Source organism: Helianthus annuus, chromosome 15 (assembly GCF_002127325.2).
Source record: "Helianthus annuus cultivar XRQ/B chromosome 15, HanXRQr2.0-SUNRISE, whole genome shotgun sequence".
Lineage (NCBI taxonomy): Eukaryota > Viridiplantae > Streptophyta > Magnoliopsida > Asterales > Asteraceae > Helianthus > Helianthus annuus.
Window position 1 is genome coordinate 26,774,062 of NC_035447.2, and position 72,089 is coordinate 26,846,150.

At 35.2% G+C, this 72,089-nt stretch overlaps 4 protein-coding genes and 2 long non-coding RNA genes across 6 annotated transcripts; all 6 read left to right on the forward strand.

Annotated features, from left to right (window-relative positions):
* The first annotated feature begins 13,533 nt into the window (after positions 1 to 13,533).
* On the forward strand, positions 13,534 to 15,988 carry LOC110913454 (replication protein A 70 kDa DNA-binding subunit C-like). Its single transcript, XM_022158284.1, has 3 exons — positions 13,534 to 13,710; positions 13,796 to 14,063; positions 15,978 to 15,988. Exons 1-3 carry the CDS (start codon positions 13,534 to 13,536, stop codon positions 15,986 to 15,988), a joined length of 456 nt encoding a protein of 151 aa, XP_022013976.1.
* A 6,736-nt stretch (positions 15,989 to 22,724) lies between these two features.
* LOC118487170 lies at positions 22,725 to 23,732 on the forward strand. Its single transcript, XR_004880587.1, has 2 exons — positions 22,725 to 22,858; positions 23,554 to 23,732. It is a non-coding gene; the product is annotated as an uncharacterized LOC118487170 (long non-coding RNA).
* Positions 23,733 to 36,333: 12,601 nt separating this feature from the next.
* Positions 36,334 to 37,097, forward strand: LOC110911069 (probable calcium-binding protein CML46). The gene has a single exon (XM_022155643.2). The coding sequence runs from the start codon at positions 36,519 to 36,521 to the stop codon at positions 37,032 to 37,034; it is 516 nt and encodes a 171-aa protein (XP_022011335.1). The 5' UTR covers positions 36,334 to 36,518; the 3' UTR covers positions 37,035 to 37,097.
* Positions 37,098 to 42,724: 5,627 nt separating this feature from the next.
* On the forward strand, positions 42,725 to 43,066 carry LOC110913455. Its single transcript, XM_022158285.1, has one exon. It carries the CDS (start codon positions 42,725 to 42,727, stop codon positions 43,064 to 43,066), a length of 342 nt encoding a protein of 113 aa, XP_022013977.1.
* A 7,266-nt stretch (positions 43,067 to 50,332) lies between these two features.
* LOC110909490 lies at positions 50,333 to 51,105 on the forward strand. The gene is made up of 2 exons (XR_002575401.2): positions 50,333 to 50,606; positions 50,710 to 51,105. It is a non-coding gene; the product is annotated as an uncharacterized LOC110909490 (long non-coding RNA).
* A 12,922-nt stretch (positions 51,106 to 64,027) lies between these two features.
* On the forward strand, positions 64,028 to 65,301 carry LOC110911070 (probable calcium-binding protein CML46). Its single transcript, XM_022155644.2, has one exon. The coding sequence runs from the start codon at positions 64,263 to 64,265 to the stop codon at positions 64,776 to 64,778; it is 516 nt and encodes a 171-aa protein (XP_022011336.1). The 5' UTR covers positions 64,028 to 64,262; the 3' UTR covers positions 64,779 to 65,301.
* The last annotated feature ends 6,788 nt before the right edge of the window (positions 65,302 to 72,089 follow it).

Below are 72,089 nucleotides of genomic sequence, written 5' to 3' on the forward strand. Positions count from 1 at the left end.
ATTGTGAGCATGTGGTGTAAGATCCCTTTGATCTTGGTGTTTTCGGTGAGGGACCTTCTTGAATCGCACGAAAATATCGGTCTCAAAGGGAAGAAAAAAGAAGTTATATAAGGTATCATTAGAATCGGTTGTTGGTGTATTTGGAAGGCTAGGAACGAGGCTAGATTTAACAGCAAACCTGCGAAATTGGAGGGGATTATTAGGGAGATCAAATCGGTGGGATTTTTATGGCTTAATTCTAGATTAAAGGATAAAGTAGTTAGATGGGAGGAGTGGTGTAATTTTGTTAATATGTAAGTCTGTTTTGTTTGTTTGTTTGTTTGCCTTCACTTCTTGGGGTTTTGGCGTTTGGTGTTAATGAAAGTCTCCTTTTCAAAAAAAAAAAAAAAATGAGCGAAATAGTTGTACATATAATTAGCTTAAATGGTTTGGTGAAAAGTAATCAATTAAACAAGTTATGATACAAAAGATACCATCAGTTCACCTATGCTATTTTAGGAAATATTGCACCCCCTTCATCATACATTTATTACGATTTTGGCATACTTTAAAACCATGTGGAACAGTTCAGTGGCGGCGAAGCTTGAGATTTCTGACCGGTGGGGCGAAAATCACCGGACCTAATAATTTCTATAAAACTGGGGGGGGGGGTCTAAAACGTATGTGACACCCCAGGAAAACCAGGAAACCAACGGAACATAACTAGCTTCCTCAGTAACCACGTGCTAAATTTCAGGATGAAATTTTCTTAACATGGGGAGAATGTGACAACCCTCAAAATTCCATGTATTCCGTACAATTTATTATTTGATAATTAAAGTGCTTGACGACTGTGTGGAATTACTTAACTGCTTTCTGATATCTGTGTTATGCTTACATGTGCTTGTTAACATACTAGTAGTATGCAGAAAAGTCACTAAATAGTCCATTATAATTTCCTAAGTGTTAGAAATTAAAAGTGTTACAAAAATATACATAAAAGACACTTTACGGATTAATTAAACACTTTAACGGAACAGTATCAAACCGAACAACCGGACTTTACCCGGAACATAAAAATATTGCCAAAGACATAGTTTTCACTTTTCTGAGCTAGCTAGGGTCCCCGAATACCCTAACACCCTTTATATTAAATAACATACTTAAAATCCTAAATAAACCCTTTTGATTTCAACTAGAACTTAACTATAACATCACAACCCAACCATACCCCCCCCCCTCAAAATGACGGTCAACTTAGGGTGACCCACACTCTTCTCTTCTTGATTATTTTATTAGTTCATGTTGGTAATCTAGTGGACACAAGGTATGTTGGATAATAGGAAGAAATGGTTTATAAATAAGTTCTCTAGTCCTCCAATCTCTCTCATTCAAACATCAACAACCAACTCATCTCCTTCCCTCTACACCACATCTCGGCCGAACACCCTCACCACCATAGCTTCACCATCAAGTTTGGTTCTAGCCATTTTACAAGCATACAAAGGTGTTAGAAGGTGCACAACGAAGCTTAGTGCGTTCGAAAGTGGAAGGAGCTTCTCTATTCGCTTTTAACCACCACTTTTCTACACTCGAACTCCCCTAGCCTTGAGCTAGTGGTAAGAACTTAGATCCGTTCATTCTTCATGTTATTTAAGTGGTTAATAGTTGTTTGATGATGAAAATCTATGAAACACTAAAGAACTTGCACTAAAGTCTTGAACATATGGAATAAAAGATGGAAAAAGAGAATATATATGTCTGTAAATCATGTAGATCTTGTGTTTTTATGATTCTTGTTGATTTTCTGATGATTTTGCTGGTTAATATTGATGTTTGAAGTTGTTGTGATCACTAAACATGTTAACGGAATTAATCGAACACAAATTAGAGAGTTAAAAGCTGAAACAGAAAGCTGTTTGGTTTTTACAGCCAACTTCAGTTGGCTGTAACAGGACCATAACTTAATGAAAATTTTATTTTCTGAAGCCTTGCTTTATGTACTATGAAATACGGTTCTAATGGCACCGGAATCGTAATTTTTGGACTTCGTTTACTATTTTTAAAGACCAGATTTGTAACAGCAGCTAGAGCTGCATTTTTCTGCAGAAAATGGGCGATATGTTTTTAGTCATAACTTGAGTTCTGTGTCGAATCAGCCCATGAATCAGTACAGTAGATGGACACTGATGTCGTAGTAATTTTCCCACTGGAATTTCGTCAATCCGACTTACAATGAATTTTTAACGAATTATTCCGTGGACTGCAGTCAGAAAAAGATAAATCTGAGTGTAGTCAGGAAAATGATTTTTAATAAAATATTGGTAATGAATCGAATCCCGAGATTTTTACACAATAATATTTGGATCGTTTAGAACCTTCTGTAAAAAGTTGGGAATTTTTGGAACAAGTTAACTATTTTATTAAAAAGCTCGAAAACAGTCCAGTTTCTGATATTTAAGTTGAAATGACATAAGTAGTAATTTGCGTGCCTAAATGTCGAGTATGCTATCTGTGAATGATCTAACATGTTATGTGTCAATAAAAGTGTTACGTGCAAGATCGTATGTTTATTTGTGAGCGGGAATGGATGGGGAGTTTATATGGGCATAAACCGTTAAAGTAATGCATGTTGTGTGATAGATACGTGTAGGAACTTTGTGCTCTATTTGAAAACCACTAAATGATTAACTGGTAATTATATTAGGACGTGGTTGACCGACCTCGACTGTTAGCTATATTTGAGAATCTAACCGAACAAACCAAGGTGAGTTCACACACTTTCTACGGCATGAGTTTCCCGGTGGTTTTGGAATGGGTTAAAGAATTAAAACGGAATCTACATATCTTACTTAGGTAGGATATGTACGGCCATCCTCCTCGGGTAGGATGCCAGTATTAATCCTGCGTATTCTCTTTGGGAGAACTACGTACGTTCGTCCTCCTTGGGTAGGACAACAACCTTAAAACTTACTAGACAAAACTCTATCATAAGTCACTCATTTTATATCGACTTAATCGCCGAGGCCAATGGCGAGCGGGTCATTAGTTAATAGCGCTCTTAGGTTTAACAAACCTCACACCGTGCCAGTCGGACGGGCGTGTACTAATGGACTATGGCAAACCATCAGTGATGATAGACACTGATGTAGGGCACAACTTACTTGTGTAGTAGTCGATATCATACGGTCTAGTAGTTCACATGGGGAAGCCCCCACTAATCATGGACATGGTATGGGTAATAAAGAATGAACTGGTTAAATTTTCTTTCAACTACGGGGTAACCCCCACGGCAATTACGCCAACGAAAGACAAACCACGTTTTCAGAAACAACTTAAAACTAATCAACCAACCGTGAACTCACTCAACTTTGTTGTTGACTCGTTGTTATATGCCTTACAGGTCGCTAAATGCTTGGAGCTTGCACGGGGAAGGAGTCGTTGTGGTGTACGGACTATCATGTTCCATAATAAACATTAAATCCTTATGAACTTATTAAAGCTACGTTTTAAATTTTGAACTTATCGACTATGAACTTATATTTTGGTATCACGTATTATGCTTCCGCTGTTTATTTTGAACTTGGTTAACTAGCTTTTGGTCACCAATTATATTGTAGTTGGTTTTATTTACTTAATTAAGATGTTTAATATGATTGGTGGTTCGATCCTGGTCACGTCACGCCTCCAAGAGGTGGAACTCCGCATGGTGGATTTTTGGGGTGTGACAACGTATATACCTAAAAATTTGTATACGAAAACTACATACTCTCCACTACTACTGAACAAAAAGTTTGGGGGTCAACCGCCCCTTAAAAGCTTCGCCCATGAATCAGTTGTTTTGCTTATCCTCACGCATATGCATGACCAAACTAATTATTTTTAAACAAAAAAATAGTCCTTTTACTTTTGCTTTAACTCGATCGTTCCTCAATGACTTGGGAATATGGATTACCAAACCTATGAAACGCTTTATATTTAATAATAATAATAATAATAATAATAATAATAATAATAATAATCTATATTCTATATATAATCAAAAATTTAGTTGCATGTTAGTGTTTTAAAGTCAAAATTTATGATGTTATAAATTCACCACTTAAAACAATATTGATTAAAAAATATATTCCAAATTATAAATTCAACACTTAAAACAATATTCATTAAAAAACAAACTCCAAAATCATAATCCGCCTCCATCGATGATGAACCCACCGTATTCGCGATCCATCTTCCTCTCTACCTCTCCTTCTTCTTCGTTCCCCAATAGCAAAAAGGTCGGCACTCACCATCGCCCGTCCGTCCGCCGCCCGCCCGTTCGCCGCCCGTAGCCCGCCGCCCAACCCAACCATCTCGCCTGAAAGAGGTAAACTACTAATTTGAAATACTTTGAACTTTGAAATTGTTTGAATCTGGAAACTCCATTCTTGCTCCCGGTATTCACCAGATTCCTCCATTAATCTTCTCAATTTCATTCTCCAATTAATATTATGTTTCTCCCCGATTTTGCAGACGCGAACCAGGTTTTGGTCTCCTCTTTCGTCGATGAATCCCCCATGGTTAAGCAAGCGTCCATGGCGTCTCTCAAATCTCTCGCTCCACTGTAAGTATTTGTGTTGTTTATACGCATATGCAAGACTTGATTGATTTGGTAAATTGGTGAATTGAGATTGAGATTGAGACTGTGATGGAATTGCAGGAACAAAATCATAAGTCCAACTCCATCCACCTTATTCCTTTTAATTAGGGTTTTGAACATGGAAAAGGTTTTTTTTGTAATTTCACATTGAAGTCTAACTTTCTGTTTTATAAATAGATGCCTTTACATTCCATTTTCGGTTATTCTAATTTGCTGTTTTACGATTCTGCTTTATGGTTTTTTTGTATTTGTTGTTCATGACGAAGGTTTTTTTTGTATATCAGTATTCGATTTAATCCCTATCAATGTTCCTAATCCAATCCTGGTTTGAATATTGATAACTATTTAGTGTTTTGTTTTGTGAGAATTTAGAAGTATAGGTTTTCTACTGAAATTGGTTTAATTATACAACCATACAACCATGGCTAAGGTTCTAGCGTATTTCACGCAACCATCGATACCGGTTTCGAAATCGACATGGACATCCAATATTAGCTCCGAAGATATGCTGTCCGAAGTTCTGTTGTATTTCACGCAACCATCAATACCGGAGAGGACGGAGCGTATCTGGTATCAATACCGGAGAAGACGGAGCGTATCTGGTGCTTATTCAGCCTTCATAGTTTACATTATCATACATTTTTAAAAAAAAAATATGAAATGGTTTTTGTTTATTTAAGTAATTTTTTTTCCCATTTTTTTAGGAATTTTAGCTCCCATCCCTAAAAAGACCCCCAAATTGGGCCTCTCTTTTCCTGTATTCTGCTTTTATATAACTTCATATACAACTACCTGCTTATAAACCCACCCCAAAAGACTTTCTTTACATTAACATGCTAAAGGAGAAAGATGGCGAATATCAATAGTAATCACAATAATAATGGTGAAGCTCAGAAGCAGTAGCAGCAGAAAGAGAGGCATATACTTTCTTGGTCTTAAGAGGTTTGTTTTTGTTTTTGTTTTTTTTTTCATCATTGAATATTAAACTGCTTTTTTTTTATTGCTTTAGGAATTCTTTTTTAAAAAACCTTTCAGGCAGATGATATATTGAGGCAAAACCGGGCTGTTGCCATAAGTGGCACGAACGTTTACATAAAACGCGTTGACCGTAGCACAGGCCGAGATATCTACAACAATAGGTATGGGTGTAAACATTTTCTATGTAACGGACGCGCTTGGAAACCCGGTATTGCTTGGACATTATTAGTTGATAATGGAGCTAATGTTAATTCTATGCATTATTCTGGTGAGGTAAAAAACAATCAATCAGAGATGATCCCGCAATCCAGTTTAAAATATTCGATAGGTGCTTTTAGAACCCAATTTCTTGCCTTTAATTTTTGCTTCTTGGCAGACAGCTCAGCCTGAGAAAGAAGGTGGGCATCGGGAATCCTATCAGCACTGAACCCGGTTTGAAGTCTGGCAAGACCAGTTTCTAAAAGGGTGATCCCAACACTAGTTTTTGATTCCCACAAAGATCCCAAAAAGGTTCCGGTTCTATCAACGGTTTCGACCTCAATCTGAAGACAAAAAAAAACATAAATATGTTTAATAGTTAATAGAGAAGTGAAGAGGTGTGCAAATGGCAGTTCGGTTAAGTTTTTAGCTGTAACCATATCCGTAACCGCTAGCTTCGGTTATGGAATTTTCTTAACCATAACCGAACCTCGGTTCGGTTAATGGCGATTATGAGACTCGGTTATGGTTCGGTTTAGGTTAATTTCAGTTCATTAACCGATCTAAGTTTGAACTCAATTTAAACTAAATAAACATATTAGGCAATTATTGTCTTAGTTACAATCGTTTTTATAAATAAAAAAAGACAAAAAATATGCATGCATAAGTTTTATACAATACATATTTATATATAGATTTTGTGGTTTTAGTGATGGATATTGATTAATGAGGCTATTTACATATGACAAATGCATGATCATTTAATGAGGCTGTTTACATACCTCCATAATTTACGGTCGGATTTAATTCCATTGATTAGTCACTAGCTTCTTTCTAGGAAGGTGAATGGGCTGAAATTCTATTATATGAGCTCCCCCTTCCCTATTGTTGTAGTTCTATATTCAGACTTGCTGCTCTACTATGATGGCTACTTCTCTTAGTGTCAATACAGCGGGAATTGGTGTTGGCAACCAGATGGTACTTACTGACCTCCGTGAAGGGAGTACCGGGCCCATCACTGTTATGGTCTGCAGAAAGTGGGACGTCACAAATGTCAACGGACGCTACATGAGCACCGACTATGTCGTCAGTGATGTAAAGGTAACTCTCACCCTTTTAACCCCCATACCCTTTCCCTTTCACGAGTTTCATCGTTACTGAAAGTCTGCTGTTTGGTTTGCATAGGGAGGTGTGATGCATTGTACCGCGCGGAATAACATTGCACACTACTTCTTTGACAAGCTCAAGGAGGGCGATATATATTTACTCAAGGGTTTCGCAGTCCAACACACCGATCAATACCGTATTTTAAAAGACAACCCCTTTGTTATCTGGTTGAATGGCTCCACGACTGTTAAGAGGGTTGACGATACCAGTGGTTCATTTACACGCTACCCGTTCTTACTTACTGCTTTTGAGGACCTTGAACCAACAGAGGGCAAGTATTTTGTAGGTATGTTTACTCTTCTCATGCTGGTCATACGGTTGTTTGCTTTTCTTATATTCAAAAATGGACTAATAAAGGTTAGAGTACTTATTGGTTACTAACTAAATTTCATATTCCATTAGCCGGTCCATGTTTATACTTGACTGCTGAATAGTATCATTTATAAAAATGAGTGGCTTATTACATTGTTTTGTAGGCCTATTGATAGCTGATTATTTTGTCCCCATTGATAGTTAGGAATTGAGAGATCATTTTGTACATAATAATTAGTATACTGACTAACATGTATCTATGTATTTATGGGTAGGGCCACATATAGGTACTTAGTGTGTCCGCAACGATAAAAGTTGGCCAGCTATAACACTCGCAAAACACAGGAATTTGCTACCAAGGTTTTTATTACTATTTAGAATGCAAACCAGGTTTTCTTTAAAAAAATAAAAAAAAAATGTATTGAAAATGTTCTGTTTACTATTACATCGTGGATCCTCAAGAGCTGGTTACACACTTACACATCAACGGTTTATGGAACTTATACTGTTTTGTTTACTATTACATCCAATTCACTCCAACATGTTCATGGTTATATAGAAATGTGAGCCGATTATGAGAGGGACTCAAGGAACTCTTATTGTTGCTTCAACTCTTCAAATTGTGGCTGGTTTTAGTGGACTTTGGCGTAATATCAGACGGTGAGTTTTGAATCATGTTCAGACCTGGTAATTCATTATTATTAGCATTATTTTAAAGTAGCGTCTTTCTTTGGGTGCTTTGTGGTTTTAGATTGTTTACATTGCTGCTTGATAATGGAACTGATGTTAATGCTACGAATTATTCTGGTTAGGTAATCATTCTTTGGTTTCGAAATTGACATGGGCATCCAATATTAGCTCCGGAGATATACTGACCGAAGTTCTGCTGTATTTCACGCAACCATCAGTAACGGAGAAATCGGAACATACCTGCTACTTATTCAGCCTTCATAGTTCATATTACCATATATTTTAAAAAAAAAGATGTATGAAATGTTTTTTGTTTGTTTTCTTAAAATTGGTTTCTTTCCTCATTTTCCAGGAATTTTATATCAGACATACAGACGAAAGCCCGATTAGTTCAGAAGCCGAGAAGCTGTTTAAAAGCCGCGGTTGAAAGAAGGGGACACAGGGGTGTGCGTCTCGAGCTATTCAACCCAGACAAACCCGGACTGTTGGGCCAAGTGACACGAGCGTTAGAGCAAACACGATGAAAGTAACACAGGCCGCGATGTCTACAACAATGGGTGTGTCTCTAACCATTTTCTATGTAACGGCCGCTGCTGGAAACCCGGTATTGCTTGGACATTATTGCTTGATAATGGAACTGGTTTTAATTATACAACTTAATGTGGTTATGGTGTTTTTTTATTTTGGCGTTTTGTGGTTTTAGATTGTTGTTAACTCCGAAGATATGCTGACCAAAGTTTTGTCGTATTTCACGCAACCATGAATACCGGAGAAGACGGAGCATAACTGGTGCTTATCCAGCCTTCATAGTTCATATTATTGTACATTTTTTTAGAAAAATTATGAAACAGTTTTTCTTATTCTGCTCAAATTGGTTTTCTTCCCAGTTCGTCGGCAATCAGCGCTGCTGCTTGCTCTGCTGCTCGGTCTCACAAGGTATGCACAAATTAGGGCAAAATTGTTTCAGTTCTTGATTTTTAGCTTTTGGTCATATCATTTTCTGGTCCCCATTCAGATTAATTCATGCACCAGGACTAATACTAATATGGATTGGCTTTGGTTTAAAAAATCTTGAAGATGTAGGTCAATGACGGTCACGGTTTAGGGTTTGATGAAATATATAATACACTATGTATTGTCAATGACGGTCACGGTTTAGGGCGAATGCTGTTAAACGGTTGAATAAAAGCGGTGAGTTTTTTAGCACTTTGGCGAATTCGGCTACTGATTTATTTGTTGTTGGAGTTGTTGTTTGAAGCTGCTCAAGCTGATTCAGGTATGTTAAAATGATGTTTAAGTTTATTTTTCGTATAATACAGAAGAGAACCAAGGCTAATCGTGTTAATGAGATATCTTGCTAACTCATCCATTTTATTTAATACTATAGATGTGGAGGGTTCAAATGAGAAGAAATTCTTTGTAAGAAGAAAAAAGAAGAAACTTCAACCAATAGGAATGCTTCATTAGACTTTATTTAATATTTATACTTAATGTAACTATAAGGGTATATTAGTAAACTTACATTCATCATTAATTGGTAGTTTCATCTTTAATAACTAACTATATTAAATTTGTAACTTATTTTTAAGATATATATTTTTCACAAAAAATAAAAATAAAAATTCATTTATAGTGTAGGATAAATACGAGGCGTGTAGGATAAATTACGAGTTGTGTAGGATAAATTTCAACATGTGTAGGATAAATTTCGAAATGTGTAGGATAACTTTTGATGTGTGTAGGCAAAAATATTTAGTGTGGAGGATTATAGTCTTAATGACTAATTAATTAGTCAAACATAATAATAAATGAGATGAGAAAAAAACTATTTAATGTTTTACAATTGTACCCTTTTATTCTTTTTCTTCTCAAAAAAAAAAAATTCTTCTCAAATGAACCTTCTCCTACTATAGATTTATGCATATCTAGACTTCTTATATTCAGTTTCCATAACATCAAAATAACCTTTGACAATTCAATTATTAACCCTTTTTACTACTCAAATGATGGCCATTTAAGACAGAACGGTTATCACTTGAGAGGTCACATAATAATTACTAACAAATCAAGGATCTAGAGAAATAAAAGATATTAATTTTCATGTCATCGTTAACTATTCTATAACGTTTTTTCATTTAAACTTTCATTCAAATAAAAACTGCCACAGGTCATCCCAAGAGCCTACGTATCATGTGACTATAAATACACAGCTACATTCAAGCATGATCCCTTTCATGATGCAACCTGGGACTACATATCGGAAAACACCTGCCAAAATGAAGAAAAACACTGCTGTTGCTAACTGTTCAGAAAGTTTGTCGAGGCTTGAAGACATATTACGCCATGGCCGAGAAAATAAACACCACGCGGTATCACCACTTTCTATAATTTCGATTGTTTCCCCCGAAGTCATTATTGTCCATACATAAAAGATGTTTCTTCTAATCCATGCAGAGTGCTGAGTTCAATTGTCGTGTGGTGATTAAAGGTAATAGCGAGGAGTGGTTCAGACTTATGTGTGGAGGAGGAAAATGCATGAAAGGTGTATCTGCTGATCAAGGGGAGCTCTGGTGTGCTGGCTGTGAAAACCCAGTTATGTTTCCTCGGGCAAGGTTTGGTTTTGGTATTCTATTATTATCTGCGTTGGCAAACGCCTTTATACACTTTGGCATCTGAAAAAAAACTATCAACAGGTTCCATCTTGAACTTGATGCCCTAGATTCCACGGCAAGTGTAGTCATCGTGTGTTTCGATGACACTGCACAGATACTAACAAACACCACTGCTCAGTCTATACTCAATGTGGAATCGGGTCTCTCGCATATCTACACCGTTTATTCCGAAAGCATCCAGGATAGCTTCACTCCAGTCATAATACAGAACTCTAACGGTGGCATCTCAGCGCTCCCAAACTGCTTGCACTCACTGGTGGGCACCACCAGAACCATCCAAGTTGACACATCCACATACTACAATCATGGAACCTTTGAGAGCTTCAACTGCAAGCGTGTACTCCCAGACGAAACCAGTTGGCAACCTGTTAGATCTACCAGTCCTACTCCCATGACTAGGATGGGTAAAGGGGTGATGACAATACCAACACCAGTTAAGCTTAAAGAAACAAACAGAAAGTACATGTAAGTTTCTATATATCCTTTTTACTTGACAAATTCAATGAACCACATAACTACATCTCCAATTGTGTTGTGTTTAAGAAAATGTCCAAAATTGAATATTATATGCTACAAACATCATATTTATTTCTTTAGGCCTCACTATACAACTGTTACTTATTAAATGGAAAAAATATGAAAACAATAAAATAATATTTTTATAGTAACATTGAAAAAAAAGGACAAACCTTAGCTCTCACAAAACCACAGAATGCAAGGGTGGAAAATTAACCAGTAAGTCGACCATTTCCGCCCGAATGACCAACGTTAATTTGGCCAGAAGCATGATCCTTTGAAGTGATCAGCCTATTGGAGGCCCAACTGCAAAAACAGTAACGAACGACACCATTGGTTTTGATATGGGCTTCTTCGATTTAAGAATACATGCGAGCCCACCAATAGATTCCCACATTCCGTAAGGTTGCCTTTATTTATATCTATTACAATGAAATTTGTAATGAATTTATTTACGCTTCTTTGTTCGTTTGGATATTTAGGTTTAATCATTGGTTCATGCTTTTTCTCCTATTTATACATGCCAAGTAGCTACCTAACATTTCCTTTTCTTCTTTCACAGCCCTACTTGTGCGGGTTTTGATTCAGATGGTTCTATGGATAGCGCTCCATGTGAAAGGTATGTTTCTAGCCTAGAAGCATATATGTTTTACACATCATATCCATTTGTGTTGTGCCACTACTTGACCACAATTACATTCTATCAATTTTTTGTACAAAATAATGGCGTACGAGCTACTAATATATGCGTCATCCAAGTTAAACTTCTTCCTAACATTTCCTTTCTTTATTTCACAGCCCTACTTATGAAGCTTCGTATTCAGATGGTTCTGTGGGTAGCGCACCAGGTGAAAGTGGACCGTCGACTACATAGCCATGCATTAGCGGCAGAAGATTTCGTGAATTATTGAATAAAACCGGGAGCTTCATGAACTCCTTTTAAGTTTTTTTCGCTGTAATGTATGTTTTTAGACTTGGCATACATGTTTGCTCTTAAATGGATTACGCAACAAATTTTCCTATTCTATGCACGCCTTAATTTTTTGGTGACAACTCATGGTACATGGTATTATCACGTTTTGTATGTCTTCTCTTGCATTGTCTTTCTACTAATTATCTTTAATCCGTACATAAACATTTTCCCCAAACGCACAGCAAAAAATACGCTAACTATTGGTCATGCCGTGCATCGCACGGGCCTACCCTCTAGTATACTTAAAAAATTAGTTATATCAACTTTTTTACAACCTTCATTATGAGTCTCTTAAATACATTTGTGTCTTTCAAGTTGTAATTGCCTTAATATTTTTTTAATGTTTTATAATTACATTTATATTATTTCAACTGGTTTCAAGTGAAAAATAAGAAATTTTTCCGCAATTTTACGACCATTACTTCATTTGGAGTTGTTGGTACTCTGATTTCGTTTGCCATCATATCGTTCGGTATGTTAAATGCTAACAATTAAACATCTCGGTGGTCTTATATTTTTTTAGGATGTGTTGATTTTATTTATGTTTATTAGACATTAACTTGATTATTATTTTTTTTTATTTCAGGGGCAACACGTCTATTTCCTTTATTGGATATTGGTTACCTTGAGCTCAAGGACTATCTCGGTATTTATTCTTTTTCCTCATTTTTCTAAAATTTTGATGAATTTTTAATTTTATGACGTGAATGTGATATATACCCGGTATAAACTTAAAATATCATATATACCCCTTTTAAATGAATTTTTAGTTTATGACGGTTTTACCCTTTTCAAACACATTACCTTTTTTAACCTTAATTTAATTTTTGCGCATATATTTGTTGCTTCCATCATAGCTTAGTCTGAGAACTCTTCTTAATTAAAAAGAAAATTTCAATCACAATATCACATGCAAATTTGATTAATTTGTTCTTTTTTAAATTGTTAGTTACGAGGAAAATAGGTAATGGTTTTTTAAGGTTCATTAATGATACTATATTTAGGTTAGCCACACAACTCTAAAATATGTATTTAAATCAAATTAAAAGAATTAAACTTTTTATAAATCATGTGGTGTCCAAAGCCATATAAATGAACCATCGCATTCATAATTAATAGTGTGCAAGTGGTAGGTATTTCTTAATAAATTGTTCTCTTTTATAAAGTCTAACATTATATAAAAATCAATTCAAGAAACTCTAACTACAAGCTAGGATACCAAACGTCGCTTTAAAATTAATTAAATTGCATTGTTTTATTGTCCCTCTTTGAATATACATGTCATTTAATATCATTCATTAGGATATGATTAATTTGTATACAGTTGAACGGTCTTTGGTTATGCTATAAGATTGCCGGCTTTGTTATGTTTGTAGGTTCATAGTTTCCTTTCCCCCTCTATTACCATGGCCAGCCCCCTTAGTTTGCAAACGTCCGACGGTGGTACAAGCAGTCATATGTTCCTTAGTGAACTCCGTGAAGGGAGCACCGGACCTATCATGATAATGGTTTGTAGAAAATGGGACGTGACAAGTGTTAACGGCAGGTACATGAGCACCGACTATATTGTCACTGACATAAAGGTAGTTTTTACCCTCTGCTATCCCACATTCTTACGTTTTTCTACTTCTGATTCTGAAACAAAAATCTACGTCTTTATTTGCGCAGGGAGGTGTGATGCATTGCACCGCAAGGAATAACATTGCCCACTATTTCTTTGACAAACTCAAAGAGGGCGGTGTATATTTGGTCAACGGTTTCGCCGTGCAACCTACAAATCAGTATCGGGTTCTTAAAGACAGCCCCTTTGTGATTGGGTTGCATGGTTCGACAACTGTGAAGCGGGTTGATGATGACGGCGGTCGTTTTGAACGCTACCCTTTCCTGCTTACGTCGTTTGAGGATCTCCAACCAACCGAAAACAAGTACTTCGTTGGTATGTTTCCTATACCCCACCTGGTATTTGTCGTTAAAATATTATTAGGGCGTATATTAAATGCAATCTACATCGAAATAATATAAATCTTTGATAATTATGTTACCGACATTGATATTTACAACAAAAAGGAGTCATGATAATCATAGTTATGATCATCAGAATCCAGGTTTTCTTATTAATGTTATACACATGAGACAAAAATTTTAATGTAACATATTGCGATAGAGTAATATTTAGTTAAAAGAAAATGCTAAAACGGTAATATTAATAGTAATAATATTAATAAATAAATAAATAATAATAATATTTTTCATATTTTTTAATAATAATAGTGTTAATACCTCCGATCGAGCAACGAACATGAGTAGGTAGGCGGCTAGGGGGGCAGCAGGGCTGCGCCTTTTTGATTAAAGACGCTAATGATTATTATTATTAAAATAGTAATTAATAGTAATAATAATATACAAATAGAATAATAATTAGTAATGTTAATAAATGAGTGTGAAAAGAATATTCTAAATTATACATGTTAATTTTTTTAAGACCAACTTAAAGCAGATTATAGACACGACACAGTTATTACAGTTAGATGTTACCGGTTGATATCATCAGTATGCTACGTGTTTTAAAATAATTAATGATGTGATTCAATTAACATAGGTAAAACAGCAAAGTAAAAGTTCCAAAAAAAATGTATTCTGTTTATAAATTTATGTCGTTTTGGTAAGTTGATCATAACAATAACAATACTACAGGGTTTGTAGTATAGGTGCAATGTGGCCATTAAATCATAAATGCAATACTTGGTGTTTTTATTTGGTGAGGGTAGAGCAGGCGATATGTTTTGTTTGCTAAAATGGGTCGTGTTAACATCGGGTACACTATCATATTTAGCTAAACATGTAATATATGACATAAAGGAAAAGTTGCACAACATTGACATGTTTAACATGATATTTGGCAAGTGGGGTTACATGCCGTTGACATACTTTTAACATGATTCAAAACAACAAGTTCAATAGCATAAAGGAATGTATACATTTAACTTGAAATAGTAACCAGTTTTCATATAAAAGGTTTTGGGCCCAAGATATTTACGATGATTAAGATCCATACCTATTTTATAAAAAATAAATTTAAATATATAGAGAAAAATATTTGCCTCGAAAATTACCGGGCTTGGCTGATCGTTCGGCTCACACTACCCTGGAGCCGACGCTGCTAACACCACATATGAGTCTTTGTGTTGAACATATATGTCAAATGTTCATATTAATATTGTCATTAAACTAAAGAGTGCATTTCATAATGTGAGACCATGTATACCTGGAGCCGAGAATTGCTAAAACAGAAAAGGAAAAGAAAAAAAAAAGCAAAAGGCGGGCCGCCGGGTTCAGTAAAAAGAAAAATAGCTACCGAATACCGAGAGTTAGTAAATCAGAATTGCAAATAATTTCTTGGAAGACATCTTTTTTCACTTCTTTTTGGCCGGCAAGTTTTGCCAAGGAAACAACTTATGGTCCATGGTTTAATAAAGTTTAAGCACGCCCCTTTGTAGGCGTATTGTCTTACATGTTATGCACCGCCCGTGTCAGACGTCTTACCACAAACAAACAATAGCTATTATGCATGTCGTGCATCGCACGGGCTTTCTCCCTAGTAGTAATAATAATAATAATAATAATAATAATAATAATAATAATAATAATAATAATAATTACTATTATTATTATTATTGTAGCGTCATTCGGTGTCTCTATTCTGGTTATAATCAAAATTATTTTCTTTTACAACAAAGAACTATTATCTTTTGCAACGAATGAATATTATATGGAAAACAAACTAACAAAAACCGGATAAAGTATAAATATGCGTGTGTAAATACTAATTGTGTTGATATTCGGGTTACAGGTTACTCTTAAAGTACTTCGTTTGAACCAGTAGGTGTCTCAAAAGTACTCGGGATTGATTTTGTTAGCCGTGAAAAAAAAATGAATTTTGCCTAAAAAACATATAAAACAATTCGACTTGATTATTTCAATTTATTGGTTAAAACTAATTTAATGGCAATTATACAATTCACTGGGTCCAATAATAACTATGTTAACATACCATTTACAAAATGCGATTGTCCAGTGGCAGAACTAGAACATAACTCAGGGACACCCAAAAAAATAATCACCTTGCAATCATACAATATTAAAAAAACGACAATAAATAAAGTAAAACAAATACCTAATAGATTTGTCATCTTCTTTTTTACATAGCTTGAAATCGTTCCATCACATCGTCGTCTTTTAGTTCATATAAAAAATCCTTTTCGACCGCACAAACCGTAGCACTTTGTTCAAAAATTTCGGGCCCATTTGATAGCGTAAATCCGTCTTGACAAGCTTCGATTTCGAAAAACATCTTTCAACGGTTGCGGTTGCAACCGGTAAAAGAAAAGCTAGCTTCACTACCCGATAAACTAAAGGACAAGAACTATGTGTTCCCCGTTTCAACCATAACACACGCAAGATCACTTATTCCATTCAAGTTTGCAAATTTATCATCATTGCTTATAGTGTGACGAAATGAGACAATATCACCCAAAAGAGTCCCTATTTCTTGTGGTTTCGTCATCACTTCAAAGAATTCAAGATTGAACAACAATCCCTAGTTTAACAACGAAAATTAGAAAAGTATAAACATACAAAATTACCAAGAATACAACTAATCAAATAATTCAAGAACTCAAGAAGAAAAAAATAAAGAACACTCACAATGTGTGTGTAAGATTGGCGGATGATCAGGGATTTGCAGATGATCAGCATTTCTGCGTCGTTCAGCACAACAACAGTTCAGCGACTTTCCCTACTCCTTAGTCGACGTTTGGTATCCTTGTGCCGCGTATTCAAACTTCAAAGTGCTTAATAAGTATTTTGGGCTAACATAGGCTTTGGGCTTATTATTTACAATTTTCAATAACAATTGATTTGGGCTCATTATTTACGATCTTCGTTAACAATTGATTTGGGCTTTTATAACAATTGGTTTGTAACTTGTAACAATCTTGTAAACTGATTTGGGTTGGGCTATATAAATTGCAATTTGGGCTTACAATTTTTTTAGGGGTGTCCTTTGTATAAAAATTAAAAAAAAAAATTTACACTATCGGTACAAACTTGAGCCGTAGCCCGTGCTACTGCTCGTTATACATTAGGTCCGCCCATGCGATTGTCATTATAAATTGTCTTGTTGGATGGCTAATATTATTACATAGTATTCTTATGTGCACATAAGGGTGCAAACGAGCCGAGCGGCTCGCAAGCTACTCGAGATTGGCTCAAGAAAAAGCTCGAAACAAGCCGAGCTTATCGAGTCCGAGTCGAGCTTGAGCCTAAAATAAAAGTTCGCTTGTTTATCGAGCCCGAGCTCGAGCCTGGCATGTGAAGCTCGTCAAGCCTTGTTGAGCTTTATTGTAAACGAGACGAGCCGATCGATCTTATTTAAACTTGTTTACGAGCCGACCCCGAACCTAAAAATAAGCTTATTTAGTAAACGAGCTTGAGCCCGAGCTTCACTTATCGAGCTCATGAGCCTGAAAAGTCTATTATTTATATGTTTTTATTTAATATTTTAATTAATAGATAATAAACGAGTAGAGCCCGAGCCGAGCTCGAGCTTGAGAAGATACCAACGAGCCGAGCTCGAGCTTTGAAAACAAAGCTCGAATCGAGCCGAACTCGAGCTCGAGCTCTCATAACTTAATCGAGCTCGAGCTCGAGCCTGGTCGAGCTCGGGCTTGGCTCGGCTCGTTTGCACCCCTATATGCACATATCAGAAATGATTTTTTGGTTGCGAAAGGTAGGGTGATGTTTTTTCCATTTTACATGGTGTTATTATGGATGACAGAAACCTGCTTTGTTTTGTTGAATCATCGCAAATACTCTCGCCAATAAAACCCACATGCACCCAAGTGTCACTTTCTCACTAATGTTTCTACAATTTTTAGGCTGCATGCATTTGGTATAGAAATCAAAATCTCTCTCTCTCTCTCTCTATATATATATATATATATATATATATATATATATATATATAGAGAGAGAGAGAGAGAGAGAGAGAGAGAGAGAGTAGGGTTCCCGCGGAAAGTATGTTTTTCCTAGAAAGTCTAGGAAGCAATAAGAGCGCGACATGTGGCATTGAAGGATTTTAACTAAAAGGGCAATTGTGTAATTTGAATATTATTTTAATTATGGATTATTTTATTAGGATAACTAACTAACCAGAAAATTATGGAAACTAAATATTCCATTTAAATCAAATTGACAGTTTCAATTTAAATCATACAAGACGCTGTGTTTCTTGACAATGTGTTTTAACAGCAAGTAGATTTCTTGACGCTGTGTTTTAACAGCAAGCAGATTGCTGGAGAATTCTTGACACTGTGTTTTAACAGCAAGCTGATTTCTTGACATTGTGTTTTAACAGCAAGCAGATTTCCTTGACACTGTGTTTTAACAGCAAGCAGATTTCTTGACGTTGTGTTTTAACAGCAAGCAGATTGCTGGAGGATTCTTGACACTATGTTTTAACAGGAAGCAGATTGCTGGAGGATTCTTGACACTGTGTTTTAACAGCAAACATATTTCTTGACATTGTGTTTTAACAGCAAGCAGATTGCTGGACACACTGTCAGTGTCTTCGTCTTCAACACAACCCAGTGTCTTCGTCTTCAACACACTGTCATCATCAACATTAAAATGGTAAAACACATAAACCTTAAAACACACTGCCATCATCAACATATTCAGATGCCATTTTAAAACACAATTACATCTGTAGGTACTGCCATCAAGACATCTGTAGGTAACCCCAGTTACATCTAGAGCCCACTCTAAGATGTCAAGCATTGAGGTCCATTGACTAAAAATAAGAACCCGATTCAATGATAGATAAAAAAAATTGAAACAAGTGTATGAAAAACAACAACCGATAGGGAAACATCATCGGCCGACCAACGATTCCGACTACTGTTTGATCGGCTTATACCTCGAAGGAACTGATATATGACCAATCAGAGAAGAATATTTGCAGGAAATATGGCTGGTTCTTCTTTGGTTGTGGTTAGGGGGAGAGAGAGAGAGAGAGAGAGAGAGAGAGAGAGAGAGAGAGAAAGAGGGGAAATCCCATGATTTTAGGGATTCGTTATTGTTATGGCAGTTTCTTGATTGATTTAAAACACTTCCAATTACCAAAATACCTTCATTATATTAAAAGTCTCTAATTATATAACTCAGATATTACGAAAATGCCATCCATTTGATCTAAGCCATTAAAAACACCAATCGGAGGGCCCAGATCGCTTCCTAGACTTTCTAGGAAAAACACACTTTCTGCAGAACTCCTACTCTATATATATATATATATATATATATATATATATATAAGCAGGATCTGGAAAAAATGCCTAAAAGTGTGAAAACAGTGAGAACGATTTTGATGTTGACATGGGGCGTTGATGCTAACTTACACTAAGGGTAATCATGCATTCCGGATGATTGTTTTCAATTTTTCTTTGTAATTGAGATTCGCAATCTACGCATTCGATACTTTTTGCTTAATGAATTGTTGGTTTGATTGCAAATGGGTTATTTTATCTAAAACCTAGTTCTGATTCTTTAAATTTCCAAGAGTTCTAGTAATTGGGATATATTAGATAGGGATTGCGCTTAGTAATCTTCAATTGAGATCCGTGTGATAACCTTTTGTTGTTTTGCAATCAAAGTACTTAATCCTCGTTTATCACAATCAACTAATTAATTATCTTAATCATGTCTATGTGATTCCTCAATTTATACTAATCACTTGAATTCACTTTGAATCCAAAACCTGGAGGAATCACCTTTTCTCCAATTGTTTACAACTCGTAGTTAATTTTGTTTTCAAAACAACTATCAAACAACCGATTTTCTTTTTCAGTAATTTTGTTAATTAGTAAAGGAACAATTACACAACACTTTCCACTGTACTCCTTGTGGTTCGACACTCGACTTACCATATCTAATAAGATAGTTGGGTTTGAGGTTTACTCATATTTTTTACTGACCCTTTGACATCGGTCAAATTTTGAGGCTAATAAAAAACAAGTATTTTATAGCTTAAATACCTATAATAGTTTGGGGAAGTAAGGTCGTCTCCACCAGAAATAAGGAATATATGGTTAGTGTACACAACCTCCTTCAGGTTTTAGGTTCTCGGTTTTACATTACTTAATTTAATCAGTTATTTCAACACCACATAGACATGGTGCTAGAAAGTCGATTAATTTGAGAGGTAATTAAACAACACGTCTTTATCATTAGATCTTTTATAGTTTAATTACCGTATTTAGTAGTGTGCATCACATATATGTCTATATCACTCAAAATTGTTTCAAAACCCCTCTTGCGTGACTTGCGACCGTCCTTTTATTTGTTTTATTAATAATCCAGCCACATGTTGATCGGCACATTCAACTCTTTAGTTCAACCACATGAATTCCAAAATCTCAATTTTCAAATGCCACTAACTTGTACCCGTTTAAATTGCCTACAAAATAAAATATGATTATGTGACCATGCAATTTAATTGATTCAGTAGCTTTAATTCAAATAGTCATAGTTTAATATAATAATTTATAATAACTATAACTTGTTTACAATGTGACGTTAACTATAGTTTTAAAGAATCTTAATAATAATTATAACTTGTTTCCATGTGATGTCAACTATAGTTTTAGAGAATCTTAATATCCCATATTTAATATAATTGTATTGTTTTAGTACGTTTTTTTTTTCTCAGTATTCTCTAAAATATATAAATTTATCAAAGTACTATCTTTTGTAACAATATCGATGCATTTTTATTATAGTTAATATATAGAACAATGTATCTAAAATGCACCGATCACTGCAAAACCTGTAAAAAGGGGGCTTAGAACTCACCTTAGCCTTAACTATAACGTATGCTTCATTCAGCGCATTCGTACAACTGTTAAGCGTCCAATTGGAAGCCATCCTGCATCCTACGGGTTACCATAGAACAATCTCGTCATCTCACGATAATCAACCCAACTACCTAAAGCCCTCGAACTAAAAGCTTGGTTCAGCCCCAATATTCGGTACAATACGCGAGTCCAAACGCATAAAAGCAATTGTTTGTGTTACTTTCTAGTTTTGACCCTTAAGGCCAATAATATGATGCCAAACAAACCTAAAAACTGAAAAGTATGATGACATAAAAGAATTGAAATTACATGTAGACCAAAGTAGGAAGAATAGAAATTACATGTAGCCCAAAGCGTAGGATCTGTTTTTTTGGTGAAACTATTAGTGGTTCACTAATCTGGCTTGAAATTTGAATTAGTGACCTAAGAATTTAAGTGTTTAATATGTTTATTATAGGAAGTATAAACTGTAAACAATAACTTAAAAAGTTTACCTTTATAACTGGTGCCTACACGAATCAAGAAATTGATTAGAGAATTACTGTTATTTGTTAATTGTAGATTCAATCTTATTAGAATTGACTGTGGATTTGGATTGAATTGACTGTGGACAATTATCTCAACACTGTCAGCATGTATCAGACTTAACAATGCATAATTTATGTTTACGAAACAAAACAAAACCAAACTTACCTTCACTTGTAGGTCATTTGTTCCATCAGTTTGTTGTTGTTCAATCATAATTGATGACTACAAGAATTAAAATACTGATTAAAGACGTGGTCTGTAAATCAACACAAAGCAAGAAGATAATTGGTATGTACCTTTTCAGTCTTCTATTCTTGCTCCATACAACTTCGTGTTTATCAGATAATAATTCTAATAAGAACATCACTCTACCCTAGTTATATAGGAAACTAAAAAATCTGTAGTTAACATATGTACAACATTGTATTTGGTTTAGTATTACCTTCATTGCATAGTTGGCTGCTTCGAATAGGTAGTAGTTATCCATTAGGGTGTAGTCATCCATGGCTGCAAATCTTTGCTGTCTGAATGGAAATGATATGTAAGCAAGGAATACAGAAGCTTGGGGTAAGTATTATATAATCATCATACTGGGTAGTTACATCCTCCACTACTCCACTAGCTTGGTGAAATAAAAGGAACTTAAACTGTATTTTGTTTTTTTCAGTTTCTAATTTTGTATTTTTATTGGCTTATCTTAGGAAACTGCCGCTAACTGAATAATCATGGGAGAGAGAGTGTCAAACCGACACCAACGACTGAGATTAAAAGATGGGGACTTTATACGGCTGTAATTGTCCCATAAGTTGGTTACAAACAACGGTGACAATATAGTATAGAATATCTGATTGCTTGATAAATACTCTACAGAGAAGGAGGATCTTGTTAGATCACTTGAAATATCTCGAGCTTAACAATCTTGATTTTGACGTCGTACTCTTAAACACGAAGCCAGACTATAATCTTGCAGTCTTGAGTCCACATATGACTTCTGGTTCAAGCATGGATGTTAACAACAAGATATTTCAGCGCGAGTGGCATGACACTTATTATTATATTGTTCTATATATAATAAGCTAATGTAGTTTGACAATTTCTACATTTTCTGTTAACTATGATTTCTTTCCACTTATTGTTGATAATTTTTTGTAGGTAAGGGTTTCCACTGGTACATTACATGAGCCATCACCAAATATAACAAAAAGACATTGACCTGGAGGCATCCGCTCACCGGATTTATGTATTTCTATCTACACATAAAGTTTATGAGTTGCTTCCTAAGTCAAGCAAGGTCTGATATGATTATTGGTTTTTCAATAAAGGAATTAATTTGAATTTACGGCTTCTTTTCATATCTATTCCTTAATTGTTTTGTTCTCTGGTTATTGCCTTGGATGTTGATTTACCTGTAAAGTATGCATTTCATATCCATTATGAGCAGGTCTTTTCTTGATATCTTTTGAAATAAACTGTGGCATGCATTTCTAATGTAACTAATCTCTTTATGGGAAATGTTGAAAAACTTTAAAACCAAAAGTAGAAATGGTGTATGATAACTAATTTTATACTACATAATTTAATGTCTATTTCTCTTTTTATTTTATAAGTTTGGTATTTTTAAGTTACGGCATAAAACTCATTTTTGCTTAATGTCTGCAGATTATAGTAATAACTAGGTGGTTTATAATTGAGATATGTTTTTAGTTTTTATCACATATGATTTGTTGTCGAATCCTTCCTGTTTTTATTTGGTAAATCAAGTTCCAAACTATTTTTTCTTGAAAACTTATATGAACAAATTACTGAATTACTATTTAGTTATATATCCCATCTTGTGAAAATGAATCACTTGAATGCCAATTACTATTTAGTTTATATGAGGACTAAAACTTTAGTTTTAGAAAGATATTTTAATATTTTAATTTGACATGTTGATGTATGAACAAACTAACCATGACTATATCCTCTGGTGACTTGATGTTGCAGGCTCAGTAATGACAGAACCATCATACTAAAGACTTGCCATCGTTTGTTTGTGATTGGAAGATTTCCGTTACATCCATATCTTTTGTGACATAAGTAGAAAATCATCATGGCAAATGTGAGGTTTCTTATAGTTTTCGAAGGTGTTTTTCAGAACATATATACAAGATGATGTTTTGGTATATCATGTGGTGGATAAATTCACCTAAATTCAATGATTATTGCAGATCATACATTGATGCGATCTTGTTTCTAACTGGAACAATTTCTACAAAATCTAATTTGTTTCCTAATTTAAGCGAAGTCCTTTCAACCCGAAAATCTAAAGCAAAGGATAGATATCACTCTTTCAAGACAACTAAGTGATTCTAATCATCATATAGTGTTACACATGAACACGACATGATTAACTAATCGTGTCATTTTATTTTTCAAACACGGACGAGTTCATAAACCTGTTATACGACACGACCGGCTAACACAATTTTTGTTTTTTAAACGGACCACCACTTCTAGACAAAGGTTTTAAATTAAAGGAGACTGCGCCTTTTTGTTTTTTACAACAATTTCCACCTCTTACGTTTAATTTAAACTAAAGATCCAAAATTTTGTTGTGCCAGAATGTATATAGAACGTAGTATCATATCATTTAGGTGTCCTTCAAAGCCGTTAAAAACTTACTTCGCCACAAAGTACAGGTGTCATTTTAAGGTTTGAGTTATGTTCTCGTCCCGTATTGTCACACCACCGCAACGCGCGAGTTCCCCACTAGTAATATCATAAATAGATTAAATAGATTTTTTTTTTCAATTAGAAAATATGATATATTTAAAAATGCATGGATAATAAGAAAAAATAAGATAATATGTTTATGGTTATGGTTCAGAAACCTTAAAGTAATTGATTAATTATTGCCGTTCAAACAAAAAAAAAAAAGATTAGTTTTAGTATCCCGCTTAAAAAATATATCCCGATACATAAATAAGTATCAAAATTTGGTGCTATGTTGTTTTCAAGCAATTTATTCAATGTAGAAAAAGGGAAGGAAACTTCTTAGCAAGTCATCGAGCAGCCTAGGATTCGCTTTGTTTGTCCCTTTCCAATATTTAATTCTTCGTTGGTATAGATCGGACTTCACTAGTTTTTTGTTTTTATTTTTTAATGTTTTTGTTATTTTTTATAATTTATATCTTAAGGGAAAAATCTATTCCAAAACTAGCAAAATGTGCAGAACATACAATGGGAGGTTAAAGAAGAAATTACACCATACATTCCACCTTTCCACTCTTAATTTTGCATCTTCGTCCTATGAATTAATTACTATTAGCCACCCAAAATGCCTTCTCACAATCTCCTCCCAACTACTTTTTTTAGTAACAATCTTTTACTCCTAAATATCAGTTATCTTGCTATTATAAGGATTTAAACTCACACTATATTTGTAAAAGAGAATCATCAATGCCACTAAATCATAATGCTATAAACAAGTATTTAAAAATAGTTTAATAGTAAAAGAAGCAAAGCAAGAGAAAGTTTGAAATACATGTAATAAGTATTTTATTTTTAATACCCGTATCTTTTTATTTTATCGGGGATTAGGGGTACCGTGCATTACCTTTTCTTTTTAACTAAACCATAATAGTCATCTAAATAAAGTTAAAAAAAGCATAAAAAATAGTTAAATTTTGAAACTTCCAAGTCTAATTATAACAAAATAGTTAACCTTGGTAATTTTTATATTCAACTAAACCATAATAGTCATCTAAATAAACTAATTATTTTGGTAATTATTTTTCAAATCACCTAACTTATTAAATAATTTTTCCAAACTCCCTCTATTTGGGAAAAAAGTCAGGGTTATTAGTATTATATATATGGTAAGTGGTGCACATATATTATTTCCTTATTAAAATTTTAATGATTTTATCATTATATATTAAGAAAAGATAAAATAAGTATTACGATACACAATTTAAAAGTGAGGAAAAGAAAGCTGCTAAAAGAATTAGGATACGTAATTTAAAAAAAGCGAAGAAAAGAAAACTGCAATAGGTTAAAATGAATTATAATACAATAGGTTAATTGAATAATAACTAAAAGGAAAATAATTACAAATAGATTAAAAAATTACCCATTTAGGTAATTATTTTTCAAATCGTTCAATTTAGTAAATAATCTTCCTAACTCCCTCTATTTGAAAAAAAAAAAAAAAAAAAAAAAAAAACTCAATCAACCCCTGTTGATTTAATAGTACATGGTTGTATAAGGAGTGTGTGCTTGGTTGTTTTACGCCTGTATAAGACCTTCTATGTACTCTATATGCTCGTTATAGGGCATCCAATGGTAGGTTATACACCCATATAGAGGTATAAAATCATTTAAAAATTAAAAATGTAATACGCCCATATTCATCTAATCTAACTTATAATAAACGAGTACAAATAATGACACATGGCATTCTCTCTTTAACTTCATAAATTTAATTTATAATTATTTAATAAATTTCTTTTAATATTAATATTAATAACTAATATATAGATACCATTTATTTTTATCCTTATCTTTATCTAATATTAATAAATAACTTTAATTTTGCAATTTAGACCCTTTGTTTTTTTTACTTTTAACCCAAAGTTTTTCATCTTTTGCAATTTAAAAAAAAAGTTGGGATTAAAGATGAAAAACTTTGGGTTAAAAGTAAAAAAAAAACCAAAGGGTCTAAATTGCAAAATTGAAGTTATTTATTAATATTAGATAATGATAGGGATAAAAATAAATGATATCTATATATTAGTTATTAATATTAATATTAAAAGAAATTTATTAAATAATTATAAATTAAATTTATGAAGTTAAGGAGAGAATGCCATATGTCATTATTTGTAGTATTTTATTATAAGTTAGGTTAGATTTTGGTCCACCATGCTTATCATCTTTCCCAAGTTATTTGTCACCGCAACATGCGTGTGGGGTTCATCAAATTTTTCGTATATTTTTCCCGTTTGACTGGTCCGTCGCAGCGCATCTATTTTTCTCCGTTTAACAAGTTCTGTAGGTCCCTTTTCTCGGAGGATCGAGAACAAACCTAAACCTTGTTATACTAACCCACTAGCGAGTGCGGAATCCAAGCTAGTAGGCAAACCGGAATGAAGTAAGAACAAACACAAGAACACACAAAGTTCACCGATTAACACCACTGTATTAATACGTATGAAGGTTCCGGTTACAAGCACAATGTTTACAAAACCAAAGATGTAAACTCTCAAGTGTGTGTGTGTGTGATTTCAGCAGAATGCTCTCAAGCTCTCTAACTCTTGTCTGTGTGCTTCTATCTAACACTAACACACTGCATGGGTATTTATACCCATACATAGCAGGTCTGGTCGAAGGACTCGATAGATGGTCCGAAGGATCATCTATCGATGACAGGGAGCTCGAACGATCAGCATGGACATCGAAGGATCATCCTTCGATGTCTAATGGTTGAACTATGGTCGAACCATATCTTTCGAGCACCTCGAAGGATCAGTTGTATCCTTCGAGGCTATCCTTCGATCCAGACAACATCATGTTGTCCAAGTCAAACTAGGAGGATAGTTGACTTGGTCAACTTACAGACTGACTTTGGACATCGTTTACATACAGACCGAATACAGACAAAGTACAGACACAAGTGCACCAACAAACTCCCCCTTGGCTGTAGCTTTGTCTTTATCTTCTATAGTTGCAGACTCGTCTTGAACTTCGACGGTCTTTGGTCTTTGAGTTACCAAAACTCTGATGTCCTTTCAAGTCTTCAATGTCGGAGGATCTTCAAAGTCTTCACGCCTTGAAAGCAGAGAGTGTATCAACAAACTACCCGTATCATGTAGGAAGTGTGTTGACAAACTCCCCCTTAACATAAGCTCCCCCTTGAGTTATGCTCGTGAATGGACTTTATCTTTATGAAGTGAGATCCTTGTGGTGTTGAGGATGGTCAGCGGCTACTCGATCATCTTCATCAGTTGAGTGCCTTCTCGTCGTGTCTTCATTCCAAAGCTTGTCATCGACCATGTTCTCCTAGCCTTTAGAATCTGCACATGCAAGAGATCTAAACGCGTAATGAGAACAACTGCTTGGAACATAGTATAAGCAAATGACACACGAATGACCATGTCACAATCAAACACCGTCCGACAGTTTGAAAGTTTAATAAATTTTTCAATTTTAGTCTTTAACTTTCAAAACATGCAAATTTCGACCGTTTATGAAGATTTAGTCAGTTCGGTTTTCGTTCAGGTTTCACGTAACGAAGACTCGAGCTCCAACATCGTATGATCGAAAATAAAGTAGAAAGAAAATCTTTTTGGCTTTTATAAAGTTTATATTAAAACACTCCTAAAATCTTTTTGGTATATTTGAAAGTAAAAGACAACAATTTAAAATCCTTTGAGTGTTATCAAACGACATCACCGCTAATGTCGTGCTGATATGCACCAAACGACGAAACTGTTTAAAAGAAGCAATAAAAGTTACGCAGTAAATAAATAAATATATACAGACATTCTTTTTGTGAGTTTCGAGGGTAAGAGAATCATATCAGTGTACGGTCATGCCAAAACACTCTTGTTGTTCAGTTAGTTAATATTAAAATAAGCATCCTATAACAATTATCGGTATTGTTGTCCACTTAAGCTCAACTTATCAGATGTAATCATGTTTAGAGGATACGTTAATGTATGATTTATACTTACCAACCGGTGTTCATCCACATCACGACACATTCCCGTATCAAGGTATGCACGAGAGTTCATCTTACCGGTGAGTATACCGATTATCATCTGTTTGACCGTATAAATTGTGAGATACTCACTTATTTTGATTTGAAAAAAGTCCTTTGTGATATAATCACTTATTGATAAGGAACTTGATTTTCGTATGCATGAGGGCACAGGTGCAAGTCCGTGAACAGGTCAGTACTTCCGTACAGCAGAGAGACGAACTTGACACCCGGATAAATGTGATATTTTATCACTTATTTGATTTGGACATGTGATTGTTTATCACTTATTGAGGTCGAATGCAGTATGTAGTATGTACACGTATGTATAGTATCATGGAAGATCTAGACTTGCGTCCCCGTTATTTTTCGGTAAAAGATACAACCATGATACCCAGATGATAAGCAGCATAAAGACCGAATATCTCAGAACCTCGGCAATCTATCAAACGAAATTTCGGTACTAAGACCATATGCCAATGAATGGTTCCCACCTGATCTTCAGTCGATTAAGATTTATATCACCCTGCACACTTTAAAATGATTGTGAGCCTACCGATACATCTTATATAGAGCTGCTTATCGTTTTTCATTTAAGGTTTAAAGAGGTTTGGATAGACCACTGATGTACTATCATTTTCTCTTTTGCTCTCCAGGAAACTCATTTTTGTTTTTCTATTGTTTTTGTGTTTTTGAAATTTTTCGATGTTTTTGGATTTTCCGATTTTTGGATTTACTCCCCCTAAAATCAATAAACTAAGACAAATTTAAAAACACAAAGGTATTTATAAAAATGATTTTCCGATGTTGGTTTACTCTTGCTTGACCTTAATGCCATTTACCAATAATAAGAAGTCAAATCTAGATTTGTCAAAAGCTTTGGTAAATAAGTCGGCACGTTGGTCATCGGTGTGGACCTTAACAACATCGATTAGCCTTTTCTCAAAGCAATCACGTATGAAGTGATATTTGATTTCGATGTGTTTGGTCTTTGAATGCTGCACAGGATTTTTAGTGATATCTAAAGCAGCAGAATTATCAACGTATATAGGAGTAGTTAGGAATTCAAAACCGTAGTCCCGCAATTGTTGTTGGATCCAAAGAACTTGTGAACAACAACTTGAGGCAGCAATGTATTCAGCTTCGCATGTTGATGTAGCGACACACGTTTGCTTCTTGCACTGCCATGTGACTAGGCGATTTCCTAAAAACTGACATCCAGCCGTTGTGGATTTGCCGTCGATTTTACATCCGCCAAAATCAGAATCACTGAATGCGACCAAGTCAAAGTTATTATCCCTAGGATACCACAGACCGGTGTCGGGGTAAGCCTTCAAATAACGAAAAATCCTTTTGACAGCTGCAAGATGTGAGGCCTTCGGATTAACTTGATATCTGGCAAGTAGGCACGTTGGGTACATTATATCTGGCCTTGATGCTGTGAGGTACATAAGGGATCCGATCATCGCGCGATAGTATGAAGGGCTAACAGATTCACCCTTCAAGTCAGGAGTTATTCCGTGATTAGTTGGCAGTGGGGTACCAATGGGCGTTGCATCGGACATCTGGAACCGGCTCAAGATGTCTCCAACATATTTAGTCTGATGGATGAATATCCCAGACTCCGTTTGTTGCACTTGTAGGCCCAAAAAGAAATTCATTTCCCCCATAGCACTCATCTCGAACTTATCCTGCATGATGCGCTCGAAATTCCTACACAAAACATCATTAGTAGAACCAAAAATAATATCATCAACATATACCTGTACCAGAAGAAGATCTCCATCTTGTTCTTTGATGAAGAGAGTACAATCGATAAGACCTCGTCGAAAACCGTTCTCCAGCAGATATGTAGATAAGGTTGCATACCAAGCTCGTGGCGCTTGATGAAGACCATAGAGAGCTTTGTTGAGCAACCAAACCCGATCGGGATGGACAGGATCTTCAAAACCTGGAGGCTGTTCGACATATACCTCTTCTTCAACCACACCATGTAAAAATGCACTTTTGACGTCCATCTGGTAAACCTTGAATCCTTTGAATGAGGCATAAGCCAGAAAGATCCGAATAGCTTCCAGACGTGCAACAGGTGCATAGACTTCGTTATAGTCGATCCCTTCTATCTGACGAAAACCTTGAACGACTAAACGAGCTTTATTCCGAATAACCACTCCACGGTCGTCTTTCTTGCATTTGAAGACCCATCGAGTGCCAATCTTCTTGTAATTCTCAGGCTTTTCAACAAGCTTCCAAACACCAAGCTTGTGAAATTGCTGTAATTCTTCTTGCATGGCTTCAACCCAGGCACTATCTTTCAATGCTTCTTTCCACGACTTTGGTTCTTCTTGTGACACGTAACACGCGAAGGACCAGTCATTTTGTTGACCAGATTCTCTTATAGCTGAATACAAACTAGCATTCCGGTTGTTTCTCAGCTGATTACGCGTCTGCACACCGCGATGGACATCTCCTATGATATTCTGCTGTGGATGGATATCGTGAATCCTCATTTCAGGATTATCTGGCACACGAGCATTGATACCCAAATTATTCAGATTAAGATCAACAACCAACTCCACACCAGGAATGTGGTTAGAGGTGGATGCATTCCCTTCAGCAGTATCTATATTCTGCGTATGAGGTGTATCACCAGAGGCACCTTGAACAGGAGCAGCTGGAGCTGAAGATCCTTCGGCTGCATCATGATATTCATCATCTTCAGAAGAGTCATTATAATCAGCAGCATCTTCAAAAACCTCATTTTGAACCATATTGTTGACTGACGAAGAAGCTTGAAGGTCAACAACAATAGGTCTAACCAATGGTGAGACAGCAGCGTTGTCACTTTCCAACAACATTCGAGCCGCTGCTGATTCTTCGTCAAAGGTTGGCAGATTGAAGGAGTCAAATAGCCCATCATAATCGAACATCCACGGATCACCCGGAGCCCTAACAGGACTCGTGTACCTTTGAACCCTAACTTCGCTCCATAGCTCAATCTTTTTGGTAGCTAGATTCCAAACACGAAAATTCGGAGTAGCATATCCAAGGAAGAAACCCTCGATAGCTCGTGCACCAAACTTTCCATCCGGCTCAATCATAGTACAAGGAGCACCAAACGGTTCAAGGTAAGAAAGATCCGGTTTCCTTTTCTGAAGGAGTTCGAAGCAAGTCTTGCCATGTCTCTTAACTGTAAGAACTCTGTTCAACGTGTAGCAAGCAGCCGATACAGCCTCCCCCCAGAATTGAATAGGGAGTTCCGACTCTACTAACATTGTTCTTGCAGTTTCAATAATAGTCCGATTCTTCCTCTCAGCGACACCATTTTGTTGTGGAGTATAACGAGAACTGTACTCATGAAGAATGCCTTTAGAAGTACAAAACTCATCCATAACTTGATTCTTGAATTCAGTTCCATTGTCGCTTCGGATCCTTTTCACTTTCAACGTATAGAGATTCTCCAACATTGTAAGAAGATCCTTGAGGATGCCAGGAGTTTCACTCTTGTGTGCCATAAAAGATACCCAAGAAAATCTAGAGTAGTCATCAGTAACTACTAAACAATAAGCATCACCAAACGTTGTCTTGTGCTTCATAGGTCCAAAAAGGTCCATATGAAGACGTTCGAGAGGCATGCTGACAGTGTTGATTTTCTTCAAAGGGTGAGACTTCTTTGTTTGCTTCCCCTTTTGGCACGAGACACAGATATCTTGCAAATGAAAACTTCTCACAGGCACACCATTCACAAGATTATTTTTCACCAAATGGTTCATTTTTCTCAAGTGAATGTGTCCCATTCTTCTGTGCCAAGATATAGACTCCTTTTCTGTGGCTTTTGAGACAAAACAAGTGACTTGTGCAGATGTTGTAATCGCCTGGCTCATGTCGAGAATATAAAGGTCATTAACTCTCGGAGCCGATAAGAGAATCCATTCTTGTGGAATTTTGAATCCAGGTTTCAGCACATAGCAGCCAGCATCATCAAAAAACACAAAGGATTTTAGGAGTGTTTTAATATACCAAAAAGATTTTAGGAGTGTTTTAATCCGATTTTGATAGATTGCCGAGGTTCTGAGATATTCGGTCTTTATGCTGCTTATCATCTGGGTATCATGGTTGTATCTTTTACCGAAAAATAACGTGGACGCAAGTCTAGATCTTCCATGATACTATACATACGTGTACATACTACATACTGCATTCGACCTCAATAAGTGATAAACAATCACATGTCCAAATCAAATAAGTGATAAAATATCACATTTATCCGGGTGTCAAGTTCGTCTCTCTGCTGTACGGAAGTACTGACCTGTTCACGGACTTGCACCTGTGCCCTCATGCATACGAAAATCAAGTTCCTTATCAATAAGTGATTATATCACAAAGGACTTGTTTTCAAATCAAAATAAGTGAGTATCTCACAATTTATACGGTCAAACAGATGATAATCGGTATACTCACCGGTAAGATGAACTCTCGTGCATACCTTGATACGGGAATGTGTCGTGATGTGGATGAACACCGGTTGGTAAGTATAAATCATACATTAACGTATCCTCTAAACATGATTACATCTGATAAGTTGAGCTTAAGTGGACAACAATACCGATAATTGTTATAGGATGCTTATTTTAATATTAACTAACTGAACCATTCTTGCGGAAAATCATTTTTGTAAATACCTTTGTGTTTTTAAATTTGTCTTAGTTTATTGATTTTAGGGGGAGTAAATCCAAAAATCGGAAAATCCAAAAACATCGAAAAATTTCAAAAACACAAAAACAATAGAAAAACAAAAATGAGTTTCCTGGAGAGCAAAAGAGAAAATGATAGTACATCAGTGGTCTATCCAAACCTCTTTAAACCTTAAATGAAAAACGATAAGCAGCTCTATATAAGATGTATCGGTAGGCTCACAATCATTTTAAAGTGTGCAGGGTGATATAAATCTTAATCGACTGAAGATCAGGTGGGAACCATTCATTGGCATATGGTCTTAGTACCGAAATTTCGTTTGATAGATTGCCGAGGTTCTGAGATATTCGGTCTTTATGCTGCTTATCATCTGGGTATCATGGTTGTATCTTTTACCGAAAAATAACGGGGACGCAAGTCTAGATCTTCCATGATACTATACATACGTGTACATACTACATACTGCATTCGACCTCAATAAGTGATAAACAATCACATGTCCAAATCAAATAAGTGATAAAATATCACATTTATCCGGGTGTCAAGTTCGTCTCTCTGCTGTACGGAAGTACTGACCTGTTCACGGACTTGCACCTGTGCCCTCATGCATACGAAAATCAAGTTCCTTATCAATAAGTGATTATATCACAAAGGACTTTTTTCAAATCAAAATAAGTGAGTATCTCACAATTTATACGGTCAAACAGATGATAATCGGTATACTCACCGGTAAGATGAACTCTCGTGCATACCTTGATACGGGAATGTGTCGTGATGTGGATGAACACCGGTTGGTAAGTATAAATCATACATTAACGTATCCTCTAAACATGATTACATCTGATAAGTTGAGCTTAAGTGGACAACAATACCGATAATTGTTATAGGATGCTTATTTTAATATTAACTAACTGAACAACAAGAGTGTTTTGGCATGACCGTACACTGATATGATTCTCTTACCCTCGAAACTCACAAAAAGAATGTCTGTATATATTTATTTATTTACTGCGTAACTTTTATTGCTTCTTTTAAACAGTTTCGTCGTTTGGTGCATATCAGCACGACATTAGCGGTGATGTCGTTTGATAACACTCAAAGGATTTTAAATTGTTGTCTTTTACTTTCAAATATACCAAAAAGATTTTAGGAGTGTTTTAATATAAACTTTATAAAAGCCAAAAAGATTTTCTTTCTACTTTATTTTCGATCATACGATGTTGGAGCTCGAGTCTTCGTTACCTGAAACCTGAACGAAAACCGAACTGACTAAATCTTCATAAACGGTCGAAATTTGCATGTTTTGAAAGTTAAAGACTAAAATTGAAAAATTTATTAAACTTTCAAACTGTCGGACGGTGTTTGATTGTGACATGGTCATTCGTGTGTCATTTGCTTATACTATGTTCCAAGCAGTTGTTCTCATTACGCGTTTAGATCTCTTGCATGTGCAGATTCTAAAGGCTAGGAGAACATGGTCGATGACAAGCTTTGGAATGAAGACACGACGAGAAGGCACTCAACTGATGAAGATGATCGAGTAGCCGCTGACCATCCTCAACACCACAAGGATCTCACTTCATAAAGATAAAGTCCATTCACGAGCATAACTCAAGGGGGAGCTTATGTTAAGGGGGAGTTTGTCAACACACTTCCTACATGATACGGGTAGTTTGTTGATACACTCTCTGCTTTCAAGGCGTGAAGACTTTGAAGATCCTCCGACATTGAAGACTTGAAAGGACATCAGAGTTTTGGTAACTCAAAGACCAAAGACCGTCGAAGTTCAAGACGAGTCTGCAACTATAGAAGATAAAGACAAAGCTACAGCCAAGGGGGAGTTTGTTGGTGCACTTGTGTCTGTACTTTGTCTGTATTCGGTCTGTATGTAAACGATGTCCAAAGTCAGTCTGTAAGTTGACCAAGTCAACTATCCTCCTAGTTTGACTTGGACAACATGATGTTGTCTGGATCGAAGGATAGCCTCGAAGGATACAACTGATCCTTCGAGGTGCTCGAAAGATATGGTTCGACCATAGTTCAACCATTAGACATCGAAGGATGATCCTTCGATGTCCATGCTGATCGTTCGAGCTCCCTGTCATCGATAGATGATCCTTCGGACCATCTATCGAGTCCTTCGACCAGACCTGCTATGTATGGGTATAAATACCCATGCAGTGTGTTAGTGTTAGATAGAAGCACACAGACAAGAGTTAGAGAGCTTGAGAGCATTCTGCTGAAATCACACACACACACACTTGAGAGTTTACATCTTTGGTTTTGTAAACATTGTGCTTGTAACCGGAACCTTCATACGTATTAATACAGTGGTGTTAATCGGTGAACTTTGTGTGTTCTTGTGTTTGTTCTTACTTCATTCCGGTTTGCCTACTAGCTTGGATTCCGCACTCGCTAGTGGGTTAGTATAACAAGGTTTAGGTTTGTTCTCGATCCTCCGAGAAAAGGGACCTACAAGTTCGAACAACGCGCGAGTCCTGGATTGACTTAGTTATTTTTTTCTATGATTTACGTTTCGGTTTAATTTCTCTGCAACGAGCGTTCGTGATTCAAAGATTTTGCGTATGCTTTTCGCACGACGTTGTTTTTTTCGTTTTTATTTAATTTGTTTTTACGAGTTTTTCCGGTGTTGGTGGTCGCTGACAGTGGTATAGCATTGATACTACTTGACACAGTTTTATAACAACCGCTGCAACGCAGGGGCTTAATACTAGTATGTGAATAAAAAAGAGTTAATTACATAGTTAGTCCTTGTGGTTTGCACAAAATAACATACTTAGGTACTAATAGTTTAAAATCATCTTCTAGGGGTATTAACTTTTTATTTTGTAACGTTTGGATGTATTAACTTCTAGGGTATTAACATAGTTAGTCTCTGTGATTTGCATAAAATAACATACTTAGGTACTAATAGAATGTGATTTTAAACCTACAAATAATGTTAATACCTCAAACGTTACAAAATGAAAAATTAATACCCTAAAATGTGATTTTAAACAATTGATACCTGAGTATGTTACTTTGTACAAACCATAAGGACTAACTATGTAATTAACTCTTATACAGATAGCAATATCCTTTAGATATTATTGTGTGTACATTATTTTTTATTGTGGAAATCATTATTATACAATATATTCACGGATAAATAAGTCAGGATAATCTTGTCCATAACCCACAATGACCTAATCCACAAGAAACAAGCAAGAAATTTCCTTGTTTTCCACAAAAAACCCCATTCATTTCCAACCACGTTTCAATCACTACCTTCTCCACCAGTTTCTTGCGACCTTCATTGACAGCTGACCTAAAAGGCATACATACACGCACATACTTATTTACTTATTATAAAAGCCACAATCTCCATTCTCCAATTCTTCAAACTCATAAGCTTCTCTCAGTCTTACACTCTTACAACACTAAAGTTCCTATTCTTCACTTCCATAACATTTCATTTCACCAAAAAAAAAAATATTATCTTTAACTAGTAACCATGACCTTCATGATACCTGAATTCATCCAATACTTATTCTCCCAAATACTATTCAACATGATCATGTACATCCAAATAGGGTTTTTCTTGGGTGATTCCAACATTCAAGTTGAAAAGAAGCACCAACAACCCAAATTATCAAAAAGATCACCTTCATTTAAATACAGAAGCATGCATGGAAACGAAGTGGAGATGGTGATGGGGAACTTGGGGATTTTTTGCAATTCCAAAGGTGGGGACTTTCCGAAAAGAATAAATAGTGATGATCTTTTTAACATGTTTGAGCAAGAACATCCTAGATTGGATGAAGTGAAGGAAGCTTTTGATGTGTTTGATGAGAATAAAGATGGGTATATTGATGCAAGAGAGTTGAAGAGAGTTCTTTCTGCTTTGGGATTGACTGATAAAGTAGATATGGATGACTGCAAGAAGATGATTAGAGTGTTTGATGATAACAATGATGGTAGAATAGATTTTGGTGAGTTTGTGAAATTTATGGAAGGCACATTCTGTTGAATTAAATTCCTACCCATTCAGTACATACAAAACCGTAATAAAACGATTATTCTTTTCTTATAATTTCAAAATCTAACAAAAAAAAGTTCAACAAATACATTAAATGGGGGTGCCGTCCACAAACAAGTATTTGAGAGCTTCCTAACGACACTACTAGAAAACTGATAGGATACCTACGCCATTTTCCGTTGAAAATGCGTAGTAAACAATTCTTTCCGACAGATTTCCCACAAAAAGTAATGGTAGGCAAACCACTCGTGAGAAACATCACTACAATGCATTTCCCACAAAACGTCCCATTCATTTCCTCCAAAATTGTTTGTGGAGATTTTCCTACGCGTTTCACACGAATAATATTTTATTTCATTTCTTATGGATTTCCTTCAGAACTTATGATTTATGAGATTCCATTGTAGCCTAAACCTATACTTTGGTCATCTAAGAAACTGACTTGCATAATTAACTCAACAATGGAATCTGAGTTTGTAGCATTAGCAACAGCTGGCAAAGAAGCTTAGTGGCTAAGAAACTTGATTTATGAGATTTCATTGTAGCCTAAACCTATATCAAGAATATCTATTAAATATGATAGTGTTGCTACCTTGGCTAAGGCCTATAGCCAAGTGTATAATGGGAAGTCTAGACACTTAAGTCTTAGACACAACATGATTCGTGAGCTTATTGCATGGGGTGATTTCGATGGAGTTTGTGAGAACTCAACAGAATTAACCGACATTTAACCAAAGAGTTATCTAGAGATCTTGTGTATAAGGCGGCTGTAGGTAGAGGTGTACAAAAAAACCGGTTTTAGAACCGAACCAGTGGTTGTAGACTGGTTAGGGATTTTAATCTTCGAAACCGGTTATAAAAAACCGGTTTAAACCAGTAAAACCCTTTTTTTTTTGCATAAACCGGTAAAAAACTGACCCTAACCGGTTGGATCGGTTATTGTTTTGACTAAAAAAAACCGGTTAGTAACCGAAACTGGTTATAATAAAAACCGGTTTTTGATTTTGATGAAAAGAACCAGTTCGGTTAAAAACCAAACCGGTTATTAAAAAAAGCCGATTTGTACACTTCTAGCTGTAGGGATGTGATTAAAGTCCACATGAAATTTCTCGTGTTAAGATACCCAATTCGTACCTATATGAGCATGAAGTTTAGTCACTTTAAGAAGCTAGAACTTGGCTTTGATATGTTCATTGAAGGATAGGATACAGACTAGTAAAAATAGTGTCAAGAAAGAAAATAAGAGTATGTAAACTTGTGTGCATATTATCTTCAAGTATTCACTATGAATAGAAATGGTTCATCCTTAGCAACACTCCTATATTCGAACATTTGGAATATGTAATATACTAATGTGAAATTCAATCGTCACGATATTTCATTTATGCAGAAATTTGATTGGTGTGAATTTGTTTAAGTTAATAAAGGATTACGCTAGAATGGGAGAGGATTGTCAGATATTTAGTATAATTGGGACAAACTGGGTGACCAAAAGGAATTATAATATACATCGAACGAGTTAGGTAGTGCGGGAGTACACACTTGTTCGGGTGGTTATAACTCAAGTGTTCGGACGGCGCACCGAATGGTGTTTCAAGGGGGCACGCCCATTTGGCGAGGGTCCGGAGGTAGTGCCCCTAGAAGCAGGGTCCAAGGGGCGGCAGCCAAATGCGGTGTCTAAAGGGCATAGCCCCTGGAATTTAATTTCTGTGCCCTTTGGACACCAACAGGGGTTGCCGCCCTTTGGACATTATTTCCGAAAATTTTTATTTTGATTAAATTGCTTTATAAAAAATCTGTAGAAATTTAATTTTACAGAATTTGGATTATTTTCTAAATAAAAAATAAGGCATTTTGAGCCTTTTTATTAAAAATTAAAAGATAACTGCCAAAAGACAGTTACTAATCCCTAACCCAAAATTCGTATCAGTTTCTTGGTTACAATTCAACTGGTTCATACGATTTCACAAAAAAAAAAAAAACATGCCATTGTTCGATTTCTCAATCAAAGTTATATCCGATTTAATTATCGGGAGAACCATCAAAATAATTTCATCTGAAAGTGATTACATGCCTTTCTGATTATCCGTGTTTACAAAATTCTCCAACATTAAACGGTCACAATCATCACCAAAGTCTTCCCCTGATCCGCTGAGGCCTCACCGAGTTACAGTGAAAAAAGAAACCCTGGGGGTGGTATTATCTGTCGTGCCCGGGTCTATCCAACCCTTCCCCGGACTCGACTCCCTTGCCCCTAGGTGACTCATGTGGAACTTGAATAATTAACAAACTTTAACCCCGTTCTACGTTGTTCAATTGTTGTAGTTAAATTCACTGTCGAAGAAGAGTACTGCTCATTGAAGAAATTGGTTTGGATAATTTTATGTTTTGTGATTTATTTTATATTTCTGGTAATTCGTTTGTACACAATATTTTAGTACATTTTTCTACAGCCTTTAATAGTTACTTTCTAACTGAAAAAGGTTAATTTTTCCTACTGTTTTTTTCTTCATATTTCAGCGAATTGACTAAACTTGTTTGGCTGCTAACTTCGTAATGATTTTCACACATATAAAATGAAAATTATCATCACCCTTGACGTATGGTTTAAGTGTATTGGTAAACAATGTTGACCCATCTTTTAAGCTTTGACCATGATGAAGACCCCATCCATTCATTTTAAGTACTATATAAAATAAGAGGAGAGAGACACCAAATAAATACTGTAATTGATAACTAATCAACTTCTAACCTTCGCATAAATACAATTATACAAGGTTCAAGGTAGAATTCAACAAAGGTGTCTCTCCTATATCGTTTTTTTATATTATAAAATACAAGGTTCAAGGTAATATGGGTATATGAAATGTTATATTAGAAACACTAGGTTAAAACCCCGTGTATAATACGGATTGAATAAAATAAATATACTTAATAATGAAGATTAAAATATTATAAAACAGTTTTTATGATAAGATATTATTGAGTTTTTTAATTAAAATTTTAAATTTGAATCCGAAAGTAATATATTAGCAAACTTAATAAATAAACCGAAAGTTAATAACAAACCCAACCGTGAAATCAAACAGATGACCATTTTGATCGGTTTTACGGTTTTAATTGAATTATGAACATCCTTAGTAATAACTAATAAGGTTCTTTGTGTTTTTTTATAACGTAGTGTAATTAAGTTATTAAAATACTTTTTGAAAATAATGTAAAACCACAAAGTTTGAAACATATATTTTGTATTTATAAAGATATAAGTTAATTAGTTTTATTATATATCTAGAGTTTGAACTTGGGTTATAAACACGATTAAATTAGTATTTAGAGATAATGAATATACTATATATACTTTACATATTATAAAATCATAATTTCCTGCTTATCTCTTATTTATTAAATATTTCATTTCTTAAATATTTCTTTTATTATATCTTCTTATTAATAACTATTTAATATTTCATTGATCCAACTACGTGTCCCCATAGGTATAAAATCCGATAGAGAGTGAAATAAGAGGGGAAATAAAATCTTCAGCTCACTAAATTATAACATATGACGCAAAATGACGATGACGACGACAACAACAACAATAATTTATGCAGTTTGGTAGATATTTTGTAGGAACAGTCATGGTGGCGTTAGGCTATAAGCTGGTTATCTTTTATGTATATGGCTTATCACTTATTGTTGATGCATATTTGTGGATGCGACTCGGTTCGGTTCGACAACGTTACAAAGTGAAGACCGAGGTCAAGATATCCTGTTATCTTGACCCGGTACGACGTTTATTACGTATTAGATGTAAAACAGTTGCGCATGTGCTTCTGTTAGTTGTTTGTGTTACAAGTCTTGTTGTTTATATAACATTCTTCAAGTTTGTATGTCTGCAGCTATACCCACGAAAGACCATGGCAATATGAGTGTTCCCTAAGAACATGTGCATGCGAAGAACATCATTCGTCCTTCATGGTTCGCTGATTGTTGCCCGTGAAAGACCATCATCTTTCATGGTTTGGGTTGTTCATGGGTATGTCAACGAACAACCCACAATGTTTCATGGGTTTGATGTCTTTCATGGGACAATTTACTGGGCCTTAGGTATTTCGTAAGGTGCATGTGGCCCAATACCTTTTTCGTATAGTTACAGATGACTTTGGCTATAAAAGGACTTGTTTGACACAACTAGTGACAAGAGAGCACAGAGAGTCTGTCCAAACATTGTGTGTATGTGTTTGTACTTGTTCTCTTCATATTAATCAAGATAGTGAATTTTTGGTTACTTGTGTTTGTTATACTTTGCTTTGGTTGCATTCTTACGTGGATTCCGCACTCGTAAGTGTGTTGTATAAACAAGGAAGTAAGTTTCTTGATCCACCAAGTGGACCTACAAGTGGTATCAGAGCATTGACTCTCTTCCTTGTTAAAACCAAACTTTATCTTGTGTTTTTGAAATTTTTCTTGAAGGTTTTTCTGAAAGTTTATGTGTTTTTGAAAGTAAAATGGTTTAAAACGGTTGAAAAACTTGTTGTTTGCTTAAAATTTTTACGAAAACCTTGTTTAAATACATGGAGACATGTTAGTATAGGGTTTTTCTTAAAATTCTTTGCAAAATCTTGTTTCGCCATATTTTCCGGTGAGGTGTTTGGCTGGAAAACTCACCGGAATATTCCCTTTTGTTGAGAAATTAACTTTCAAATTTTTCTATAAGTTGATTTTCGTACATTTGCATTTTGACTATATATATTAGGATATCTACGAACCTTCTTTTCTTACTCAGAAACAAGATTCTCCTTAAAAAGGAAACCTTTCACCAACTTTTCAACGAAGAACCCATTTGCAGTGTTTCATTTTGGTGAAGAACCTTATTTTGTCCTATTCGGGCTTCACAAGTATCCACACTCACGAAACATTTAGTTTCACGAAAGATCCAGACATTCTTCATGGGTTGCAATTTTGAAAACTTTCATTCTCACGAAATACTTAACCCACGAAGCATAGATTTCGTCTGTTTTGGAATTGGGCTTCATCTTCACGAAACACATAGTTTTTCATCTGATCTGGTTTATCAATTGGGCCTATTCATCAAATCTTTATCTGGGCTTATTCTTACGTGGAGTGGAAAGTTGAATTGGGCCTTACGAAACTTAAGGTTCTTCATAGGTTTCTTAAGGCCCAACACACAATATTTTTCGTGGACTTATTTATCGGGCTGATTTTTCGTGGAGTTAAATCAACGAAACATTTGTTATTCGTGGTCTTGTATTTTTTGTGGTCCCTAGTCTTTTCACAGTAGCATCACAGTTGTTTCACAATTGTTTGTTTTCAATCAAATATGAGTACAAATCCTTGGGATTGGAGTGAAAGCTCGAGTACAAGTCAAGATCCTTCACAATGGATAAAATCTTTAATGCCTCAAAAACCGATTACCGCTAGTCAATGGGCATGTGTTGCTAATCAAAATTAGAGTATTCAAAACCTTCTCATAAGCAAGAATGAATCTGGAAGCAACAATCGTCCACCAAAGTTAAATCACATGAAGCGATTATACATCATGGAAAAGTCGCTTTCATACGTATGTTCTAGGTCAAAATACCGAGTTGTGGACATGCTTTACTACACCATACAATGAAGCTCTCGAAGAAGCAGGCTTCGATCCACTTACTTTGGCAGGAATGGTGGAAAGTGATAAGAAGGCTTATGATCTTGAGAAGAAGGCCTTTGCTATCCTTGCTAAAGCACTTCGTAAGGATATTTATCATCAATTCGCGTATTGTACCACTACAAAGAATTTGTGGGATGTCTTGGAAGCTAGAGGGGAAGGAAATGCAGCAACAAGAAAGATCCGTCGTGATCTTTTAAAGAAGGAGTTTGAAGGATTTTTGTTCATGGAAAATGAAACACTAAACGACATGGCTACCCGGTTCTATCATTTGCTTAGTGAGATGCACTCATACTATAACGACTCACACAAAAACATCCTAAACATGTTCCGTAAGTATAAACCCGGATCCTGATATAACAACTCTTATTAAAAATACTATTTCTTATTTTAATGTAACAAAAAGGAAACCCTAATTGAGAAACCCAAGTAATTCTACATTAACCCTAAAATTTTCAGAACAATCGGAATCAGGATCAGGGCCCCTAAAACTCAGGGGGGGTAAACCCTAGTCGGTAATATCCTTACAGTTTGCTGTAGGAATTGAATTACGTCGAAATCTGACTCACCAAAGCTATAAAAGACACGCACATACTCTACCCTAGAAGTGACCTGTCGCGCCACGCGACAGGAATAAGAGGACCCCCCCGCGTGGCGCGAGGGGGACGGTTTTCCAGCTATAAATAGAGGACTTTGGGACTGGCTTCTGTGCGTTGGTTCGACGAAGAAATTCGCTTCAGGCACCGATTTCTATTCTGTTTATCACAATTAACACACACGGATCACTAATCGACGCCGCAATCAGGGTATTAGCACAATCGCTGCTACGATTCATTTTCCGACGATCAATATATCCAATGGATGTTTAAGTGCCGCCCACATTAGGGTTATACTTTGTCGTTCGTCGTTAATTCGATGGATGAAGTATCGCACTTTGTCGTTCGTTGTGAGAATTTGATCTCGTGAGTTATCGTAAATGCTGGATTGATTACTAACCCAGAATTGTGTGCTTGTTATTAAACTTAGGATAAAAAGGCTAATCAGTAGGCTAGGCTCTGCCTGTATAAATCTGCAATATATCAAGGCTTATCTGTAGACTAAACTTTAGCCGTATGAATCTGCATGATTATATGTGAGTCATTCTCTTTTTATCAAATGTTTTACAATACTCCAAATTACTTTCAAGAGTTATAATTACAGGGACTAAGTCGTGGATATCTTGAATTATTGGCTAGTGGGGTATTGTGCACATTACTAATTTTCTCCCAGTTAGGTTCATTGACCTACTTGGGATAATCACTGTTAGGTTCATTGACCTACAGGGATAATCATCACTATTTAGGTTCACTGATCTAATAGTGGTATGACCATTGTCACCATTGTGACAGAAAGCCAGATAAATAAAAGATATAAACCATTGTAATCGCTCTTATGTTGTAATTAATAACTACGCATCATTTTATGTAAATCGAATGATTCACTCAGTATTTCCCGCTGACAAAACCTTTTTAAAACGCGTTTCAGGTTTACAATAGATTGGAGTAAGGATTGGATCCGACACTGAAGGACTTCAAGAAGTGGCTTATTTTATTAATTAAATCAACTTAAGAAATATTGTTTTTGGGTTTATCCCGTATTAAAAGCTATCTTTGTAAAACATGGAATTTATTCCATCTATTTAAATAAAAATCCGGTGTTTCTAAAACTCTGATAATTTTCCTAACTCACGGTCCTGATGAAATTTCCGCTGCAATGTTTTTAAAATAATCACCGGTACCACTTGACTGCTCGCGACTTCCGATTCCGGCCAGGATGGGGTCGGGGGTCGTGACAGAAGGTGGTATCAGAGCTAAGCCACTGCTTTAAGCCTATAAGTGTTGTGATAATAATACTTAAGCTTAAATAAAAGAGTTAGGAGATTGCTATTAACTGGTAGCACATCTGATAGCATTTAGACTTGAACATAAGAAAAGATGCCTTAGTATAAACTAAGCCACTTGTTTAGAGCAAGTAGGTGTTATAATAATAATACCTAAGCTTAAACGAAAAATTAGAAACTTAATATTATCTGATAACACTTTGAATGATATTTAGACTCGAACTTAAGAATTTTGCCTTAAAATAAACTTTAAGGTAAATTACTTATATAAGTACAATATTGGTATTCCATAAAAATAACGACTAGCAAGCAATAGCATTTAATTGCTATTTGATATTACTTGGTCAAGAATAAAAATATATTATGGAAATATAAATTTCTTTGATTCTGGATAAAAGCCCTAATAAAAAGAGGCACTTTTTTTGAAAAGATACTGTTTATGGGAAATAGGAAATTCTCTCCGGCAAACCTGGGTATAGAGTAGCAGACTCTCTAGCTTGTCCGGATATACTGAAGTTACCTCTCCGGCAAGAACCGGGTAAGAAGGTAATTAATATGTCAGCAAGTGACAAGATTTCCCTAAAATAGTATCATGATCTGATATCTGACTGGTTTTTGAAAATATGAAATTGTTAAATACATTGACCTGATAAATGGAATGTTTATTTCCGCATGTGAAATATATGATTATATAGATATATATATCTATAAGGAATTCCAAAAGTCAATTTGGAATAAAGCACAAGCTTCTGTGTCTAGATTTCTTTATCAGGAATTTCTTTTCCAAAAGCAAACATTATTTCATTTGATTATCTGCCTAGTAACTTAAGCGACAATAATAACAATAGAAACCCATTAAGTTGGGATACCATTGAAAGTGAAAAGAATTTCTAAAGCATTACCATAAACTACTAACGCAAGTAAGAAGCATATAAAGTTGTGATAAGATACAAGAAAACACATGAAACTTAAAACGTCCATAGTCGTTGAAATATATCACACATAATTTCCAAGGCAAAGACCTTTGGAAAATAAATTGGGCAAGATGACACCAATGTTAATTCCGTCAAATAGAAGAACTACTAATTAAAAGGAAGCACTCTATCACGCAACCTGAATCTCGTTGAGGTACGTTATAATAAGTTTTCACACTATTAGTGCACAGACTAATCAGAGTCATAATTTTTATCACTACAAAAGGAGTCACATACTTTTGCAAATTCCCTATTTCATTATTCAATATTCCCTGATAATGTCACTTAACAACAGTTATCACACGAAATTCCGGATAGAAGTTCCTATACTTCTTTCGTTGAAATTTTGACTTTTGCATATAATAAATTAACTTTCGTGTTTCTACTTCCCAATTTGTCATCGTACCAGGAGGATTTATTTCATAGTAGCGAATATTGATTCATTTCATTTCTTAGTAAATCCTCACATGCACCGTTTGTTGTGCATATGATTCGTTTAAATTCTGAATTCCACTGGAGGGCTTCATTCTAACTTATCGTTTTATCCAAACTCAAATATCCTTTAGTTAGACTGGATTTTGGCACGGTGAACTGCATTATTGCTAAACAATGATTCTTAATATCGAGTCAATAAATTTTTGAAAAAATAAAAAAACTCAATTTTCTTTGGCATCCATGGTTTCTGTTATGACCATGTCCGAACTTTCTTATTTAAAATCGTTTTATTTAAACCGAGTTCAATTGTTGGAACTTGCTCGCATTACATATTCAATTCAAAGTTCCATATGATGAATTAAAACCATCATATTCAAAATAATCCTAACAAGCATTTCAATTCTCTTGAACTATAACATGCTTGTGTGATCCTCGATTTCACTAAATCATTTCTGTGAACACAAACACTTTGTGGTAATATTTTCACAAAATCTGAAGATTGCGCTAATCTCGGATTTAATTATTTATATTAAATCCACTTTGTTTCTATACAAGTAATCTTAAAACAATCATGTGCTCAGATAATGATATTCAAATTTATATTTCGGTATATCTCTTAATAATTATTACATATATCAATCAAACCTTTCATAATATTTATTGCTCTATCATCATTGATCGAAAAACAGTATATATGAATTTAATTGATTATATATGGAATTACCTAATTTACAAATATAGTATTACTATATTTTAAACCATTGAGGTGAAGAAATTATATTTGAGGTATACTTTTATTTAAAATTATTGTTTAGTTATTTATTATTGATAAATTTTATTAATAGTAGTAGTATTAAGATTATTTTTAAATACTAGGGTTATTATCAAAGGCAGATATTGGATAGCCTAGCCTTAGTTAGGCATGGACTGATCACCTATGCTTAAACAAGGCAGCACTAACCAATATTCACCATGATAAAGACTAGTTAAAATATATAAATTTAGTCATCATACTTAGTAAAATTTAATTATATATATATGAAAATATACTTTGGAGAAGACATACTTTCATAAAATAAAAGGGACAAATAAAAATATTATAAATAATAGTGATTTCTTTTACAAAATATACTAAAATATTTTGTAACTTCATTACGGAATTTTGTAATATATATATTACATAGAAAAAAATAAGTTATTTATATCTATTATGTATATTAAAACAATACATTTTGGTGCCACATGGCATAAGCTTAAACCATTCATTGCCACCTGGCATTCTATCATTCATTATTGAATGAATTTGAGCGGTAAACCACAAGCGCTTTTTTTTCCTTCTCACATTCCAAACCTAGACGTATCTTCCTCCACACACATCATTCTTACGCTCCTCTTCACGCCATTGCTTCTTCTTCTTCATCCCTTTTTTCCATTTTCTTTCATCCGTCTCACAATCTCATAATGAAATTGTAGTCCTGTTACCGATAATGAGATCAATCTCCTTCACGGATCTGTTTCTCTCCTCTTCGTCTCCTCTCATCACCTATTCTGTTCTAACCCTAAAATTGATGGGTTTTTGTTGAAGATTGAAGCACGTCTTCCTTCTTCTTCATTGCTATACTATTCAGGCGATACCATTGATGGCACCGTCAGAAGTCGGCTTAAATATCTCTCGGTTATAAAAGGATAATTTCGTACACAGAAAAATTAAAGAAATCAAAAGCCGAGTGGACTCCGTGAGTCATCAGCCTTCGATATTGATTCTTTGTTCCCCCTTTTATCAACCACAAACCCTAACAATTCATCTGCTTTTTTGATCGCTGATTGTTTTCGTTCGTGTCATATCCTACCAATCTCAGGTACTTTATTAAGATCATCATTCTGATTACTTACTTTATGATTTCCAGCAATTGTTATGCTTCGCGTTTTTCAATTATATAGTTTGGATTGATCGTTTACGTGTTTTGGCTTTGATTTTTCGTGATTTTGTTCGTCTGCTAGGGTTTTCTGGTGTTGATTGATCTGTGTTGTAACTGTATTATAGTTGGATTGGTATAATATAAGATATCTTGAAGGATGAGTTGTCATTTCGGTAATGCGGCTTAACATTATACGATGAGTAATTAAACAAGTTTGTGTTGTTTGGTATTTGAATCTTAGTTGTTTCGTAATCTCATGTCACTTGGTGCAATCGAGCAGCGTGTACAGGTGTATTTTTCATGTTTCTTTGTTTTATGGGTTCTTGACTTTGGAACAATCGGTTTGACCAGTTTTACGGATTTATTGGTTTCACCAAATTCACAATATCAACATTCAGTATTTGTATTTTCTAATCTTAAGAAGGCGATATAACATTCAGTCATCATGGGCTTTGTTAAAGTTATGTCGTTTTCTTTACAAAAAGAAGTATATGAATGTTCATATTGTTTGTCGCTTGATATTTTTGAAATTTGGTAGGTTGATCAGCTTAATGTTTATGTTGTTAAGGAGTTGCTTTCTTGATCTATCTGTCATTGTTATTTGTGGATTAAAGGGCTGTCATGGAGTGTGCCTTGGCCGAAATTGGCGTTTATCTTGAATCTTACAATTGATCTTAATCTTTGTTCGAGGTGTTTGCAGTGTTAGACGTACATGTGAATTGTATTGGAAGAACTCATCTGTGACGGTAATCTTAAGGGTAAACCCTTTTAATCTATATTAATTTTAATTTTTAGTGTACGTCAACTAATTTGGGTGAAAAGGTTTTAACTGCTTATGGCTGAGAGTCATACATTCAGTCTATGTGATCTTTAAATTTTAAATATATGATCCATTATGTATCTGATTTGGGTTATTTCGTATGCTAAACTTTACTAAAAATATATGATCCATTATGTATGACTAATGGATTATACTAGGTGGTTTCGAATCTGCAAGTGTTTGTTGTCTGTTTGTGAGAATGTGATAGCTTTTTAAGTGCCTGAAAGTGTTTGTGTGAATGCTTGATTGAGATCAATTGGCAAATTTAGATTGGTGTATTTGTTTTATTCTTTTATCAGTAAACTATATCTATCTTACACATTTAGTTGTGTCATTTTAATTTTAATTTTTCATCTATGTTAGCTTTTAAGTATCTATAATGTCTGTTTGCAAAAGATACTCTAATGTTTGTTTGTTGACTGTCTTGAGAGACCATTGGATTTGGTTTTGGGTTTTTTTCCCCTGTTTCTTTGCTTGCCACATTTATTCAATCTATGTGTGGCTGGTTATTCTGAGAAGAAACGAGGTTATTGTTTGATCGGCCTAGGTTACTGTTTGATACAGTTTGCACCTTAACCCCGTTATGATAGTTTTAATGTGCGTATATAGGGTTAAACGTGTGATTTAGTGTGTTAATGAGGTTTTATTTTCTGTAATTTTAGGAGATTTATATATATGTCATACAAACAGATGCCCGATTAGTTCAGAAGCCGAGAGGCAACGAATAATTCATTATCTGGAGGCAGCTTTCAAAAGACGAGTTTCGGAGGTATAAAACCGCAATAATTGATGACATTCTTAGATTGAATAAATGATTACATATTTCTTTGGTGACGTTGATGTTATGAAGTCTGTTTTGGTGGGCCATGATCGCGGTGTTTATTGGGCTTCGTTTCATTCCACTCTTCCGCTTATTGTCTCTGATGTTCATGACCACCAAGTTAAGATCTGGAGAATGAATGGTAAGATTTTGTTTCTTTGGGTTTTTACATAATAGCATTTTAATTACTCAAATACATAAGCGTGGCAGTGACCCCTAAACACATTGAGGGTTTTTCTTGAGATAATGCTACATATCTTGGCTGGGCCCATGTAAACGATTAGTTAAAGAACTAGAAAATCGAAAGGTCGGATTTGGTCATTTGCTTCCTTACTATTTCACTTAAACTGATTTGGTAATAGAGTGTATTTGGTGATTTGACAATTTGCTTACAAATGATTTGGTAAGAAACTGAGTTGGTGATACAAATTTTGTGATTTTCTTAAAACTGAGTATTAGGCGTTGAAGACTTAATGCTGGCATATTTTGGGGGTCTTCTTGACATCTACAACGACAATGACCCGTGTTCAGCTATAGGCAAAAAAATATGGACAACAATAAACTACACCACTCTGTTGGGAATAATGTGTTAACAACCCTTTGGTTTGTTTATAATAGGTTGCCAAATGTGGTTTTTATATTTACATATTATTCGTTAAATTTGAAATGTAATTGAAGAAATATTAAAGGGTTTTGTTTTAATGGACAGTGATGTAATTTGAAATGTAATTAGACCTTTTGAAGTTGGAATAGTCAAGGGTATGGGTGGACACAATGGCAAGTATCAAGAATAGTTAAGCTTATGGGTTGATGTAATTCTTGAGGCTTCCCTTTCTTTCAAGAATCTGGTTCAGGTTTTCAAAAAATCAGAACCCAAAAGGTCGAAACTTAAGACGGGTGGTTTGAATTCTCCTGGGTCAATCGTCTTTGTTTCACCTCGACCCGTTAGGAAACTCAATGCTGCTGTGACAATAGTTCCAAAGATATACCAAAGTTATCGAACACGAAGAAATTTAGCGGAGTGTATTGTTGTTATGGAGGTTATATGGTTAGTTTACAGCAATTTAAATAATAGGTTGATTCGTTTGACTAAAAAGTAAAAAGTCAAAGTTGATGTTTTTTTCTTCTAAAATTTGGCTGATGTGTTTTAGGTGGAAGGCTTTGGACTTTACATCTTGGATCGGACTTCGGTTATGTCACAAGTGAAGGAAAGGACTAGAGATGAGCATTTGATACTTGGTTCCGGTATCAAATTTCCCGTATCCAATTTTTTTGGTACTCACTTCTTGGCGTTTTTGGTACCGGTATATTCGAGTCGGTACGGTAGCAGTATTTTACTGAATTTTACATACAAATATTGGTACAGGTACCGTACCGAACATTTTCGGCACCGGTACCTATATTTGGCAATTTTTGATACCCATATCATATTTGGCGATTTCGGTGTATCTAAAGATTGGTATAGTTCATACATGGGCTTCAACGCCAGTAGATATTATATGTTTGTGTTAAGCCACCCGCGAAACTCGCGGGATCTTAAACTAGTAGTATAGTAAAATACTTAAAAGCAGTAACCATTTACATATAAGTAAAAATGTGTAACAAATAATATATATTACATAGTATTTATATTTGATATGTAAAATACGGTTCAGACAGGAATACAAATAATATATATTACATTTGCTTTATAAATATAATATAATGATTAGTAATACCAAAACAACTTGTTCTTATTTTATTTCAATCTCTAAGACATAATATGAAAAATATAGTCACTAACAATGTAATATTACATTATTTCACAATTAAAACAATTTGGAACTCTAAACAAAGATACACTAACTTAAATTACTCCTCTCAAGCACATTGATTTTCTCATATCAAAATATTTGACAAATCATTTTTCATACTTTTATTTCATTTTGAATCTGTCAATTCTAAGTCTTCCTCAGTTGCCAATCAAAGTAAGCTTTCTTTTGACAAAGAATTTTATTGATTTTAAACGTCCTTCCCATTCATTTGATCCTATATCTTTTGGCTTGCTCTGAAAAGCATATCATTTCATTTCATTTGTTTGTCATCGAATTCTTGAACTAATTCCGTTGACTCAATGAATCCTACTTATGATACAACTCATATTCACAAAATTCGATATTTTAAATTCTGTGTCATATACCCTAATATTATTTTTATTAACTAAAAAGATGACATAAATCTAAAAGAAATATCATAACCCAAATACACTTGGAAGCTGGAACCTGAGATGAAGAAAAAGTATTCCTACTTATTCAGTAAATCTCGAGGACGAGATTTTTATTAAGGTGGGGAGAATGTAACGACTCACACAAAAACATCCTAAACATGTTCCGTAAGTATAAACCCGGACCCTGATATAACAACTCTTATTAAAAATACTATTTCTTATTTTAATGTAACAAAAAGGAAACCCTAATTGAGAAACCCAAGTAATTCTACATTAACCCTAAAATTTTCAGAACAATCGGAATCAGGATCAGGGCCCCTAAAACTCAGTGGGGGTAAACCCTAGTCGGTAATATCCTTACAGTTTGCTGTAGGAATTGAATTACGTCGAAATCTGACTCACCAAAGCTATAAAAGACACGCACATACTCTACCCTAGAAGTGACCCGTCGCGCCACGCGACAGGAATAAGAGGACCCCTCGCGTGGCGCGAGGGGGACGGTTTTCCAGCTATAAATAGAGGACTTTGGGACTGGCTTCTGTGCATTGGTTCGACGAAGAAATTCGCTTCAGGCACCGATTTCTGTTCTGTTTATCACAATTAACACACACGGATCACTAATCGACGCCGCAATCAGGGTATTAGCACAATCGCTGCTACGATTCATTTTCCGACGATCAATATATCCAATCGATGTTTAAGTGCCGCCCACATTAGGGTTATACTTTGTCGTTCGTCGTTAATTCGATGGATGAAGTATCGCACTTTGTCGTTCGTTGTGAGAATTTGATCTCGTGAGTTATCGTAAATGCTGGATTGATTACTAACCCAGAATTGTGTGCTTGTTATTAAACTTAGGATAAAAGGCTAATCAGTAGGCTAGGCTCTGCCTGTATAAATCTGCAATATATCAAGGCTTATCCGTAGACTAAACTTTGGCCGTATGAATCTGCATGATTATATGTGAGTCATTCTCTTTTTATCAAATGTTTTACAATACTCCAAATTACTTTCAAGAGTTATAATTACAGGGACTAAGTCGTGGATATCTTGAATTATTGGCTAGTGGGGTATTGTGCACATTACTAATTTTCTCCCAGTTAGGTTCATTGACCTACTTGGGATAATCACTGTTAGGTTCATTGACCTACAGGGATAATCATCGCTATTTAGGTTCATTGATCTAATAGTGGTATGACCATTGTCACCATTGTGACAGAAAGCCAGATAAATAAAAGATATAAACCATTGTAATCGCTCTTATGTTGTAATTAATAACTACGCATCATTTTATGTAAATCGAATGATTCACTAAGTATTTCCCGCTGACAAAACCTTTTTAAAACGCGTTTCAGGTAATTACAATAGATTGGAGTAAGGATTGGATCCGACACTGAAGGACTTCAAGAAGTGGCTTATTTTATTAATTAAATCAACTTAAGAAATATTGTTTTTGGGTTTATCCTGTATTAAAAGCTATCTTTGTAAAACATGGAATTTATTCCATCTATTTAAATAAAAATCCGGTGTTTCTAAAACTCTGATAATTTTCCTAACTCACGGTCCTGATGAAATTTCCGCTGCAATGTTTTTAAAATAATCACCGGTACCACTTGACTGCTCGCGACTTCCGATTCCGGCCAGGATGGGGTCGGGGGTCGTGACACATACATGGTTAACGCATCACAACAGGAGATTGTTATGCGTTTTGCTGTTACCACCTAAATGGAGTCAATTCATTGAGTTGCTAAAGCATACCGGTGTTTTAGATAGGTTTTGTATTTATGAATTCGTTCAAAAGCTTGAGAACAAGAATGAAGAAGAAATTCGAAAGGTAAAACGAATTCCAGTTCCACAAAACCCAGAGATGTACTTTGGAGGTATTAACACCACTGTTAGTACCAATCAGCAACTGAAGCTTCAAACAACATTTGTGTCAAATACAAATCCTTTTCTACCACCACCAAAACCACAAACCCAACAACAAGCTTCTCAACAAGCTTGTTATAGTAACAACAACACCACTCCATCTTCAAACCCTAACACCGTCAGACTTGATACCTCAAACTTTACTAAATTCAGTGTGGAAGTTGCCCGGGAACATATGGAACTTCTAAACACAATGGTAAGTGCTTATTGTGGAATAGTTGCTGGTCAAATTGGAAACATTAATTTGACAGATGACGACTATCAACAAATAGACAAGGATGAGATGGAGCTGATGGATATAAAATGGGCGTTTGCAAGTGCGGTGAGAAGAGCAAAGGATTACATGCGTAGAACTGGAAGAACAAATTGGAGAGTAAACGGGATACAAAGCATGGTTTTGATAAAGATACTGTTACATGCTTCAACTGTGGTGAGAAAGGTCATTTCAAAGGAGAATGCACTCGACCTAGCAAACAAGGAAATCAAAATCCTTTCCGAAATCAATCAAGCTCATCCAACACAAATCAAGTCAACAATGAAAGGAGTATTGTAGCAGTTAACAACACAAGCAACTCAAACCAGTCTGGGCCTTCAAACTCAAACAGAGCCTTAGTAGTTCAAGCAGATGAAGGATGTGATTGGTCAGTTCAACTGGGAAATGGAGGAAATGGAGGAACCGCTTGTTATGCTAAGATCATTAATCACATAAAACATGTCCACAGAGAGGAATTTTCTGAAGGTGATGATAATTTTGGGTATAGCGGTAGTTCTGATGAGGAAAGCTCAAGTGTGGGTGATTATGGTTCGGATTCGGATGTAAAGGAAGGAATTGATGCTGAGGTTGGTAGTTTGCTAAAAGAAGCTGAGGAGCTGAAAAGCCAGAAATATGTGTTGATAAGGAAAGCTGAAGTTGTATCCAAAGAAATGGAAATTTTTTTCATCGAGGATGGATCTTCTTCTTATCAAACTGCCTTTATGGCTAATGTTGGGGCTTCGACAAGTCAGGTACAAACCGACACTCCTAGTATATGCAATGATTGTGCAGATTTAAAACATAAGTTTGAAATAGTTAATAGTCACAATCAAAGGTTGGTAGTTGATCTTTCTAAAGGCAAGGAGGCAAGTCTGGCATTAAATCGAAATGAAAAAGAATTCAAATCTGTAATTGAAACTCTTAAGAAAAGTGTTTCTGAGTTAACAAAACAGTTTTGAACAAATAAACGGGTATTAATAACTACATTTATATCATTGAGGAAACAAAAACGAAGTAAGCCATTGCCAAATGCGAGCATGATGCAATCAAGCTCAAATTGGAGAGTTATTCTAACTCCCGATATGTGCTAGATCACATCATAGAAGTTCAAAAGCTCAAGGGGGATGTCCAATGCATTGGTTATAATTCATGTCAACTACCTTTGAGACACAATTATACCAAATTACCTGACGAGGAGGAAATGCCACGCTTTGAACCATCTGTACCTCTTAATCCCGAAGAGTTTGCAGCAGGATTAGGGTTCAAACCAGACGTTTCCTTAGAGGAATCTAAAACGACAGAAAAGTCATCATCTGTTACGGAACAAATTCCTCCCGTAGTTGAGGATTATGATTCGTCAGATGATGAATCAAATGTATCTGGTCAAGATCAAACTCTTGACACGAAGAAAGGACTAGAAATTCCAATTGAGAATCATATCTTACGTGATCCTCCTACTCCTGTTGTGCAATCTGTCGAGGAACCTGTTTTTTAACATTTAAAAGCAATAATGTGTTGTATACCTTGATTGGTGATGATAAAATTTACTCAAACAAGGATTTCCCAATAAAAAATGTCAATCCATCCTTGATTAATAAAGTTTTGGAAGATTCTACTAGTAAGTTTTTGGGTAAGTCGAACCGAGAGTTGTAGTAACTCAGTGTGATCCTATTCCAAAATCCAAAGTTAGAAAGCAATACGGGAATCAAAAATTACCAACCAAGAGACAACCAATCGCTTCTAAAAGTACACAATAGGAAAAACAAGCTCGAAAACCTAAGGTTACGCAACCAAGGGTTGAAGCAAAATGAGCTCGGAACAAGAAAAAGGTAAAGGATGTTAAATTTGTAGCCTCAAACGGTACGGATAAAATTGAAACTTTTGAAAACAAATCAAATACAGATTTTGTCCAACAAGTCAAGATTTTGAAACGTAACAGTGATAACAATTACACCCAACACACAAATGGGTGTGATGATGGAACAAGTACCTCAAGGCCAAACTTTGACATCGGGTCATCAAACCAAATCTCCTATATTCGTTGAAAGGAGATCATGTTTTAAATGTGGGGAGTTTGGTCACATAATTAAAACTTGTACAAACCCTCCAAAACCAAAGTTTGTTGAAAATGCCCCTCTTGAAAAGGATTACCAACGTTGTTCTGTGTCACCTAAACAAGACAAGCATACTGTTAAGAAACAAGAAGCAAAACAAAGACGCCAAAATGTCAAGGTAATCGAGAAGGCTTTAAAACCTGATGTTGTAGAAAAGGAACCAAGTTCGTCAAGCTCGTTAAAACCAGAAATGTCTAAATCTGTAAATAACAATCAATCTGGCAAACGTCAACAATCTTGGAAACCAAAAACCAGTACTGTTTCAGGGGGAGGCACACCATTTCCAAAACATCAAGAAATAGAAATCACATTTCGTGATGATAAGGGTCGACCTAAGTCTATGAAGGCTTGGGTCCCTCTCTCCAACTAATCTCTGAATGAGTGTGCAGGATGTTCCAGGAGGAACTATTGATAGTCTTAGGATTGTTGATAGTGGAGTGTCCATGTACAAGATCGGGGACATAAGGCTCTGAAACATAGTTACTTCTTGGAGAATATTGTTGCCTTTGATGGAGAGAGAAAAAAGAAAAGAAGATAATGTACGATGAATGAAGAAAGTTTGGCAAGTGTAATTCGTAACTTCGACAAGAAAATTCATGAGCCATAAGTTGTTTGTTTAAGGCTTTGATCGGGTCCACAGGATATATTAAAATGAAATGTACGCGCCTGCAGCACGTTTGAAGCTTTCCGAAGATTCATGGATTTTTCTTCCACAAGAAGTTCAAAGTCCACAAGATGAACGTGCAGTGTACATTTCTCAACAGTGTGATTCAATAAAATGTGTTTGTTGATTATACCAACCAGGTGTGAGGATACCTTGGCATGGATTGAACAACCACACACTACTTCTAAAGGAGAAAGTCGAAGACCTTTGCTGGTGCAAAAGCATGTGGAAGACATCATGTATGGACCGACCAATGATGATGTGTACAAGCTTTCCCACATGTTCCCTTGCCACTTACCAGCCAGACCCGGAGGTTTCTGATCTTGTTGTTGTGAAGAGATTTCTCAGTTAATTGAGGCAGCTGCAAAATCGACATTGAAATCCACACCGAGTGGATATCCAGTTTGGGAGAGCACTCAGATTCCTGCCAATGCACGAAGTAGTTGCAGGATTACGGTTTTGAATTTCTCATCTCTCCTATCCTTGTCGATACTTAAGCTACTTTATGAATTAATAACATCTCGTACAACACTCTTCGACCAAACACGTTGATCTCGTATCACACGTGATCGTTTCAATATGAAACTCGTCAATGTTGTTTAGGTCCACACCGATTACCAATGTGCCAACTCATTTTTACAAAATTTGATAAATCATTTCTGATTAAAATTAATTTTGGTAAACGACATTGAGGTAAAACATGAATTAATCCATATAGGGAAATCGTTTTTGTGAATATTTTTCTTGAGAAAATCTAAAAAGATGTTTTTAAAAGTTTAAATTTACTTTTTTAATTTTAAGGGGAGTAAATCCAAATCAGAAAAATACAAAAACAATAGAAAATCAAAAATGAGTTTCCTGGTGAGCAAAAGAGAAAATGATAGTACATTAGTGGTCCGTTGAAACCTCTTTAAACTTAAAATGAAAAACGATAAGCAGCTCTATATACGATGTATCGGTAAGCTCACAATCATTTTAAAGTGTGCAGGGTGATATAAACCTAAATCGACTGAAGACTGTGTGGTAACCGCTCATTGGCATATGGTCTTGGTACCGAAATCTCGTTTGATAGATTGCCGAGCTTCCGAGATATGTGGTTTTTATGTTGTTTATCATTTGGGTATCATGGTTGTTTCTTTTACCGAAAACAACGGGGACACAAATCTAGAACTTCCATGATACCATACATACGTGTAAATATCATACAAACATGTATATAATACATGATGCATACGACCATCAATAAGTGATAAAAATATTAAATTCACCCCCGAATAAGTGATTCTAAATCACATTTATCTTCCGAGAGTCAAGTTCGTCTCTTTGTCGGTACGATAGTACTAACCTGTTCACGGACTTGCTCTTGTGCCCTACATGCATCGAATATCAAGTTCCTCATTAATAAGTGATTTAATCACATAGGGCTTGTATTCATCCAAAAAATAAGTGAGTATCTCATAATCTATATGTTCAAACAGATGATAAATGGTATACTCACCAGTAAGATGAACCCTCGTGCATACCTTGATATGGGAATGTGTCGTGTGTGGATGAACACCGGTCGGTAAGTATGAACCATACCTTAATCGTATCCCCTAACCGTGAGTACATCTGATTGTTGAGTTTAAGTGGACAACAATACCGATAATCATTATAGGATGCTTATCTAAATGTTAACTAACTGAACAACAAGAGTGTTTTGGCATGACCCTGCACTGATATGTTTCCCTTACCCTCGAAACTAGCAAAAAGAATGTCTGTAAATATTTATTTACTACTTTCCGTCTTTACATTTGAAACATTCAAAAATACCAAAAAGATTTTAGGTGTGTTTTAATATAAACTTTATAAAAACGAAAAAGATTATATTTCTAATTTATTGTTGATTGCCCGGTGTTGGATCTCGAGTCTATCCTACCTAGAATCCTGATTGTAAGCAGAAAAACAATTGAATCTTCAAAAATGGTCAAAGTTAACAGTTTTGAAAGTTATAATTTAAAATTAATCGATTTTTAATCTTTCAAACTGTTGTCGGTTGGCTGTTGATTGAGAGTTGGTCACATGTGTGTTATTCGTTTATATTGACTATATTCCAAGCGGTTGTTCTCATTACGCGTTTAGCCCTGTTGTGTGTGCAGATATAGCACTCGAACTAGCTAAATGCGAAGAGAACGTATTCGATGACAAGCTTTGGAATGAAGACACAACATTGACGAAATCAGAAGATCAAGATGATCGAGTTGCAGCTGACCACTCATCAACACCACAAGGATCTAAAGATTTGAAGATCAAAGTCTCGCGAGCAATGTATAAGGGGGAGTTTGCTGATACACTCCCTGTTTGTAACAAGCAAAGACTTTGAAGATCCGACAATGTGAAGAACGAACCATCACGAGTAGCATCCAATGGGGAGTTTGTTGATGCATATTTGTGGATGCGACTCGGTTCGGTTCGACAACGTTATGAAGTAAAGACCGAGGTCAAGATATCCTCCTATCTTGACCCGGTACGACGTTTATTACGTATTAGATGTAAAACAGTTGTGCATGTGCATTTGTTGGTTGTTTGTGTTACAAGTCTTGTTGTTTATATAACATTCTTCAAGTCTGTATGTCTGCAGCTATACCCACGAAAGACCATGGCAATATGAGTGTTCACAAAGAACATGTGCCTGCGAAGAACATCATTCGTCCTTCATGGTTCGCTGATTGTTCCTCACGAAAGACCATCATCTTTCGTGGTTTGAGTTCTTCATGGGTATGTCAACGAACAACCCACAATGTTTCGTGGGTTTGATGTCTTTCGTGGGTCAATTTACTGGGCCCGAGGTATTTCGTAAGGTGCATGTGGCCTAGTTCCTTTTTCGTATAGTTGCAGATGACTTTGGCTATAAAAGGACTTGTTTGACACAGTTAGTGACAAGAGAGCACAGAGAGTCTATCCAAACATTGTGTGTATGTGTTTGTACTTGTTCTCTTCAGATTAATCAAGATAGTTAATCTTTGGTTACTTGTTTTGTTATACTTTTCTTTGGTTGCATTTTTACGTGGATTCCGCACTCGTAAGTGTGTACAAGGAAGTAGGTTTCTTGATCCTCCAAGTGGACCTACACTTATAGGTAAGAGATATATAAATAATATTTAAATCTAAAAGATATTAATTGAATTAGAAGAAAAAAAGGACGGGAAAACAATTCTGAGGATGCATAGTAATACGACATGTGTCCCCCCCCCCCCCTAAGAAAACTTATTTATAGTTATGGCTTGTCATTTATCAGTTGGGAAATATATAAATAATATTTAAACCTCAAGAATACGTAAAATAAAAAATAAAATTTATCTATAATTATGGCTTATTACTTATCAGTTAGGAAATAAATAAATATAATTTAAAGCTAAAAGGTATTAACTAAATTAGAGAAAAAAAGAACGGGAAAGCAATTCTGATATGCATAGTAACACAATATGTGTTCCCTATAGGTTTACTTTATTATATAGTATAGAAGATTGTAAACCGAGTTATTATTGATGGTATATAATGTAAAAATATAGTAGCAGTAAATACCTTATGGAAACCTAGAATTACACATAAATCTTCCTTTTTCACATCATTATGTCCTGGCGTCGCCGCCACAATCACCAGAGCTCACCACGGTCACAAACATCAATGGTCACAGTACTACCTCTACCTCTGATATGATTTTCATTAGAGCATGCAACGCTCCTTTCCCACATATTGTTTGCGGATTGAACCATTCGGATTAAATCACATCGCTTACATCACTATTCAGATTCATCACATCACTCAGCCGCCACCTTGAATTTAGATTAAATTTCTGAATTTTTCGGATACCATAGTTTTTCAGATACTACGGCTACTTCTATACCATTGGTTTTCGAATAGCCCTACTTTTTCGGATACCATAGATTTTTAGATATCGCAGTTGTTTTTATACCATACTTTTTGTATACGCTACCGTTTTCGCATTGCCAAGGTTTTCTTGTCTAGATTTTTCTTATCATCCTTCTTTTTCATACAAAGCCTTGTTAATTACAATGGCAAATATTACTGTTTTTACCTCAACATAATAGGCATCACATAACTCCAACAAGTTTGTCTTTACACTATCTTCAACCAATTATGATTATTGGAAGACCATGATTGAGCCGTTCCTAATCACAAACAACCTCTTTGGTTAAATTGAAGGCTCAGTTTCATGTCTTCAACAATACTTAGCAATTGGGTCTGATGGTGCTTCTACCTAAGTAGTTATTACGGTAAAATATCAAATATCGGTCAAGGACCGATATTCGAGGTATCGATTATCATGGTGGGATATCAGTAATTTTAATATCATGCTAAATTTATATATATAGCAATTTAACACTAATAATTCAGTATAGTCTTCTACCATTAACAAATTAATCTTTTGCAACTTGTGAAACATTAACAATTGTAGCAAGTAGAAACTAAATAAAACTTAAACTACTAACATTTAACAGTAATAACAAACAATTAAGACTTAAAACACGAATAACAGGAATAAGAAGAGAGACAAATGGTAGAAATAAGAAGAAATGTACTGATCAGTGATATATTGGTCAATCGGTCAATATTGCCGATAATATCAATACTGATATTCTACCGATATTTTGCACCGATATCTCGATAGGGAACCGATAACCGATATATTATTGATATATCGGGATATTAACTACATTGGCTGCCACAACCACTATCAATCCTAATGTTCTTACCTGAAAGCCAATGATGCCCATGTACGTATGTTTGTAATTTCTATAGTATGTAAAGCCCTATTTTCTCATATTTACTGATTATACTTTAAATAATATATGCCTTTAACTCATTTGTTTTTCATGTATTCGATTTTATAGTTTTTATTAATGTAAAACATGTGTCGATATCCTATGAGGCATATCTCGACTCTATTTTTTATTATTGCTATATTAAGTGTCGGTACCGTAGTAGATCGGTGTGAACAATGAACTCTTTGTTTGTTTCAGTTCACAACTATATATGTTTTCGCCTATTGATTTTGAACTATTTTAATAATTTCTGTTCGTTAACTTTTTTTTTACATTTTTAGATACACAACTTTTTTCCAATATAAGTATTATTGAAAAAGAGTTGTATTTAAATTTTGTATGGTAAAATATACCAAGTACAGATATTATAACAAACTGAAGCGATACTTATCAAAACCAAATTCTCACCAAACTACGATAGGAATTTCACTATTTTTATTTAATATGGACAAAAGAAGGGAAACTTCAAGGCAAATCACCGAGTAGACTAGGGAGTTGTCTTTGCTTGTCCCTTTCTAGTTCAGCAACAAAACAATATTTAATTTCTTGTTGTTGATTGGATTTCATCTCTGTTTCCAGTTATATTTAAAGTGTGGATATCATATTTCTATACTACATGTTTTAAGTTACAAGTTTCTAGGTGTTTGGACATGTTTCTAAAGTAAATAGTTGACTAAGCAAAGTACAAGAGAATGTTTGAAATACATCCAACAAAAATTCTTCTTTCAATAACTAATATCCTTATATTTATCTTTTCATATTGGTCCCTGAGGTTTGGTTACTTTTGCCATTTTAGTCCAAATCTCAAACTTTTTAAATCTGGGTCCCTGTGGTTTCACTTTTATTGCCATTTTATTCCAAAAATCAAATTACCTCTTATTTGACTATTAAAAGCTGCTATTTTGTCTTTATCTTCAGGGACAAAATTGTCCATCCCATTTTATTATAACATATTACTCTCTCCGTCCCATTAGAAGTGTCCTGTTTTGAATTTTCAAAGTCTTTATTTATAAACTTTGACCTTAAATAATTTTGTTTGTCTTAGATAATACTTGATGAAAGTTATATGATTTGAGTGTGTTTTACAAGTGTTTTTATCGGGTTAATTTTCATCAAGTTTTATATAACACAAAAAATATATAATTAAAGTCAAAGTTTATAAATAAAGACTTTAAAATTCAAAATATGACACTTTTAATGGGACGGAGGCAGTAATAATTAAATTAATGAATAACTTCATCTTCCCCAATCCTCATTCATCTTCTTTCCATAGATTATTTACCTACCACATTATCTGACCCAAAAGAAACTACCCAAGTGGATTTGATCTCCTCTTTCAAATATAAAATTAACCAAAAGGGTTCAAATACAATAAGCTTTCACACCAGTCTTGTTGTTCATCTGCTTCAATAATACAACCAACATTTCCTCCGCTTTCTCTCTCCTCCGTCGCGCTGCCGGAGAGAGATAATATAATCTTCCAAATTCTCATAATAATACAAACAATGAGATGATCGAGGAGGCTAATTAATTGTTAAAAGACCCACCACGATCTTGAACTCTCTTTCAAGTTTCAACAACACATAGAGAGAGAGAATTTATGAGCCCTAGATCTCTTCATTCTATGCACAGGTAACAACATAACATCCCTCTTTTTCTTTTTATTTTGGCTTTCTTAATTACTTCTGATTCTGTTTTAGGGTTTAGACTGAACTAAAAAATGTTAAATTGATGCAGAAAGAGATTTTGTTATATTTTCAACTTGTTGTTAGCTCTGTGAATGGAGAATGGTTATGCACTTCTGCTGCTAGTGCTTTTGGCTGTAGGCATGTTGTATATTTGTAATTACTTGTGTTTGTTTGTTCTGTATGGTTAAACAAATTTTAATCCAGTTTCTATCAACAACACTGTATACTTGTGGTTGGTTATTATAATGTGTTTATTCTTGTAGTTAATCTATAATGACTTGTGTTTGTTTAGTATGAGGGTTGGGGAAGATGAAGTTCTGTGTAAATTTATTAGGGAGGAGGGTAAGTGAATTAATTACTTATTAATTTAATTATTAATATGTTATAATAAAATGAGATAGACAATTTTGCCCCTAAAGATAAAGATAAAATAGCCAGCTTTTAATAGTCAAATAAGAGCTAATTTGATTTTTGGACTAAAATGACAGTAAAAGTGAAAACACAGGGACTCAGATTTAAAAAGTTTGAGATTTGGACTAAAATGGCAAAAGTGACCAAACCACAGGGACCGAAATGGCAGTTTACTCAATAATGATAAAATTATTAAAATTTAAATATATTCTCTTATTAAATAATGATAATTATAAAAATTTAAATACTTATTGTGCGTAAATTAGTTTCATATATTGAGCAACTCATTATCATATACCATATCAAAGGATAAAGTAAGTCAGGATAATCTTGTCCACAACCTATAATGGCCTAATCTGTTGGAAACAACCAAGAAATTTCTTTTAATTTTCCACGTCAAAACACCATTCATTCAAAGTAATTCTCACCACGTTCAAAGCACCAACTTCTCCATTGGCAGCTGACCAAACACACACACTTATTATAAAAGCCACTCCATTCTCATATTCTTCAAACAAATAGCTTTCTCTTACAGTCTTACTTCACTAAAATTCCTATTCTTCACTTTGATAATATTTCATTTCACCAAAAATATCATCTTTAAACCATAAACATGACTTTCATGATACCTGAATTCATCCATTACTTCTTCTCCCAAATAATATTCAACATGATCATGTACACCCAAATAGGGTTTTTCTTGGATGATTCCAATATTCAAGTTGAAAAGAAGCACCAACAACCCAAATTGTCAAAAAGATCACCTTCATTTAAATACAGAAGCATGCAAGAACATGAAGTTAAGATGGTGATGGGGAATTTGGGGATTTTTTGCAATTCCAAAGGTGAGAACTTCCCAAAAACTTTAAGTTCGGATGATCTTTTTAACATGTTTGAACAAGAACAACCGAGACTGGATGAAGTGAAGGAAGCTTTTGATGTGTTTGATGAGAATAAAGATGGGTATATTGATGCAAGAGAGTTGAAGAGAGTTCTTTCTGCTTTGGGATTGACTGGAAAAGTAAACATGGATGACTGCAAGAAGATGATTAGAGTGTTTGATTATGACAATGATGGTAGAATAGATTTTGATGAGTTTGTGAAATTTATGGAAGGCACGTTCTGTTGAATTAAATTCGTCCTGTTCGGTACATTTTTTTGATAAAGGGCGAAATAAAAAGGTTAAACGAATATATATATATTCTGGCATTACTATATATAGAATGAGTATGTCGGTTCATTTTATGAAGACACAACTAAAGAGATATGACAAACCCTCTAACTTCAAAAAACTGAGAACTGTGATCGACTCAAAAACGCTTTTCAAATATTAGATAGTGGTACTCTCTAATTATTCCTGCCACTGCTTTCTTTTCTTCTTTTCAAAGCCATCTCAAGCAGTAAAAGTTTATGCTCTTGTATCCTAGAAGACAAGTGAGTTCTCTTAGAAAATTCAAAATCTACTAATACACAAACTCTAACTGTTCTACTTTGTTTAATTGTTGTAGTCAAATTCGCTGTCGAAGAACTACTCGTTGAAGAATCCGGTTTAGATAGTCTATGTTTAAGATTTATTTTATACTTCTGTTAATTTGTTTATACACAAAATTTTACTAGAATTTTCTATACAAATTAAGAGTCTTGAATAGTTACTTTTTTATTTCAAAAAGGTTTATTTTTCCTATTTAGGCGAATTGACTATAAACTTGTATGGCTGCCAACTTTGTAATGACGTTCACACATATAAAATGAAAATTATCTTGACCCTTGACGTATGGTTTAAGTATATTGGTAACTGTTGACCCATCTTTTGAGTTTTGACCATGACCAAGACTCCTTCAATTATAAATACTTTCTTGTCCAGACTAACGTCCCCATTATACTTACTATTATAAGAGGAAGAAGGAGAGATCAAACAAACAATTGATAACTAATATTGTAAAATGATTTATAGTTATTATTATTATTTTTATTGAAAGGCGGCTTCTTATTAAAACAACCACCTCGCAATACACTAGAAGGAAAAAACAAACAACAGAACAAAGGAGGCAACAAAACATCAAAAACAATTACAAGAAATTGAAACTATGCCACCGAGACTCGTCTAAATCCACCAACTTGGCTCGATATTTAACCCATCGAAACCCAAGGGTCTTGACCTCCTCCACAACGCTTGAGACGAAGGCTTTCTTGTGATTGAAAATAAGGTTATTGTGGCCTTTCCATATCCCCAACACCATAACAGGAGGATAGATTGCATCAACTTCGTAACAAGCTTAGAGGTATTCACAAATTTGTGCAGGTTAAGAATATCCCAATTAGAAAAGCATTATTAGCTGGGAGATGACACCAAGAAGCGATTTGACCCCACACAAAGAGAAGACGCATGCTGAGAAAAGATGAGTAATTGTTTCCGGACATTCACCAAAACAGGGCACAAGGGAGTGTCCACAAAACATTATGATGAGCAAGAGCCTCCTTAGTAGGGAGACGATTAAAGGAAGCTCACCAACGGAATCTGTTAAGTTTAAGAGGTAGACACCGGTTCCAAGAGAAAACACAAGACTCACCTGAATCCAAGGACTTACTGGGCAGCCCTCTCACGGACTTCACCGAGAAACCTCCTTTTAGATCGGTAGGCCAGGCCCAAACATCCTTCCGGTCCAAAAGGGAGACCGATTGCAACAAACATAAACAAGCCGATAACTCGGCAGATTCAACAAGATTTGCCTGAGGCCCGCATAAACTTCAAGTTTTCAACACATAACCCACACTACAAATTCTACCGTCACCGATTTGGAGGATTCAAGCATGTAAATAAAAGGAAACAAGGACCTAAGAGGACTCGAATCCCTCTCCCATATTTCCTTTGATGAGGTTGTCCAAAAGAAACCCAACCTTAGCGAATTCAGTAATCAAATTTGTAATTTGTTCCTAAACTCCTGTACACTATGATGAAGGGCATTAACCACCATAATCCACATCCGGGCCTCCTCAACTTTCAACCTACATTGCCATTTATGTAGCAAGCTGAGGTTAAAGTCTTTTAAAGAAGTCAAACCTAACCCACCCTGATTCTTTGGCTTCATTAACTTATTCTTCCTCACCTAGTGAATACTATTTTTATTCTCCTTTCCCCCACATAAACTTTTTCCTAAGATCATCAAGTTTGTAGATGACCCGATTTGGAGCCCGATACAAGAAGCAATAAACCGAAATGCACTCGAACACCGAATTAAGAAGCGTTACCCTACATCCTATGGAGAGAACCGAAGCTTTTCATGAAGAAAGCCGAGCTTCCACAACATCCCATGACCAGTTTCCAGTTTTTGAAAAGGTTCATGTTGGCCCAAACCATCAATCCCAAATAAATAAAAGTCGGAACTCTAGACTTACAATTACAATGGAGTTTAAAAGCTAGCAAGGATACCTGCTGCTCATCAACCCCAAGGACATAAAGAGTAGATTTGTAAAAGTTAATTTTGAGGCCCAACGTTAAGTCGAAAACCCTCATATGTCTAGCGATACAATCATTAGAGGCGAACCAGTCACCCAACATCAATACATCATCTGCGAATATAAAATGCATGATTAAAGGACCATTATTAGGAATAGAAATACCTATAAAAATCCAAACAAGCTGCCCGGTACAGAAACATGAGAAGGCATCCATAACGATAATGAGTATCAAGGGGGATAACGGGTCTCGCTATCGAACCCCAGTAACAGTGAAACTCGAAGGTTGGAGAGCCATTAACGAGCAACATTTTGAGCCTTGGTCAATTAACAGAAAATGGCTATGATGTGTGGATGCATGATGAGTTTCTAAGAGTGTTTGATAGCCATAAAAGACTTGTGATGAGGATCCAAAGATCACCAAACAGATTATACAAAATTGTTTTAAAACTTGCCAAACCAATCTGTTTGAAAGCTAGTCTAGATGAGGAAGCATGCACATGGCATGCAAGGCCATGCTAATTTTCATCACTACTAGAAAAATTAAAATTTCTGACACCATTTTCCGACCATGCTAATTTTCATATTATAGAAACAATGGCAAAGAAGGGACTCTTGAGAGGATTGCCATGCATCTCGCATCCCGAACAGTTGTGTGAAGCGTGTCTCGTCGCCAAACAGACTCGGAAAAGTTTTCCAAAAGAAGCAAAATGGAGAGCAACGAAGCCATTGGAGCTATTTCATGCTGACCTTTGCGGTCCGATAACGCCACAAACATGGGGAGGTAACTGGTATTTTCTTTTCATAGTTAATGATTTCAGGCCATTATGTGTGGGTATATTTGTTAAAAACAAAGAATGAAGCATTTGAAAAACTTAAGATTTTCAAGACGCGGGTCGAGAAAGAAAGTAAATATAAGATCATGATGTTAAGAACGGATCGCGGAGGGGAGTTTAACCCACAAGTTTGTATAGATTTTTGTAACCAAACGGGTATCAAAAGACAAACAACGGCTCCCTATACTCCACAACAAAACGGCGTTGTGGAGCGTAGGAACAAAACCATGCTCGGAATGACGCGGTCCATGCTAAAGTCCATGAATGTGCCTGAACCATTGTGGGGAGAAGTTGTACGCCATGCGGTATATCTACTAAACAGAATAGTAATGAAGGTAGTGAAGAACAAGACTCCATATGAGGCTTGGATGAAGAAAAAGCCAAATTTAAAATATTTAAGGGTGTTTGGGTGTGTTGGCTATGCTATGAAGCTAACTAGTCGATTTCAGAAACTAGAAGATAGAAGTCAACCATTGATTTATTTAGGAAGGGAAACAGGAAGTAAAGCATATCAATTATTTAATCCTACAGAGAAAAGGATTATAGTATCATGTGATGTCTCCTTTTACGAGAAAAAGGCATGGGTTTGGCAGAAAGTAGAAGTTAACAAGGCACCATCAACATGGACCTTCGTACAATGTAACACTCTAGTTATTATTTTAAAGGTTTTCGTATAAATCACGAATACAGACATGTATTTAGTGTTTTATATCCTTAGGAAATTCCGAATAAATTAAAGCTTTTACAATTCATAAGCTATTCTACGAACGTGATTGGGTTCGTCGTTAAAATTTACAACAAGGCAATGTGCGGAAGCATGAGTCTTTATTGTGTTCGGTTCTTCAGTTTGATCGTCTTCCGGCATCCCATAGTGTACCTACATTTCATAAACATGAAATGCTTAGTCATACAGGGTTTTAAACGTGTCTAAACGGGTCCGAGAAACAATTGATAACAAAACAACAATTTCAACCTGACCTCCACCGTAAATTACGGTGGCACCGTAATTTACGGTGGCCACTGGTTTTACATGCCCCTACCGTAAACCAGTAGGGGGCTACCGTAAGACTTTTCATCTCCACCGTAAATTACGGTGGCACCGTAATTTACGGTGGACTCTGCATCCAGCTTTTCCAATTTGCCGTAATTTTGACCCATTCCTGTTTTTATCAAACGAATCATGTTTATTTGATCCTTATTCTCACGGTAATCATAATTTCAATAATTCCTATCATATTAGGTTCAAGTCACGGGTTCCTTACGTATCTTAAACCCGTTTACGCTCATATGCATATTTTGACCCGTTAAGGGTGTTTATGCATATTTTGATCATGAAACGCTCTCATTCATTTCTAGCATTAACATACAACATTTCTTATCAAGTGATCTTCCACCACAAACTTATTTGTGGTGGACTTAAGGGGGAAATCTATATAATCCGAGTTTTTTTCTCGTCGGATTACTAAATTCACGACAAAGACTCGTATGGAGTCATTTGACCAAAGGTTTACATCCTTTGCGACTTAATACTTATTTCAGTTACTTACTTGATCGTAAAACTCGTTTCAAAACTACCTTTAAAGGTAGTTTGTCCAATTTAGCTTATAAGGGCGTTTTAGTCCGTTTAGTCAATCTTTTACGATGAAGGATTTTTGGAAGTATATTCGACCCGCAATCCCTCTTTTAACTTATGATTTTGTTTGAAAAGTCATTAAGCTTCCCAACGCAATGTTCACTATATTAAACATTCGGTTTACTTATCAAGTAACCAAATGTTTATTTTGATTTCTATTAGCACTCGTTGAACCACATATTCTAAATGAGTGTTACCCTTTTTCACATACCTGGCGCGGATCAATATATCAACCCGTTTTTAATACCTTGCTTTTATAACCGCTAATCCATGGCGTTGCTAATACCCATTTCACATTTACTCCTGAAATAATATAACTCGATAATAATCATTATTCGTTATTGTCAAGAGGTGATATCTTCACCTTTTGACCCGTTTGGTCTAAGTGACCGGTTAGGTTGACGAGATGGCATTTATTACCAGCTCATCTATACGACTCGCTCCGGTTTACACCGTGCGGTCATTTCACCTATTGATCGTTCCCTAACGCTTTTTAGCCTATCATAGCTTACGTCATTCGGTGCCTTTCAAAATCAATAGTTATGGTCAACACGTGACCAATTTACCGTTTTACCCTTATTGTTTGTTTTGGTTTACCCTATAAGGCAACCATTCCAACGTTTCATATTCCATTTGTCATAAAATAATCGAATTACTGATTTTAAGTCTTTTCTAAACCATCAACATGGTTTCTTGTCATGCTTGTCTAACTTGTTCCGTGCGTCTACACGCCGGAACATCATACCGCAATTATGTATTTATCTTATTCGTAACTAATACGATAAGAGGATATTCTAGAATACAAGACTAGTGTAAGCCATACTTACCTCGCATCCGAATACGCTTTTTCTTCTCGTGCTTGATTCGTTTGACCGCTTCTTTCCCAAGCCTCCACCTAGCTTGTAGAGAGTGTCAAACTATTATTATAATCCGTAAGATGATTAGATTAGTCATCTTTACTTATGACTATTTCATTTTACGGATTCCATGCCAAAACTACTATTCGATATCATCATTGGTTAATTTGACTTTTAGGAGTCAACTACCCTTAATTATCCAATAGGCATAATTAAGTTAAATCATCGTTATGATTAGAATCCGTTTTAACCCATATTTCACGTAATTAGTCAAACTAGCCAATTACGCATTTCTTTCATAAAATCCTCTTTTCAATATTCATTCGGGCATTTTAACAAACATCTTGTAGGCGAGATTTACAAGCATATTTTCTCTAATCATGTTCATTATTTTAACCAAGTTTTAGTATCAAAATCATGCCTCTATGTCTAGTGTACATGAACTACACCTAGAACTAGCATCACAACATCAAGGTTCATCCATTTAGCATCTTAATTCGAGTGTTCACCATATTTCTACAAAACCCATTTAACACATGATAGGGTAATTATCAAATCCCTAGTTTGGGCCTCAATTCATCAAGTTTTCAACTAGGGTTTGTTTCTAAACGAAGATTTCATCACAATAACACTCATAGATTCAATATTCATTCTAGAATTTCGATTATGATTGTTCATCATAATCTCAAAGTATCACCAAATCATAAAATTCGACATACCTTGTGATCCCCACGACTAGGTGATCATTTATATGTGTTCATGCATCGATTTGGGTCTTGATTTGAGCTTCAATTTGTTGAGATTGTTGGAGCTAGGGTTTGGAGCTCTTGCTCCTTCTCCTGGACTACTTCACGCACGCACACACACATCTAGTGTGTGTGTTGTGTTATATTTTTAAGTTATAATTCCATTTTCAAGTTACCCGGCTTTGGTCCCTCGTGTTTGGTTAGTTATTAATTAGGTCACAACCTAATTATTTTCAATAATATTCCCACTTATTAACTAGGTTTAATATTCCTAGTTAACTTAACGGGTTCGGGAAGTCATAACCCGTTTTTATTTTAAGTCCCGTTACTCGGACTTTTACAAATTTCATTTCATTAAAAGCTTTTATTCACTTCTTATTTAATATTAGGATTAATTATTAAAATCCTAATATTTACCGGGTAAGTTTTACCGCTAACGGTATTTTACCCGTCTTTTAGTGCTAACGGGGTTTGATTACCAAACCCGTTTTCGGGGTGTTACAAGTCTACCCCCCTTAAAGAGGTTTCGTCCTCGAAACCTTTTCTTACATAATATATCGAGTTTAACTCCATGCATTTGCTCTCGATAATCAATTAAGCATTTCTCCTATCTTAACCGATTGTTAGTATTACCAGAAAAGTATGGTAATACTCTTTTGGTTATTAATCATCTATGTATCTTATATGACATAATGCGACTGGGAATAACGTAATCTCGTTATTTCCACTAGTTTAATTAACTTAGCGATATTCCTTGCTTTCATATCCTATCGAATTCTTTGTGAATCCGTTACTTTGACCCGTTTAAAGGTCTTTAGTGAAATATTTCACTTTTAGCAACAAATTCTTTTGTTTTCAAATTTATCTATTCGGTTTAGCTATACCGATCCCACCGTTTTCGAGCAAACCAAA

Coding starts and splice junctions, on each gene's coding strand:
- LOC110913454 (XM_022158284.1), top strand. CDS start 13,534: ATGGCCAGCCCCCTTAGTTTGCAAACGTCCGACGGTGGTACAAGCAGT. Junction 13,711..13,795: donor ATATTGTCACTGACATAAAG/GTAGTTTTTACC, acceptor TTATTTGCGCAG/GGAGGTGTGATGCATTGCAC.
- LOC110911069 (XM_022155643.2), top strand. CDS start 36,519: ATGACCTTCATGATACCTGAATTCATCCAATACTTATTCTCCCAAATA.
- LOC110913455 (XM_022158285.1), top strand. CDS start 42,725: ATGGTGGAAAGTGATAAGAAGGCTTATGATCTTGAGAAGAAGGCCTTT.
- LOC110911070 (XM_022155644.2), top strand. CDS start 64,263: ATGACTTTCATGATACCTGAATTCATCCATTACTTCTTCTCCCAAATA.